Consider the following 72089-nt stretch of genomic DNA (forward strand, 5'->3'; position numbering starts at 1 on the left):
CTTTTAATCCTTCAGCACCATTCTTGATTGTTGCGTCTTAAATATCTTTCAGTTGTTCTCTTAAGTCTATTTGTAGATTTAATCTGAGATCGTGTATCCTTCTTGGATTCTCATGATACTTAGGACTTAAAGCATCAGCTACTATGTTAGCTTTTCCTGCGTGATATTGAATATCACAATCGTAGTCACTAAGGATCTCCATCCAACATCTTTGCCTCATGTTGAATTCTTTTTGCCCGAAAATATATCTTAAACTTTTATTATTTGTAAAGACAGTGAACTTACTACCATAAAGATAATATCTCCAAATTTTGAGAGCAAAAACTATCGCTCCTAATTCCAGATCATGTGTTTTGTAGTTTTCTTCATGCTTATTCAGTTGTCTAGAGGCATAAGCAATCACCTTCTGGCGTTGCATCAGCACATATCCAAATCCTGATTTTGATGCATCATAGTATACTATGAAATCTTCAGTTCCTTCAGGTAAAGCGAGTATTGGTGCATTAGTTAGTCTTTGCTTTATAATCTTGAAAGCTTCCTCCTACTTTGGTCCCCATTCAAACTTAACTGGTTTGTATGTTAACTTGGTTAATGAAATGGCTATTCAAAAATTTTTTTTAATAAAAAGTCTATAGTATCCTGCCAATCCAAGAAAACTTCTTACTTCCGTTGGTAAATTAGGGACTTTCTATTTGGTAATTGCCTCGATATTTGTAGGATCCACATGAATTCCTTCATGATTAATCAAATGTCCAAGAAATTGTACTTCTTGTAACTAGAACTCACATTTTGAGAATTTAGCATAAAGCTTTTCCTTTTTCAATAATGTTAGAAGTACATGTAAATGCTCGACATGCTCTTCCTTACTCTTGGAATAAATAAGTATATCGTCTATGAAGACAATTACAAATTTATCCAGGTATAGTTTACATATCCTATTCATCATGTCCATAAATGCAGTTGGTGCATTTGTTAAACCAAATGGCATGTCTGTAAACTCATAATGACCATATTTGGTTCTGAAAGCGGTTTTAGGAATGTGCTCTTCATGTACTTTCGATTGATGATATCATGAGCGTAAATCAATCTTTGAAAATAATCGAGCTCCTTGAAGTTGATCGAACAGATCATCGATTCTCGGTAGTGGATACCGATTTTTAATCGTGACTTTGTTCAATTCTTTGTAGTCAATACACATGCGCATCGATCTATCTTTCTTCTAGATGAATAACAAAGGTGCTCCCCAAGGAGACGAGCTAGGTTGTATGAAACCTTTCTCTAATAGTTCGCCTAGTTGCTTCTTCATTTCCAGCATCTCCGATGGCGCTAGACGATAGGGTGCTTTGGCAATCGGTGTAGTTCTTGGTATTAGATGAATTCTAAATTCAACCTCACGGTCAGGCGGTAGTCCAGGTAGCTCTTCTGGGAAAATATCTAAAAATTAGATACTATAGAAATATCTTTTAATTCTTTTCCTTTAGTGCTATTGATCGCAGAGATAATATACACTGTTTCTCCTTTTCGTGCGTAGCTTGCAGCTTTCATCACAGAGATGAATTTTGTTGATGTTTTCGGCATGTCTCCTTGGATTGTGATCCTTTCTCCTGTTGACGTACGAATCTCAACAGAATTTTGATCACACAATATTCGCGCATGATTGGCTACCAACCAATCCATTCCTTACACAACATTGAATCCAGCTAGATTCATTGGTAACGGGTTGGCTGTGAACTTATGTCCTAATAATTCTATCTTTCCTTTTTGAAGGATTTCGCGTACGCTGATAGAATTTCCATTTTTTGTTTCCACCCTACAGTCTTGGTGAAGTTTAGTTAAAGGTTGATTGAGTAATTGACAGAAAGTAGTATTTATAAAATTTTTGTTTGCACCAGAGTCAAATAATACTTTAGCATAAACGTCATGAACAAGAAACATACCGGTGATCACATCGGGAATTATTTCTGCTTCTTGTCCTATTAGTACAAAGGCTCTTGCAATTTTCTTAGGTCCTCAAGTTGCTTTTGCCTTGTTGTCAGGTTCTGTTTCTAGTTTCGGGCATTTTGGACGGATTTGGCCTGCCTCTCTATAGTTGAATCATATCTTGCGTAAGTTGCAGTATATCGTACATCTTCCTGAATGCTTCCTTTTACAGAATCCACAGAGAGATGGTGAAGAAGATGAACCTACGTGTAGGAATTACCAGGACGTAGTTCTTGGGTAATCTTTTGGGCTAAATCCTTTTTCTGATTCTCTTCACATGTGCGAATCAGTCCATCTGTCAAAGTGTTCGCCAGTTCAACGGCTTCTTCAATAGTTTCTGGCCTAGCTGCCTTGACTATGTCTTGATTTCGCTAACTAAACCCCAGAAATAACGGGAGATTAATACCGGTTCTGGCAAAGCTAGGACTGGTACTATCCTTGCATATTTAAAGAATTTGGTAGTAAATTCATGACAATTTACACCAGTCATCTTATGGTTTAGTAATTTATTGGCTATCTATTCCTTTTCATGAGGAGGACAAAACTTTCTTTCAGTCATTTCCTTAAATTCATTCCATTCCATGGCATAGGCCATGTCACTACCTTTTGATTGAAGAATGGTATTCCACTATTCTAATGCTTCATCTTTGAAAAGATTAGAAGCATACATTACTTTATCCTCTTCATTACACTTACTAATTTCCCGAACAACCTCAGTTTTCTCTAACCAGCGTAAAGCAGTAATAGCGCCTTCATTACTAGAAAATTCAATTGGTTTACAGGACAAGAATTCTTTATAAGAACAACCATAGGCAGTGGTATTCTTTCGTTTGGGAAATCGAGCTATGACAAGAATGCCATTTTCTCCATTGATGTTGTGGCTAGGTTCAGTGTGAGTACGCTTACTACCTATAATAGTATTATCGTTTACAGATATAGGTTTCTTAATAACTTCAATAATTAGTGGTTTGGCATCGGCTATTGTGACAACTGTCAAAATTTCATGTGTCCGTACAATGATTAAACAGTAATTAGTGCTTTAATGACTGTGCTGATTTAAGGTAATGACATGAATGCTTTCTGATTATTGCCATATACATACAAGTGCATCACATATTGCATGATTTCATATCATTATGGCATGCAACCCTTAATGATTCAAATGATGCACAAAACAAAGTTAGCACAGTTATCAGATAAATCAGAAATACTGACGGGAGTTCAGTACTTAGACAGACATGGTATTGAGACACAGAATGGGCCAGAAACCAAGAGTTACACTAGTATAGTGTGTAGGAAAGTAAGGATCATAAAATTGTCTTTCTAGTGATAGTTTAAGTGCTGGAAAGTGCCTAAAACTCACATAAACTGCAGAATTCAGCAAAAATCAGCATTTAAACAACTAAATATTATGCAGAATTATGGTTAAATGGTCCAGAATTCTTTCCTAAGTGTCGGGAATCAAAACTGTCACAAAAAGGTAACATAAAGCACACCAAACTGCGTAGTTTAGCACCTTAACGAACCGGTAACCGACCGAACAACCAGACACTACACGAAACACCATTTTTTCACTAGAAGCATTGTTTTATCATTTCCGAGCTAGTTATGGTCCCCGAACATCATAACACCTCATATAACATCATAACAACTTATAACACTAAGTAAACACTTAGATTTCAACTAATTATCCTAACTATCCATCACCACACAATCAATACCCCCCTAACTCGACGGTTACAAGGGTGTAGCCCACCCTTGATTTTCTTTGCATATTTTATTGGATCATGTTGGATTCTTTAAAGACACTTTACACACAAGTTAATATGATGTTGGAGGATTATGTTATAAACCCCTAGTTCATCATTCTTTCATTTCTCACAAACAAACCAACACTCAAAACTCTCTCCTCTCCTCCCCTATTCATGGTCGTGAGCCACCACCATCATCACCATCATTTTCAAGCTTTGTTAATCCATTTCCAAGTGATACAAAAGTGTAAGGAGCTTGATTAAGAAGCTCGGAGCCATTGGAAGGTGAAGGACCTCTCTCAAGTGCTTTTAACCACCAAGTTTATCATCATCTTCATCTTGAACCTCTTCCCTAGCCTTATGCTAGTAGTAAGACCCTTCTAATCTCCTTTTACTTCTTATTATGTTGGTTAAAAGATGATATAAGTAACTAATCATGAAGAACATAAAGAATCAAGAACATAATCTCTAACATAAAGCTTGAAATCATAATAATCTATGTAGTTTAAGTGTATTATTGCTTATTGATTGTTTATGTTTATGGTGTTAGACATCATATGGAACTTGCTAGATTGTGATTAAACACATGATCTAGCAAGTGAGTGGATGATCTTGTGAAAAACCAAGATGAACATCCTTTATGTAAGCATGAACTTGAAGTATGAAGTGTTTTTCTTGAATGATGATGATCAAAGTATGATATGAATCTTGTAAGTGGATGATTTCAAAACTAGTTTTCTCAAGAAACTAAGTTAAATTACAAAATTTACATAACCATGAGTTTTAAAGAATTTAATCACATTTTTAGTGATGAATCAAGTGTAGAAACATGTTACTAACAAGAAAAATTCAAGAAGAAATGTTTTTTAGAAAATCACTTAACAAGTTGTAAAAGTCTAAAATTTGCAAGAATGTGATTTATAAATAAATAACCACACTTTAAAGGGTAACTAAGCTTACTTAACACTATACCATGTTACTACAAATATTTAAAATTTTCAAGTTCATGAAGTAGTGTAAAATGCATGATTTTGGCACTTGGTAAGTATTGATAGAATTGTTGTTGATTTGAAAAGAAAATGATATGCCTTGAAAGCATGGAAACCTCCATTTTTAAGGGAAAACTATGGTAAAATGTTTCTAGAATTTAAACACTTAGAAAAATATTTTTAAACAAGTGTTTACAAGTGTATTTTAACCATGATTTTTCATATAAAATTTGCCATAATTTCTGTTATAAAATTTATAAATATTGGAGGTTGTTCTTGATAAATAAAAGTGACTAAATATGTATTTAGGAAAATATATATTTAGATGTCACAATTTGTGTGATTACTTGTATAATATGTGTATTAGTTATATTATTTTAGGACTTGAAATAATATAACTCACCGAAATACCAAAAGTTATAACACAAAATATTACCAATATTCCAAGAAATAAATATATAATTTATACCCAAAAATAGGACAAACCGAACAAGGAATGTGAACTACAAAAAAATTCCGGAGTTAAAGTCATAAGTATATTTTGATAAATGGTATTTTGGAAACCAAGAGAACGAAAATATGATTTCTACAAGTATTACAAAAATATATAATATTTTTGACAAGAAGAAAATATATTATTATTTGAGTAAAGAAAAATATATATCTTTTCTTGAATTACTAGAAAATATATTATTTTTTTTGAAGAAAATATATATTTTCTTAAACAAATTTAGAATATATTATTTTTGGGGTGAAAAATGGATTTATAAATATTTTCTAAGTTAATCTTGAAAACATGTTATTTTTGAGATATATATGAAAATATAAATATTTTTGCCAAGAAAGAAATATAAATAATTCCCTATACAAGTTTTCTTAAAATATTTATATTTTTTATGAATATATATTGGTTATTTTATTGGTTGAAAATAATATTCCCGAAATTTAAAATACAAAAATTAAGTATAAGAATATTTAATAAATACAAGAAAATACGTATTCTCGTACGTATAAATAAACACCGGAATACGCCACAAATACTTGGCAAAATACACAAGTCTAAGAATACGAGTAAGTATGAAGATATACATGTATACTTACTGTTGGTGCATCTAGTGTCTGTTAACTTCGTCTTAATCGAGTCTTATATCTAGATAGGATAAACAAGCACACAACAGGGTTGAATTTAGAGCTAGAATATGTTAAAGTGGGTGATTCCGCTTGAAAGTGACAATGTTCAGTTCAAGCGAAATTAACATGTTGATTCCGCTTGAAACTGACATGTCAACTGTTGGTGCACTACATCTGTCGACTTCGTCTTGGATCGAGTCATACATTGTATTGTATAGATTAGGGCGCGTATTACGAGAAAACATGAGATTGTATGTGTTTAGAGTGTTAGTTTCGCTCATATGGACATAGGGTGAAGGTTCCGCTTATTTGTACTCATGTAGTTTCGCTTATATGGACATGTCCATATAAGCGAAACCATTAGGCCTATATATAGCTGTCATTTGAGCGAAACTAGTGGGAACGAAGTCTTGCATTCCACGCCGAAGTGCTGCCGGTGTGAAGAACTGTGTGTAATCGATTGTTAATCAATACAATTAGCAGTTTTAGTGAAGATTCAGTTGTTTCTACCTCCGTTTCTTGTAATTCCGCACCTGAAACGTAGTTGAACGCCTCTGAACGACTCAATCGGGTCAGAACACGATCCTACAAGTGGTATCAGAGCTTGGGAGGAGGAGTTCTGCAGAGATTAGCTGGATTTTATCATCATTTCTTGCTTCTACACCTTCTTTATTCAATTCAGAAAATTTTACCGGTTGGAATTTGCTCAAAATTTCACAGACTGTGCGCAATTGAACATACAAATCCTGGAAAGTTTCGGACCTAAATAAGGACTAAAAATGGATCAAATGACCTTTGGACTTGGTTTCGCTTATTCGAACACCTGATAGTTTCGCTTATTTGACCATATAGTTTCGCTTCTGTGTCACAAAAGTGAGAGGTTCCGCTCCAAACTGTATATTGTAGTTCCGCTCGTGTGTACAACTTTAAGTTTTCGCTTATACATACATCAGTAGTTTTGCTTCAAAGGTCATCAACAAGTTTCGCTCCAAATTACATCAACAGGTTTCGCTTCAAAGACACATCAAGCTTCCGCTTCAAAGTACATCAACAGTTTCGCTTCAAGTGAACTTCAATAGATTTCGCTCTTGTGAACTTGAAGGTTTCGCTCCAAGTGCATTATCTGAGGTTTCGTTCCAAGTGCATTATCTTAGCAGTTTCGCTCCAAAGAACATCATTAGTTCCGCTTTTCTGAACATCCTAGTTTCGCTTTTGTGTACAAACATCAAGTTTCGCTTGAAAAACATGCCAAGTAATCATGGATACCGAGTTTTATAACGCATTCGCAACACCGTCTGGTCCAGCCGCGGTTGTTCAAGCCATAAATATAGAAAACGAGACGGGAACCACCCAAAAGCCCCCGAAATTGATGAGTATCGAAGAATATTACGGGTGGAAAGATAGATTCGAGAACTGCGTTCAGGCAAACCATCTTTGGTCGTGGGAATGTATCTTGAAGAAATACGTGTTGCCTCGAACAGAATTGCATACTACCAAAAATCTATCAGAATTCACGGAGCAGGAACGGGTTATGTACAAAGCTGAGAAAATGATGATAAGTCTGCTTTAGCAAGCGATCAAAGAAGACATCTTCATTTTGCTACAGCATGACAAAACTGCAAAGTCAATCTGGGATGCACTTAAAGTCAAATTTGAGGGAAGCGAGAACATGATAAAGAGCAAGAAAGCGCTGCTTAAGAAAGAGTTTGATCTGTTCAGCAGTCTACCGGGTGAAGATACAAAGAAGCTGATTGAGAGATACTGCCACCTTGTGCGATCAATGTCGATGTTAAGTATTGAAAAAGATCGTGAAGAGTGGGTAGACAAGCTTGCTGATGCACTACCACAGAAAGAATGGGGAACGTATTTGATGATACTGAAGAATACGGGTGTTTATGATGGGTTAACGATTTCTCAATTCATCGAAAAGATCAAGAGTCAGGATCTGGAGCAGCAGAAGATCGCCAGGATGAACAGTCCAAGTGGTCAACAGGATGTGAAGATGTACTACAAGGGTAGCATTCCAGTTCCAGAATCTGAGTGAAGTCCGAAAATCCAAACTGCATTTAGTGCTGGTGATTCATCAGAAAAAGCAGATCAAAGCTCAACCAAAAGCAGCAGTGGATTCTCATCATTTCCAAGTGTCAATCCTAAAGAATCAAACACAAGCTTTCAGTCTCAAGGCACAAAGACAGGAAATGGTTATGTGATTCAGTGCAACATAGCTTTAAATCTTCCAGAAGGTCAAAGTTTTTCTGAGGAAACTGCAAAAGACCACATGGCTCTACTCGGTTCTGTATTGTTATCATATGACGGTCTTGTAGCTGGCCGGATCGGAAATCCTATGCTTACAAAGGAGGATTACGATCAGATAGACGCCGAAGAAATGGAATTAATGGATATTAAATGGTGTCTTGCTAGTGTTCTTAGACGTGCTGAAAAATTCAAAACAATTACCGGGAGAAATGACTTTCTCGATGCTCATGTATCTACTTTAGGTTTTGATAAATCTAAAGTTACTTGTTTTCGATGCAGGGAGAAAGGCCATTTCAAACGAGAGTGCAAGGGTAGAGAAGCTAGTGGTGCTCAGAATCCGTTCGGAAAAGACGACTACTACCGGAAAGCCATTTATCAGCAGGTTGGTCAATCACAAGATTCACAAACGGCTCATGGTAGGAAGATTGAGGATTCGAAGAGAGCATGTATGGTGGACTTCAACTGGAGCAACTACATATCTCCTGATAGCAAAGTCTGTTTAGTTGATCAACATGATGAAAGACTACCTGAAGGCTTCAGCTGGGATATGTTTGTTGATGAAAAGGGAGAGTTCAAAGCTTTCATTGCCAAGATTGTCAGAGAACCAGATATGTTTACCACCTGGATGAAATCTATTGGTGTGACTATAGATAGTGTGGATGAACAGTCTGTTACATCTGATGAAAGTTTAGAAAGTGCTGATGAAAGTTCACAAATTTCAGACGAGAATGTTCAGAATGACATTACTTCAGAAAAAGAAGTTGTATTTGATCAATCACCATCAGATTCTGGTGTATCAGATGCTGATTCTGAAAAATCTGTACAGTTTGATCAATCACAAGTTGATAGCAGTAGTGATGATGAGGAAGAAAACCATATCAATATTGCTAAAATTCATCTTTCTCCTGAAAGTTTTCATTTCTATTTTGCAGATCGGATGGAGAAACTGAAGGAGAAACGAGCTGCTAAAGAACAACAACAAATGAAATCTGAAGATGTTGTTCAAAGTTAGAGTGTTGAAAGTGATTCTGAGAAGAATGTTGAGAGTGAACAAGTGAAAGAAGAAGAAAAGATGTCTGAAGCTGAGAAGGTGATAGAGACAGAAAAAGTGATAGAAATGGTAAAGACAATCGAGGTTGAGAAGATTGTTGAAGTTGTAAAGCCTTGTGAGAAGTGTTTGGTAGCTTGCAAGGGATGTGAAGCAAAAGACGAGATAATAGCTGAGTATGAGAAGAAAAAGGAGCAGTTATTGTTCAATCTCAACTATGTGAAAGAATCTTATGATGTCTTGAACAAAACAGTAACTGGTCTCTAAAAGACAAACTCAGAAAGAGAACAAGCACTGACGATGATGAATGCAGTCATGATGACTAAGCAGAAAGCTATCAAATTCTACATCGAAGAAAGTGCTAAGTGGAAGCAAGAGTTGGAGACAGAGAAAATCGAGAATGAGAGAATTAGACGTTTATTACAAAGTTTCTGATTATCTCATTGATCGTATTTACCCAACTGTTGCAGGTATGGAAGCTTTTCAAGATGAGAAGCAAAAGAAGAAGAAAGATTGTGGTAAGAAACCGACTGTTAGCTATAACAAGTGTCCGCCTCCGATTTGGGAAGGATATTCACCTAGAAAACCAAACGAGGAGCAACTTGAAAAAGCTGTCAATATAAAGCTAAAAACCGACACAACTGATGAATTACCAGAAAACATTGACGTCACGTTTACCTCGTCTGACACTGATCATGAGTCTGAGTTAATAAAAAAGGTGGTCGATCAGGTGTTGGATACTGATGAGGATGAGTCAAAGTCTGAATCTGGAGGGTCAAATTCGTCAGTCAACAGTCCAAAATCGTCGGTCAAACGGTCTTATAGTAAAGAGTTTTTATTATCAAAAGCAAATTTGGATGATGAAACATTTGAAGTTGCATAGACTTTAAATGATTCGAACAAATTATATTCTGACAAAGAATTTCCAATAAGAAGTGTCAGATTTGAATTGATCAAAAAGGTTTTCAAAATGACAGAAATCAATATTTCTGAAATAAAAGATTTAAATCTTACTGGAAAACCTAAAAAATACACTTCAAGAGTTCAACAACGTCTAAATAAGAAAAAAGGTTACAATTCTGGTTCGGGTTCTCAAAAGAAACCAAATCAAAATAGTAGCTACAAAAAGAAATGTGACATATGTGCTTGTAATCATTGTAAACAGTTCAATTATCAATGAAATAAAGTTATTTGATCCCTATGTTTGTTTATTTGTGTTTGATGTTTTTCATGTTTTGACTTTTATTCGATTTCAAACTCTATATCGCTTTCTAGAGAATTATACGCAAACGGGTGCGGAAACGTAGTCAGTTAAAAGCGACAAATACTCCGGAACACCAATTTATGCTTAACATACCTTAAATAACCTTTACATAACTTAGAGCTTAGAAATGGGTTTGACGGGTGTTAGAAGTGCCAAAACACGACCATACGCGCACAAGGACCAAAACTGCCAAAACTGAAACATTGCTGGTCTGCAGGGTCCTTACGGACCGTATGGACCTGCTTACGGTCCGTAAAGCCTCCCCAGATCAGCAGAATGTGCTTTCCAGCCATTTCCAGCTGTTACACACCTTTACCCATGGTTTCTTGCATCTTGTGGGCTGGTTTTGGATGTCCCATGGTTTTCTAAAACAATGGGCACACATGGAGGGTGGAGATCGAAGCTCGGATTTCAAGAAACGATCCTAACGGTTCTACGAAATCTATAAATACCCCCACCCCATTCACTCAAACCCACTTGATTTTTCTGAGATTTCTCTAAGTTGAAGTGTAACCACTTCATACCTGAGAATACTTGGAAAGATCAATCTTGCGGGGACATTCTGTAAGTATTCTTTCGCGTTTTTCGTTCGTTTTAGCGTTTAAGTCAAACTGTGTTTGACTTTCTGCATTGACCAGTTTATGGTCAACGCGAAGTTCGTTTGAACTTCATAACGTGAGCGTAATCACGATGGTTATAGTCCCTAGTGACTATACCTACTGATTACCACGTTATCTAGGCTCAGTGACGAGTCGTAGTTTTGGCCAAAATGCGTTTTCTCGCGTATTTTGTAACCAAACTACTCTAGGGTATTAAAACCGTTTGTTTTAATACCAAACCTGTTTTCTAACTTCACTAAACATGTTCTAGCATGTTTAGCTCGTCGCTTCTAGTTTTGTGCTTGTCTAAGGGTCGTAAGGTAAGCGATCTAATCAATTGCTTATGCTTACGAACCCGACCCACTTGGTCAATCATTAGGATTCGACCAAACACTTTAGGTGACCATAGTTGTATAGGGAATAACCTTCCGAGGTTATACCTTATGGTCACATCATTTAACTAGTTGTATGATAGGTAATGTATGTGCCTTAAGTAAATTACCAAAAATACCCTTTTTACGCCAAAATTCATTTTAAGCCTATGTAACACAATCTTTGGTATCTAAACTAATTTAGCAACTATATTAAACATGTTAAGGCATATCTTACTTGTCATAGGGCTAGTTAGGCATTCCGAACGCATTTTACGCGAACGATGCGTTAAAGTAGCATAAGCTACCTAAGCGGGTCGTAACGGGTCAAGAGCACTTAGGAGAGGTTTCGTTTTAGTACGTAGGCTTTGTTAGACCATATTACATAAGTTCCCACACTTATTTGGTTTACGAAACCTCGTACTACCCGATCCTCCGATAGGTCCATTTATTAATGTAGATACCTATATAGGTGCCGTTTGATTCCGTAACCTTCTAGCATTGCTTGGTGGTTATCCTACGACTTCTAAGCAATCTCAAGTGAGTACATAGACCCCTCTTTTACTGTTTTCCAAACGTTTTGGGGTGAAACACATGCGCCTACTTGTTACTTTCATGCTCTTCATGTTTTCGCATTATATACTTGCTATGTTCATTAGTACATTATTAGTACATGATTTCATTATGTTCTTGCTATGTATGTCCATTGTGTGCATACTTAGTACATCGTTTTACATGACATTTTCATGCTATGTATGTCCATCATACTTAGTACATTGTTTTACATGACATTTTCATGCTATGTATGTTCATCATACTTAGTACACTTGTTTTACATGACATTTTCATGCTATGTATGTTCATCATACTTAGTACATTTGTTTTACATGATATTTCACGCTATGTGTGTACATTTGATTACATACTTAGTGCATTGTTTTCACATGTTTATATTTTGGGTATGACATTTGGTTTGTTTAAGTGGGACCATATACATTCATTAACTTTGATCACGCCGCTCGTTAGTAGGTAGTGGTACCATAGGAATTGACAACTCCCGTTCCTGACATCCTGGGTATGTTTGGATGAAAGGAATGACCGAATTCGATTTAAACATAAAAACCGATAGACCTTTAATTTGTTTAAAGGTTTATCACCACAGTCACAAGGCTTGAATGTATGCATTTTCACAATACCGCATAAATGTTCGTATTCAGTATAGCATGCATCTCCACAAAACATAACGTTGATTTAAACTGAGTTTTACTTCAATACTTTGTTTTGTGCATTTTCACCTATGGTTTAGTTGATACATATTTCACTTACCATACATGACATCTTGTTTACACATGACATGATTGACATTGACATAGACATTTTGACATTGTTACACACATTACATGATTTACACTTGACGTTAGACATGGTTTTTCGCATAAACATTTTGACATTTGGTTAAACATAAACATGTTTACATTGGTGGTTTGTTTGGGTAAGTGATTTAAGTAACGGGGCGTGTGTAATATGATACAAACATGGTGGATACGCCGCTGGTACTTCTTATATATAAGTGTTTGTATGATATTACGCATCGCAGCGTTGTTTAAATCATTTCAGTTTAGCTATATAACATATTTTTCACAATACATTGTTTTACAAACAACTTGTTTTATACAACTTATTTTACTTGGTTATTCATTTAACCATACATTATTCTTTCAAAAATACATATCTACCATCGTTTTTCAAATGATTTACAAACAGTACAATCAACAAGGTTCATGACTACATTTCTTTAAACATTTTTCTAAAACCTAAGTCATGGATCCTATTTTCACAAAACCTATGTATCTCACAGGCATTTTTATGCTGACGTACCTATTTTCACATGTGTTTCAGGAGCAAATGCATAGGATGATCGCGATACACTAGGGTGGACTTGGGCCTTAGTGACGATAAAATGGATCTAGACTAGTTAAAACTTGTTATGTACTTTGTTTCTTTTTATTTTAAGACAATGTAACTTGTGGGTTCTCGTTTGAAACAATGTATTCCACCCTTGGGTGATGAATAAAATATTATTTCAATTACCTTGGTTGTGGAACAATAATTCTGTTACAACACTCCCTGACGTTTTCGCCACGATTTGATGTTTTACGTGGTCGGGGTGTGACAAGAAAGGTCTGGGTTTTATTCCACCAGAAAATCATAAAAATATGAAAAATTCTAAAACAAAAACTGAATTTGTGTCAGGTGGAAGTTCAGAGGATGAATAGAAGAAACCGTTCTGGAGACAATCAAATCAAGAGTTTCTTGCTGATAAAAGAAAGAATGGAACTGAAGTGTGGCAACCAAAAGAAACTCATACCTGTTACAGATGCAATGAAGTTGGTCATATTGCATGGAACTGTCAGAAAAACGTCAAAACGAAACAGGGAATTTCTCAGAAGTTGAAAGAAAAGGTTGTTGATGTTGAACCACCGATCGAAAAACTCAAAGTTTTTGAAAACTCAACTTATGAGGTCGGTGAGTGTTCTAAAAAGAATGTTATCAAACAGAAAGCTGAGAACAACCAAGTGTGGGTTGTTAAAAAGGTTAGTGAGAAAGTCGGCGATGAATCTGGTTCCAAAAAGCCAGAAGAGCCACAAGATGAGGTGAACATTTCAGTGAATGATGAAGAATTTCCATCACTGAAGTTTGAAGAGGTTAAAAAGAAAGTTGGTAAAATTGAAATCTCGAATCAGTTTTACAAAGAAAAAAATGAATTTGATGTCGAGAAAACATTCAACGGGAGTGTTAAAAAGATTTTTGGAAAAATGCTGAATGGGAGAGCAAAGGGGATTAAAGATTTTTACGCTACTAAAAAGGCAACTTACAACCCTACTGCTCAAGAATTGAAAGCCATCAAGTCTGAGAAGACTTGGATGGAAGTCTGTTTCCCATAATAGTCTTAGGACTACGCCGGAGATCCCAAGTTTTTATCGTGGATCAGGAATCGGCATTATTCCTGTTTTTGATGAGTTTGTATGAAAGTTTGTTGAAAATGTTTGAATGTTTACAGGTTTGAGTGACTACACCGGAGCTTCCAGGTAGGTAATTGAGAAGCAGGAATCGGCATCTTTGTGGCTAATCTTACAAGTGGTAAAGAGGTTAATGTAGATGACACATTCCTACAATGGGTATTTGTTCAGATATACCTACAAGTGGTATTGTTTGTGATTTTACAAGTGGCTATTCTTTACAAGTGGTACATAGATTGCTTGAATGCAACACAGTAAATCAGGGACATTAAGTTGTACTTGATTTACTAACATAAAAACGGACAAGATGATGAACCATAACCCCGTTTAATATGTGTGTAACCTACAAGTGGTAAAAACAAACTCATTTTCCGGAAAAATCATTTTGATTAAAACAAACTTAAGTGTTTTGAAATCTAAATGAGAAAAGGGTTTGTGATAGGGGAAGTTCTGATTGTTTAAGTCTAGTGGATGGCGAATTGATGTGATTCGATGTCAGTTGTTAAGTTTTTGTACAGTTTGTTTTGTGTTCAAGTGGGTCTAGAGTTTAGTTTGTTTTCAAATTTCTTTAATGTGTTTGCATTTTAGGGGGAGTATAAAATTTCAGAAAATCCAAAAACATTAGAAAATTTGAAAAATACAAAAACATGATAAAATCAAAAATGAGTTTTGTTGTGAAAAAGAGGAAATGATAGTACATCAGTGGACTGTCACAGCATGCTAAAGAAATGAAAATCAAAATGTGATAAACAATCTTACTGTGGATGTGTCAGTAGATTTTCGTACATTTAGTAAACTGTAACGAGATATAAACCTAAAATCAAACTTGCTTATTCTGTGGGTTAACAACTGCTTGGATATATAGGTAACCCCTGAAATCTTGTTTGAAAGATCCCTTATTCTGAGATACTAGGTCTTTATGCTCAGTGATATCTGGGGTATTATCCCAGGACTTCTGCTCTATGGAAGTATTGACCTAGTCTGTAACATTTGTGCTCGAAATCATTATGAACAGTTCAATTATCAATAAAACAATGTTATTTGATCCCAATGTTTGTTTGGTTGTGTTTTACATTTTTCATGTTTTGACTTTTGTTCAATTTCAAACTCTACATCGCTTTCTGGAGAATTATACGCAAAGTGGTGCGTAAACGTACTCAGTTTAATGCAACAAATACTCCGGAACATCAACATATACTCAACATACCCTAAATAACCTTTACATAACTTAGAAATAAGTTTTGAAGGATTTGGTATGGCAAAAACAAGTTAATTCGCTTACAGGGACTAAACTTGACAAACTGCGAAAGTATGCCAATTTGAACTGTAACAAACATTCCGGAACATGTCCATAAGTTAAACATACCATAAATATCCTTTACATAGCTTAGAAATAGGATTTGAGGGGTTTGGTATGCTAAAATAAACTTTTGGATCATTCACGGGCTAAAAGTGTCAAAAAGTGCACAAGTTTGCACTTTCGCGCATAACTTATGTTCTGAATACATCCGGACATCCAAAAATTTATGTAAGCATACTTATATTATGTTTTAATGTTTGGCTTGTCAAAAATCCATTCGTCGCGTCATTTGGATCGTTTTTCGCGCTTATGCGCATTCCGTCGTAATTAACCGAACATCGCGATCGTACGGCCAAACGAACCAACATCCGACATACTTTTTAGCATGGTTCATGTCTACAATGTTTAGGCATCATTTTAGGGCCTTAAAGTTGGCTTTACGGGCCTTAGAAGTGTTGGAAATGGCTTAAATACGCAACAGGGACTAAAACTGTAATTTCTGAAACTTTGTGCTGATCAGACAAGGCCAGGCGGCCCGCCTGAGTTTTGTGTGTGTCCTGACACAGGCCGCGTCAGACATGCAGACCAGGTTCAATGTTTTGATCCACTTGCAATGGCCTTTCGATCACCCAAAGGGCAACGACACGTGACAAATTCCTATGGTGGGGGCAAAATAAGCCACCACAACTTTGCGACAAGTGTACAGATAGGATCGTGGCAGAATATTCAAGAAACGATCCTAACGGTCTTGCTTTTCCTATAAATACCCCCCCCCCCTTTTGGTTAAAAACCCAAAAAAATCTGATCTAAAGCTCTAAGTTGAGGCCTTTGCTTCATACCTGAACTCCTGGATCGAGATTAGCTTTCGGGGACCCTTCGTAAGTGTTCTTTAGTTCTTTTACTCGCTTTTCAAGTCCGCAAGTCAAAGTTTTCTTTGACTTTCTGCGTTGACCAGCCTATAGTCAACACGAAGTTCGTTGGAACTTTATAACGTGAGCGTGATCACGATGGTTATAGTCCGTAGTGACTATACCTACTGATTACGACGTTATCTAGGCTCAGTGACGAGTCGTAGTTTCGGCCAAAATGCGCATTCTTGCGTATTTTGTAACCAAACTACTCGTGAGTATCAAAACCGTTTGTTTTGATGCCAAACCTGTTTTCTAAACTTAGTTAAGCATGTTTTAACATGCTTAGCTCGTCACTTTCAGTATAGTGCTTGTATAGGGTCGTAAGGTAAGCGATCTAAACAATCGCTTACACTTTCGAACCCGACCCATTTGGTCGATCATTAGGATCCAACCAAACACATTAGGTGACCATAGCCGTAACCTTCCGAGGTTATACCTTATGGTCACGATGTTAGGCGTTCCAAACGCGTTCTACGTGAACGACGCGTTAAGGTAGCATAAGCTACCTAAACGGGTCGTAATGGGTCGTAAGCACTTAGGTTAGGTTTCATTTTAGTATAAAGGATTTGTTAAACCATATTACACGAGTCTCCATACTCGTTTGGTTTACGAACCCGCATACTATCCGATCCTTCCGATTTTGGTCCGGTATATTAATATAGCTACCTATTAGGTGCCGTTTGATATTCCGTGATCTCTAGCATTATTTCGTTGTTATATAAGAACTTCAAAGCAATCTCAGGTGAGTACATTGAACCCCATCTTTTACTGTTTTCTAAACTGTTTTGGGGTGAAACACATGTGCCTACTTGTTACTTTCATGTTTTCCACGTTTTCACATCATATACCGGCTATGTTCGTTAGTACATTATAGTACATGTTTTACATTACATTTCATGCTATGTATGCCCATTGTGTGCGTACTTAGTACATTGTTTTACATTACATTTCATGCTATGTATGCCCATTGTGTGCGTACTTAGTACATTGTTTCACATTACATCTCATGCTATTTTTGCCCATTGTGTGCATACTTAGTACAATTGTCTACATCACATGCTTTCATTTTGGTATGACATTTGGTTTATTTAACATGGAACAATACATTCATTAACATTAGCTACGCCGTTCGTTAGTAGGTAGTGGTACCATAGGAATTGACAACTCCCGTTCCGGACATCCTAGGTTGGTTTGGATGAAAGGAATGACCGAATTCGATATACATAACTTAGATAAACCTTTAATTTGTTTAAGGGTTTATCGCCACAGTCTCAAGGCTTGGATGTATGCATTTTCACAATACCGTATAAATGTTTGTATCAGTATAGCATGCATTTGTTCCGCAAAACATAACTTTGATTTAAACCATGTTTTACTTCAATACCTTGCTTTTGTGCATTTTACATATGGTTTAGTTGATATATTCCACTTACCATACATGATATTTTTGGGTACACATTACATGATCTACATTAAACATAAACATTTTGATATTGATATACACATTTGGTGGTTTACATTGAACATAGACATTTCGATATGGTTTACACAATAACACTTGACAATTGATTTGTACATGAACAATTTACATGGTGGTTGGTTTGGGTAAATGGTTTGAGTAACGTGGCGTATGTAATATGATACAAACATGGTGGATACGCCGCTAGTACTTCCTATATATAAATGTTTGTATAATATTACCTATCGTAGCATTATTTAAATCATTTCAGTATAGACATGTTACCTTTTTCACAAATAACATATTCTTCACAAGACATTGTTTTACAAACAAACTTATCTTATACAAACTCATTTTTACTCTCATTTAACCTTACATTTTATTTATACATATCATCTGATCTTATCGTTTCTCATATGATTTACAAGACTAAACAATTTACAAGGTTCATGACTGACTATTATTAAACGTTTTCTTTAAACTTAAGTCATGAATCCCATTTTCACAAAACCTATGTATCTCACATGCATTTTTATGCTGACGTACCTACTTTCACATGTGTTTTCAGGAGCTGTCGGTTAGGACGATGATTGTGATACTAGGGCGGACCTGTGCCTTAGAGACATAAAACGAAGATAGACTAGTTTAATTATGTTATAAACTCTTTATTTCCTGTTTAAAGACAATGTAATACGCTTGTTTGATAAATAAAATGTAACTTTAATTTCCATGGTTATGAAACAATTAATTATGTCCCAACACTCCCCGGCGTTTCCGCCGCGGTTGCATGTTATACGCAGCCGGGGTGTGACAGAAGAGTTGGTATCAGAGCCAATGGTTATAGGGAATTAGGTTATTAGTAATGCTTTGACCTAGACTATAACTTTCTAGGACCCTAACACAAGTTATCTTGTGTTTAGATTTTAAAACATGCACTTCACCTATCCTTAGGTGATGACCACAACGAGAATTTCGATTCCGAATCCGCTTTGAAAATTAATCATCTATTCTAGGATGATTGATTACTAGGTTTTGAACCCTCTGTTATATGGTTTTGAACCCCTTTGGATTTTCAAAAAGTCTCGTCAAGGTTTTCGGGTTTTAATAGTGTGAACACGTGCGAACTGGAAGAGTGAATGCCTGTACCCTGAGTTTTCTGTCTAAGGCTAGAGTGTTCGTACAAATCCACATAATCGGACCAGTCACTCTTACCTGGGAACTCTTGGGGTGAGTGTTCACTTATAGGCGAACATGTCTTCGCGATACATTATTTTTGACCCATCTACTTTGACTAGACATTTCGTGTCGCTTGTTTGCTTTGCGATGCGTAACCACGATCTTTGCTTTTGTTGATTTTGCTTCATCTCATTCTCTTCATCCAATCATCTCACTCGTTTCCTTTCATGTTTTTCCTCTTTTAGAATGCCTCCTCGACGCGAAAACCAGATAGCTACTGCCGAGCTGGCAGAAATTATTGCACAGCAGATGGCTGCTCAATTCCCAAATCTCTTTGCTCAATGGAACCAAGCCAACAACAACAACAATGCTCCATGCAATTTCAAAAATTTTAACTCGGCTAAACCACTCAAGTTTAGTGGTTCTGAGGGAGCAACTGGGCTTCTTCAATGGTTCAAGAGCATTGAGAATACTCTTCGCCACGTTCAGTGTCCGGATAATCGCAAGGTCGAGTTTTCTTCGAGCATGTTTCAGAAGAGGGCTCTTACATGGTGGAATGGGGTAATGAGAGACCGTGGTGCAGAAGTTGCTCTAGCACAGACATGGGCTGAACTTAGAGCACTTATGATGAGGGAGTTTTGTCCTCGTCACGAGCAACGAGCGTTGGAGAAAGAGTTTGATGATTTGAAACAAGATAGTGGCGAGCACAGGGCATATACTGATAGGTTTGAGGAGTTGAGTCTGCTTTGCCCGACTATGGTTGCCCCACTCGACAAGGCCATCGAAAGGTACATCGACGACCTGCCTGACTCGGTACAAGACATCCTTACTGGTAGTAACCCTACCACACTCCGTCAGGCGATCGAGTTATCAGCGACATTGACTGAGTCGCAGATTCGGAAGAATAAATTATACAGGAAGAGTGACAAGGGCAAGAAACAGTCGTCTGACAAGGAAGATAGCAAGAAAGGTCAAAACAAAAATGGAAAGGATTTTGGTTCATCGAAAAGAGCAGGGAAGCGTAAGGCTTCCCAAAACTATGCTGTCACTGCCCAAGCTAACCAGGCGGCTCCCAACCAACCCGCACAGCCTCCAGCGAAGAAGCCCTATTCAGGGAATGCACCTTTGTGCAATAGGTGCAACAGTCACCATCAGCTGCAACATCAGTGCCGTTTCTGTACTAACTGTGGGAGGTCAGGTTATCTTGCCGATATTTGTCGGTTTGCTCAAAATCGCGCAGTTCAGAACCCGGCTCAACAAGTTGCTCAGCCTCCTGCTTAGCAACAGGGTCAAGCTGCACGACCACACTACCCACCAGGTGCTTGTTATAACTGTGGGGAACTGACCCATTACAGAAACCGGTGCCCAAGGCTAGCCAGCCAGAATGCAAACCAGAATCAGGCTCAGGCTCGAGGTCGAGTCTTCAACATGAACGCACAAGAGGCACAAGCAGATGATAATGTGGTGAACGGTACGTTCTTTATTAATAATCAGCCAGCATCTGTTCTTTTTGATTCGGGTGCCGATAAGAGTTTTGTGTCGTTATCTTTTGAACCATTGCTTCGAGTGTCTAGAACAAAACTAGGGAAACCATTGACAGTAGAAGTGGCGAGCGGTGAACCCATTGTTCTTGATTCTGTTCTCCGCAACTGCCAGTTGAACCTTAACAACCATCTTTTTCCTATTGACCTCACGCCTATGCAACTTGGAAGTTTCGACGTTATTGTGGGTATGGATTGGTTAGCCAAGTATCGCGCAGAGATAGTTTGTTTCGAGAAGATTATTCGCATGCCGCTTTCGTCAGGTGAGATCCTACAGGTTCGTGGTGAGAAACCTGCTGGTGGTCTCAAACTCATGTCTTGTTTTAAAGCTCGGAAGTATCTGCGCAAGAACTACGTGGCATTTTTGGCACATGTCATAGCAGATAAGGGAAAAGGTAAATCTATTCAAGATATTTCTGTTGTTCGGGATTATTCTGAGGTATTCCCTGAAGATTTACCTGGTCTACCCCCAGCACGCCAAGTCGAGTTCCGTATTGATCTCGTACCTGGTGCAAATCCCATTGCCAGAGCTCCATATCGTCTTGCACCGTCCGAGATGCAAGAGTTGTCTAAGCAACTTCAGGAACTCTCTGACAAAGGTTTTATCCATCCTAGCTTTTCACCTTGGGGTGCTCCCGTTCTTTTTGTCAAGAAGAAGGATGGATCTTTTAGGATGTGTATCGATTATCGTGAGCTTAACAAGCTTACCATCAAGAATCGATATCCCCTACCTCGCATTGATGATCTCTTTGATCAATTGCAAGGCGCTTCTTATTTTTCAAAGATTGATCTGCGATCTGGATATCATCAACTTCGTGTGCATGAAGAAGATATTCCCAAGACAGCGTTCCGCACTCGCTATGGGCATTATGAGTTCACAGTCATGCCTTTCGGTTTGACTAATGCGCCTACTGTTTTCATGGACTTGATGAATAGGGTCTGCAAGCCTTATTTGGATAAGTTTATCATCGTTTTCATTGATGACATTTTAATATATTCTAAGACGCGAGCTGATCATGAGCAGCATCTTCGTCTTACTTTGGAACTCCTAAAGAAAGAGCAACTTTTCGCCAAATTCTCCAAGTGTGAATTCTGGCTTAAAGAGGTTCAATTCTTAGGACACATTGTCAACGAACAAGGTATTCATGTAGATCCCTCCAAGATCAGTGCGATTAAGGATTGGGATACCCCTACTACTCCTACTGAAGTTCGTTCTTTTCTTGGTCTAGCGGGATATTATCGCCGCTTCATTGAGAACTTCTCGAAGATTGCAGTTCCTCTAACTGCTCTAACTCAGAAGAACAAGCCATTTGATTGGGGATTCAAGCAAGAGGAAGCGTTCCTGACTTTGAAACAAAAACTTTGCGACGCGCCTGTTCTAACTTTGCCCGAGGGCAATGATGATTTCGTCGTTTATTGCGGCGCATCTAAATTAGGTCTTGGCTGCGTCCTGATTCAAAGAAACAAAGTCATAGCATACGCATCAAGAAAGTTGAAGATACATGAGAAGAACTACACCACTCATGATCTTGAGTTGGGTGCAGTTGTCTTCGCTCTTAAGATCTGGAGACACTATTTGTACGGTACAAAATGTGTGGTTTTTACGGACCACAAAAGTCTTCAGCATATCTTCAATCAGAAAGAACTCAACATGAGGCAACGACGTTGGGTTGAACTTCTAAACGACTATGACTGCGAAATTCGCTACCATCCTGGTAAGGCAAATGTCGTAGCCGATGCTTTGAGTCGCAAGGAACGTACTAAGCTTCATTGTGTTCGTGTCCAATCTGTTATTCAAGCTCAATCCGATATCCAAGACCGTATTTCTCAAGCTCAACAATCTTGTGTTTCACAAGGCTTGATGGATAAGGAATTTCCTTATCACATAACACCTGATCTGGAACTGAAGGATAATGGATCGTATTACCTCATGGACCGTTTGTGGGTCTCGAGCCAAGATAATATTCGTACCCTGCTTATGGATGAAGCCCATAAGTCTCGTTATTCTATTCATCCTGGCCCAGATAAGATGTATAAGGATCTTCGTATTCAGTATTGGTGGCCTGGTATGAAGAAAGACATTGCCTTATATGTATCAAAATGCCTTACTTGTCTTAAGGTTAAGGCTAAACATCAGCGTCCTTCTGGTTTATTGGAACAACCAGAGATCCCAGTTTGGAAATGGGAAAACATTACTATGGATCTCATTACCAAACTTCCGCGCACAAAGAAAGGACATGATGCCATCTGGGTAGTTGTTGATCGTCTTACTAAATCAGCGCATTTCTTGCCAATCCGTGAGGATTTTTCGGCTGACAAACTTGCTCAAATCTACGTGGATGAAATTGTAGCTAAACATGGTGTTCCTTTGAACATCATTTCTGACAGAGATGCTCGTTTCACTTCTTATTTTTGGAGAACCATGCAATCTGCTATGGGGTCCCAACTTAATCTGAGCACAGCTTATCATCCGCAAACGGATGGTCAATCTGAAAGAACAATCCAGACACTGGAGGATATGCTTAGAGCTTGTGTGATCGATTTTGGTGGTAGTTGGGATTCACATCTTCCATTGATTGAATTCTCCTACAACAACAGTTATCACTCCAGCATCAACATGGCTCCTTTCGAGGATCTCTATGGTCGAAAATGTCGTTCACCAGTCTGCTGGAATGAGATCGGTGAGGCTCAGCTTACTGGACCTGCCCTCATTTTAGAGACAACAGATAAGGTTAAGAAAGTTCGTGATAACCTTCAGACAGCTAGAAGCCGTCAAAAGAGTTACGCGGACCTAAGACGCAAGCCCTTGGATTTTCAAGTCGGTGATCGTGTATTACTTAAGGTCTCACCTTGGAAAGGTGTGATCAGATTCGGAAAGAAAGCAAAACTTGCACCTAGATACGTTGGACCATTCAAGATCGTCGAAAGAATCGGTAAGGTAGCCTACAGACTTGAGTTACCTCCTGAACTTAGAAATGTTCATCCAACCTTTCACGTGTCCAATCTCAAGAGGTGTTTAGCTGAGAACCTCCACATACCGCTTGACGAAATTCGTGTTGACAAAACACTGAAATTTGTTGAGAAACCGGTGGAAATCATGGAACGTGAAGTCAAGTGGCTTAAACGCAAGCGCATTCCTTTGGTCAAGGTTCGCTGGGAATCTAAGCGTGGACCCGAGTTTACTTGGGAACACGAAGATCAAATGAAGGCAAAATATCGGTATCTTTTTCCACGAGTTTCCTCTAAATAAATTTCGGGACGAAATTTCCACAAGTAGGGGAGACTGTAACATTTGTGCTCGAAATCATTATGAACAGTTCAATTATCAATAAAACAATGTTATTTGATCCCAGTGTTTGTTTGGTTGTGTTTTACATTTTTCATGTTTTGACTTTTGTTCAATTTCAAACTCTACATCGCTTTCTGGAGAATTATACGCAAACTGGTGCGTAAACGTACTCAGTTTAATGCGAAAAATACTCCGGAACATCAACATATACTCAACATACCCTAAATAACCTTTACATAACTTAGAAATAAGTTTTGAAGGCTTTGGTATGGCAAAAACAAGTTAATTCGCTTACAGGGACTAAACTTGACAAACTACGAAAGTATGCCAATTTGAACTGTAACAAACATTCCGGAACATGTCCATAAGTTAAACATACCATAAATATCCTTTACATAGCTTAGAAATAGGCTTTGAGGGGTTTGGTATGCTAAAATAAACTTTTGGATCATTCAGGGGCTAAAAGTGTCAAAAAGTGCACAAGTTTGCACTTTCGCGCATAACTTACGTTCTGAATACATCCGGACATCCAAAAATTTATGTGAGCATACTTATATTATGTTTTAATGTTTGGCTTGTCAAAAATCCATTCGTCGGGTCATTTGGATCGTTTTTCGCGCTTATGCGCATTCCGTCGTAATTAACCGAACATCGCGATCGTACGGCCAAACGAACCAACATCCGGCATATTTTTGAGCATGTTTCATGTCCACAATGTTTAGGCATCATTTTAGGGCCTTAAAGTTGGCTTTACGGGCCTTAGAAGTGTTGGAAATGGCTTAAATACGCAACAGGGACTAAAATTGTAATTTCTGAAACTTTGTGCTGATCAGGCAAGGCCAGGCGGCCCGCCTGAGTTTTGTGTGTGTCCTGACGCGGGCCGCGTCAGACATGCAGACCAGGTTCAATGTTTTGATCCACTTGCAATGGCCTTTCGATCACCCAAAGGGCAACGACACGTGTCAAATTCCTATGGTGGGGGCAAAATAAGCCACCACAACTTTGCGACAAGTGTACGGATAGGATCGTGGCACGATATTCAAGAAAGGATCCTAACGGTCTTGCTTTTCCTATAAATACCCCCCCCCTTTTGGTTAAAAACCCACAAAATCTGATCTAAAGCTCTAAGTTGAGGCCTTTGCGTCATACCTGAGCTCCTGGATCGAGATTAGCTTTCGGGGACCCTTCGTAAGTGTTCTTTCGTTCTTTTACTCGCTTTTCAAGTCCAAAAGTCAAAGTTTTCTTTGACTTTCTGCGTTGACCAGCCTATGGTCAATACGAAGTTCGTTGGAACTTCATAACGTGAGCGTGATCACGATGGTTATAGTCCGTAGTGACTATACCTACTGATTACCACGTTATCTAGGCTCAGTGACGAGTTGTAGTTTCGGCCAAAATGCGCATTCTTGCGTATTTTGTAACCAAACTACTCGTGAGTATCAAAACCGTTTGTTTTGATGCCAAACCTGTTTTCTAAACTTAGTTAAGCATGTTTTAACATGCTTAGCTCGTCACTTTCAGTATAGTGCTTGTATAGGGTCGTAAGGTAAGCGATCTAAACAATCGCTTACACTTTCGAACCCGACCCATTTGGTCGATCATTAGGATCCAACTAAACACATTAGGTGACCATAGCTGTAACCTTCCGAGGTTATACCTTATGGTCACGATGTTAGGCGTTCCAAACGCGTTCTATGCGAACGACGCGTTAAGGTAGCATAAGCTACCTAAACGGGTCGTAATAGGTCGTAAGCACTTAGGTTAGGTTTCATTTTAGTATAAAGGATTTGTTAAACCATATTACACGAGTCTCCATACTCGTTTGGTTTAGAACCCGCATACTATCCGATCCTTCCGATTTTGGTCCGGTATATTAATATAGCTACCTATTAGGTGTCGTTTGATATTCCGTGATCTCTAGCAATATTTCGTTGTTATACAAGAACTTCAAAGCAATCTCAGGTGAGTACATTGAACCCCATCTTTTACTGTTTTCTAAACTGTTTTGGGGTGAAACACATGTGCCTACTTGTTACTTTCATGCTCTCCACGTTTTCACATCATATACCGGCTATGTTCGTTAGTACATTATAGTACATGTTTTACATTACATTTCATGCTATGTATGCCCATTGTGTGCGTACTTAGTACATTGTTTTACATTACATTTCATGCTATGTATGCCCATTGTGTGCGTACTTAGTACATTGTTTCACATTACATCTCATGCTTTTTATGCCCATTGTGTGCATACTTAGTACAATTGTTTACATCACATGCTTTCATTTTGGTATGACAATTGGTTTGTTTAACATGGAACAATACATTCATTAACATTAGCTACGCCGTTCGTTAGTAGGTAGTGGTACCATAGGAATTGACAACTCCCGTTCCGGATATCCTAGGTTGGTTTGGATGAAAGGAATGACCGAATTCGATATACATAACTTAGATAAACCTTTAATTTGTTTAAGGGTTTATCGCCACAGTCTCAAGGCTTGGATGTATGCATTTTCACAATACCGCATAAATGTTTGTATCAGTATAGCATGCATTTGTTCCGCAAAACATAACTTTGATTTAAACCATGTTTTACTTCAATACCTTGCTTTTGTGCATTTTACATATGGTTTAGTTGATATATTCCACTTACCATACATGATATTTTTGGGTACACATTACATGATCTACATTAAACATAAACATTTTGATATTGATATACACATTTGGTGGTTTACATTGAACATAGACATTTCGATATGGTTTACACAATAACACTTGACAATTGATTTGTACATGAACAATTTACATGGTGGTTGGTTTGGGTAAATGGTTTGAGTAACGTGGCGTATGTAATATGATACAAACATGGTGGATACGCTGCTGGTACTTCCTATATATAAATGTTTGTATAATATTACCTATCGTAGCATTATTTAAATCATTTCAGTATAGACATGTTACCTTTTTCACAAATAACATATTCTTCACAAGACATTGTTTTACAAACAAAATTATCTTATACAAACTCATTTTTACTCTCATTTAACCTTACATTTTATTTATACATATCATCTGATCTTATCGTTTCTCATATGATTTACAAGACTAAACAATTTACAAGGTTCATGACTGACTGTTATTAAACGTTTTCTTTAAACTTAAGTCATGAATCCCATTTTCACAAAACCTATGTATCTCACAGGCATTTTTATGCTGACGTACCTACTTTCACATGTGTTTTCAGGAGCTGTCGCTTAGGACGATGATTGTGATACTAGGGCGGACCTGTACCTTAGAGACATAAAACGAAGATAGACTAGTTTAATTATGTTATAAACTCTTTATTTCCTGTTTAAAGACAATGTACTACGCTTGTTTGATAAATAAAATGTAACTTTAATTTCCATGGTTATGAAACAATTAATTCTGTCCCAACACTCCCCGGCGTTTCCGCCGCGGTTGCATGTTATACGCGGCCGGGGTGTGACATAGTCCCCGGATAATGCTTTCCACAAATGCTTGAAACATAGCATCGCCCTCAGCAAGCTGATGAAACAATAAAATTGATAGTCGCTGCTGTTGTAATCAAAAGATCCTCTAAAGGGGACACACCAAAAGTCGAAGCCGTCATCTCTTTGCGTATACGGAAGTATCGACCTGAGTTCTCACGGCCCTCGCATTAAACCCCTGAACAAATATCATCTTTGGTATACTCACCTGTAAGATTGAATATTGGGATCTGGATACAGGAGTATATTCAAGAAGTAGGACACACGAATAAGTTTAAGTCCTTAAAACATTAATATCGTATCTCATATCAGTTGAAATTTGTGTGAAAATTTAAGTGGACAAACATACTGACAATCTAAGTGAATTGTTTAGAACTGAAAATGTAATCAAGCTTAATGGTGTTAGTGACAGGTCTCATAAACTGATATGATCCTCTTACACAAACTCACAAAGAATATTGTCTGTAAATATTTCAGTTTCTACTTTGTTCTGTTTTTTACAAGTGATGTCATTTATTTTCTTTCAGAAAATCCAAAAAGATTTTGTGTGTGTTTTAGCATAAACTTTTGAAAAAAATCAAAAGATTTTCGACAAACTGATATTGGAAAGCTGATTTTCAAAGTTCCAAGTGCTAAACATGATGACATTGTTATGAGGGGGAGTGTATCTTAATGGTCAAAATATGTTTTAAATTAACAAATGGTTCATCATATGTGTGTAATCTGAGATAGAGTAGTTGTTGGTGAATATGTTATGAGAGGGAGTTATCTGAATATGTCAGGAGTTGGTGCACTACAAATTGTTAAATTTAGAAGTTTTACTTATGGGTTAAGTATGTGCAGGTTTATCCAAGTTTCAATCCTGGAAATTGAAGTTTCTGTAGTTTGAGCCAGGTTTCGATCTTGGAACATGAAGAGCCAGACAATGATCCTGAAGCAGAAGTTGCTGAAGAACAAAGAAATGCCAGCAATTCGAGAGGGGGAGTCTGAAGATAGAGAGAGAAAAGCCCAGAGACTGATCAAGACTGAAGATGTAAAGACACAGCTTTGTCATGACTCGATGGACGACTCCGTCAACATCTGAGGGGGAGTCTGTTGGTGCACTACATCTATCGACTTCGTCTTGGATCGAGTCATACATTGTATTGTATAGATTAGGGCGCGTATTATGAGAAAACATGAGATTGTATGTGTTTAGAGTGTTAGTTTCGCTCATATGGACATAGGGTGAAGGTTCCGCTTATTTATACTCATGTAGTTTCGCTTATATGGACATGTCCATATAAGCGAAACCATTAGGCCTATATATAGCTGTCATTTGAGCGAAACTAGTGGGAACGAAGTCTTGTATTCCACGCCGAAGTGCTGCCGGTGTGAAGAACTGCGTGTAATCGATTGTTAATCAATACAATTAGCAGTTTTAGTGAAGATTCAGCTGTTTCTACCTCCGTTTCTTGTAATTCCGCACCTGAAACGTAGTTGAATGCCTCTGAACGACTTAATCGGGTCAGAACACGATCCTACAAGCAACTTCAAGTGAAATCAGAACACTATATATGTGTGTGTGCTGGTGTCATTTGGAGCGGAATTAGGTCATATATTCTGAGTCGAGGTGCTGACCGTTTGTCATTTGAACGTGTAAAAGCTCAGAATAAATAAATAATGAGATAATTAGGAAGGAACAAGCTGTGTTGACATCTTTTACATTGATTCCGCCTTTATACTTGATGATGAACTACTCATACTGACTATTTAGGGTCACACGACGATCCAACAAGTGGTATCAGAGCTCAGGACGAGGAGTTCATACCAATTCAGCTTGAAATCATCGGATTTTCTCACTTCTACTCATTCTTTTCTGATTTGAACAAGATTTAACGGTTGAAATGGCTTAAAACTCACACATATCAAGCGAAACATAGTGTTAACTAATCCTTGAAAGTATTGGACCTAAATTCGAACTAATTCTGATAAAAACTTGTAATTCCGCTTGAAAAACTGTTCGAACATGCTGATGTCGTACTAATTCCGCTTGAAATAGTATGTGTAATTTCAAACGAAATTAGTCTTTCTGGTTGATTCCACTGGAAAGTTATTGTCTGATTCCGCTTGAAATCAGATTCCGCTTGAAAGTTATTGTCTGATTCCGCTTGAAATCAGATTCCGCTTGAAAGTTCAAGCGAAATAAGTGATTTCGCTTCTAACCTGATTTCGCTTGAGCAGTATTCCGCTTGAAAAATCTTATTCCGCTTGAAGCTATTTCGCTTCAACTGATTCCGCTTGAAGTTGCTGTTTTCAAAATTTGAAAAATTTTCTAAGTGTTTGTTGATCTTTTCAGGTACTTGGAAATGGATGATCCGTTCATGAATCCATTTTGTGATGTGTTTGCTTATACCGGTGGTTTGGGAGATGATACAACGACAAATACGAAAGACACCACATCAACATCAAATCCAAAGAAGATTCTTTCCGATGCGTTGAGTGTAGAAAGTGCTTACGGTACATACAACAAGCCTCCTAAACTGATGGCGATCGAAGATTATAATCGGTGGGCTACAAGATTTGAGGAGTGGCTTAAAGCATTCGCATACCCAAGCTGGAAAAGTTTAAAGAATGGTTACACTTCAGGAGATCGAAGCGGTCAAAGTTTTGTAGAACCTGATGATATAGAAAGATACGTTGCTGAACAAAAATGCATAACGTTGATTCATCAGTCAGTCAGAGATGATATAATTTCATTGATCGAGTATACAAATTCAACAGATCTTTGGGAGAAACTGAGGGTAAAGTGTGTAGGTAGTGCCAAGACTGTGAAGAACAAAAAGAAATTGTTACGTAAAGAGTTTGATTTATTTGGTTGTATGAAGAATGAATCCGTTTGTAAAATGATCGAGAGATTTGGGCATCTGAAGATGGAGCTGGCAAGACACAAAATCACATACACTCAAGAGGAGTTGGTCGACAAATTGTTGATTCGTTGCCGAATGAGCAAGATTGGCAATACTTTGCCTTGATGTTGAAGAACACAATCAAGTCTGAAGATTTGACAGTGGATTTGCTTATCGAAAGACTTGAAAGCCATGAGTTGGAGATCAAGAAATCTAAAGTCAACAATTCAGTCTATCAGCAGAACGTGGAGCTGTATTACAGAGGAAATCTACCAAAGACTAGATCTCCAAGAACAGCATTTTCTGAAGAAAGTTCAAATACTGTGAATCATGAAACACCTCAAAGTGGTTTTCACAATGGATCTTCATCAACAACTTCAAACCAATCTGCATCTAAGAATTTATTCCAATGTAACATTGCTATGGATATGAAGAACGCTCAAAATTTCAGTGAAGAGTCAGCAAAACAGCAGATGGTATTCTTAGCATCTGTGCTTGAATCGCATGAGAGCCTTGTGGCAGGCAAGATTGGAAACACCAACCTGACAAAGGAGGATTATGACCAGATCGATCCAGAAGAGATGGAATTGATCGACATCAGGTGGTGTATGGCCAGTGCAGTCCGGAGAGCTCAACGTTTCATGGAGATTACAGGAAGAAAGTCTATTGGTGGACCATCTACCAAGTTAGGCTTTGACAAGTCGAAAGTCACATGCTTCAAGTGTAAACAGAAAGGTCATTTTAAAAGAGAGTGCCGAAATGCTTATGCTGATGATTCTGAAAATCCTTTTAGAGAAGATTACCACAAGAGAGCAATTTATCATCAGAACAAGGCTGAACACCCCAGATTGAAGCAGCTTGAAGATAACCCTAAAGAAAAATCAAGAGCTCTAGCTGTTATTCACGTTGACGAAGGCTTTGATTGGAGTGATATTTTTCCTGGGGAAGATGCAGTAGGTTATGCGTTTGCTGCAACAACAGAAATCAAACCGTTCAGAGACACCAGAACAGCAGCAGAAAAATCAAATGATAGACAACAGAGAGCTCAATACAAAATGATCAGAATTTCTCGTGTATACAGTGAAGCTAAAAAGGCAAAAAGATGGGATGCAGATAGAGAATGTTACCTTGATCCTGAAGGAAACATTGCTATTGATCCAAAGACTCTTAGTCTTGAAGCTTTCGCTGAGGAATTTGCTGAACTAGAAGAGTCTCAACAGAGAGAATGGTGGGGAGGTGGTGAAGAGAAAGAGAAAGAGAAAGAGAAAGAGAAAGAGAAAGAGAAAGAGAAAGAGAAAGAGAAAGAGAAAGAAAAAAAGCAGGAGCAGAAGCCAAAGAAGATTGATAAAGGGATCATTGACACGTCACAGGAGTTGACAGCTGAAAACTTGGGAAAGATGGCTGACAAGGTGCTGGCTGCAAAGGAACTTGAGGTAGACTCTAAGTCTGTATCTGAGTCCAAAATCCAGGTCAGTTCAAATGCGTCGTCGAGTGAGTCAGGTAAGAAAGTCAAAGGTAACAGTGACTGCAAAAAATGCATGAGAAACTGCAAAGTTTGTAGTACACAAGCTTACCTCAATGATACGAAGGTTAATGATATGACAAAAAGAGTCAGAAAGGTTGAAGATCAGATTCTTGATCGTGATAAAATGCTCAAATTTTCAAATGATCAAGTTAAAAAGTTGACTGAGAAAAGTGACAATGATAAAATTGAAGTAGAAAGAATTAGGAAAGAAAATGAAAAACTAATTCATGAAAATCGTCAACTCTCAGAAAATTTTAACAAGTTAAAACAAACGATAAAGGATTCTGATGAACGAAACAGTAAAACCAGAAAAGAAAATGATCATTTAACTGGAGTTCATAGACACAAAGAAGAACAAATCAACAAGTAACTGGATGAGATTGCTAAGTTGAAGCTTCAGTTTGAAGAAGCTAAGATTGATAATGAGCGCATCAATCTGAAATTAACCAGTTACAACTCCGCAAGCTTTGTTTTACAACATATTGTTCCCAAACCCATTGGAAAGAACAAAGCAGGCGAAGATGTATATTCTGATGGAACAGGGGTAGGTTATCATCAAGTTCCACCACCAATTCTAAACAATTTTTCAAAGAAACAATCAGGGTTGGTTAATGATGATGATGAAAATGAGGTGAAACTTTCGGACACGATTGATGTCACGTTCACTTCATCTTCCGATGAGGACAATGTCCAGACTGAAGTTGTGAAAAGTGTAGTTGAGAATGTTTTTAAATCTGAAAGTGACACTACTGAGGAAGATGAATGTTTCTTGGACAAATACATTCCAAAACCATAGTCCAAAAACAATTTAAATGAAGAACCAAATCTTGTCATGTACAAGATGTTGGGTTCGGATAAGTTGTTTTCGGATTCTGAGTTTCCACTAGAGAATGTAAATGTTGCTAAACTGACAAACGTGTTCAAATTGATTGAAGTTGATCTGTCAGAAGTGAACAGTTTAAATCACACAAAAAGACAAATGAATTTTGAAAAAGATAAAGTTACGACAAGAAGCCTGTTGTTCCACCACGTTTTTATAACAACAATCGAAACAAATGGTCGGTGGATATCAGGGTGGTAAGACTTATCAGAAAAAGAATGTTCAAAACAGAAGGTTTGTTGAGAAGAAAGTGTTTGTGACAAGTTCAAGTTCACTTTCTGATGAGGAATCTAAAATCTTTTCGAATCAAACAAAGAGTTCTTTGAAAAGAAGGCCTCACAGCCTCAGTCTGAAGGCACAAGTCGAGTAGTTGACACTCGAACATGCTTCAAATGTAATCAAGTTGGACATATTGCACGAAAGTGTACCAACTTGAAGCCTAAGACTGAAGTTGTTGGGTTTCAAAAGAAGAAAGTTGATGGAAAAGGAAAAGCTCCATTGATTGTTGAGAAAAAGATTTTGAAAAATGAAAATATCAAAGTCAAAACTGAACCTGCTAAAAATGTGGTAACTAAAAACGACAAGTTTTACAAGCGGGTTGCGTCACCTCAACAATCATGGAAGCCAAAAGTGGTTGAAAAGAAAGCAAGTGTTCCAAAACCAAAGGTTTCTGAGACTGAAAAACAGTCATCTTCTACCACACCGGTAAAGATGAATATTCCTTTGGATTACTATGTGAAACTTGAGAAAGAAATGCAAAAATCTGAGAAGAAAGATGTTCAAAAGAAAGACCAACCATCTGGTCAACCTCAGAAAGATGATTTTTTCTTATACAAAAAGGTTGAGGTTCGGTCTGAAGAAAACTTGAAAATCAATGATAAGAATTTTCTACCATTGATCAACAAAAGAACTGTTCTTGATGTTCAGTTACCTGAGTCGATAGAGGCTTGGGTAGCACCAAAATCTAACTAAGTATTTTTGAAATGTGCAGGAGCTTCCGAGATCCGTTTCGAGATGGATTATGGATAGTGGAGCTTCTCGGCACATGACAGGGAAGACAGCTTTGCTGTATGATGTTAGAAATTTCAATGGAGGTTATGTAAGTTTTGCTGGTAATCAAGGAGGTAGAATAGTTGGTGAAGGAACGTTATCCAATGGGATTGTAACGTTTGAGAGAGTGAATTACATTGCAGAGCTTGAGAATAATCTGCTGAGTATCTCACAGAGATGTGATAGGATGTATACTACGCACTTCACAGACAAAGAATGTTTGATCTTGAAACCAGGATTTGTTATCCCTGAAGAATGGATTATCATGAGGGCACCAAGAGTCAATGATCTGTACGTGTTAGATATGGGTGTAGCAACTACAACCACGGGTCAGGCTCATTGTTTTGTGTCTAGAGCAACGGAGAAAGAATCACAGTTGTGGCACCGCAAGATGGGGCATATACATCTGAGGAAAATGAATCACTTGGTGCACAATGATTTGGTTACTGGTGTTCATGTGAATGGTTTTCATCTGGAAGGGGAGTGCATTAGCTGCATCAAAGGCAAGCAGAAGAAAAAGTCACACCCTCAAAAGCAAGTCAATTCAGTCTCAAGACCTTTAGAGAGACTTCATATGGACTTGTTTGGTCCAGTGAACGTCAAAAGTATTACTGGGGATCTCTATTGTCTTGTAGTAACTGATGATTATTCCAGATTTTCGTGGGTTTCTTTTCTGAAGTCGAAAGATGAGACGTTTGAAAGTCTGATGTCATTGTTCAGAAAAATTGAAAATGTGTACCAAGCACGAATCAGAAGAATCAGAAGTGATAATGGTACTGAATTCAAGAACAACAAGATGGAAGAATACTGTGATGAAAGAGGTATATTGCATGAATTTAGTGCTCCTTACACTCCGCAGCAGAATGGAGTAGCTGAACGAAAGAATAGGACACTAATCGAAACGGCCAGAACGATGCTTGCTGATTCCAAACTACCTGTAAATTTTTGGGCAGAAGCAGTTTCCGCCGCATGCTATACGCTCAACCGGGTTCTAACAGTCAAGAAATTCAACAAGACATGTTTTAAGCTAATCAACAACCGCACACCAAACCTAAAGTATCTTGAACCGTTTAGGTCTCCTGTACAGTTCTAGAGCCTTCTGGTAGGTTTGGTCCAAAGAGCATCGAGGGAATATTTGTGGGTTATTCAAGTCCTATGAAACGAGTCTTTGTTCCAAGCTTGAAGAGGATTATTGAGGCGCAAAATGTTGAATGTCAAGGCAATACAATGCCACCACAAAATTCCGGTGATTCATGGCGTTTTGACTATGATACTTTATGGGATTCGTTTGACATGAGAGAAGAGGAAGAAGAAGATTTCTTTGATGAGTTGGATATTCTAAGAGAGTATGAATCATCGCAGGAAAGGTTCCCAGCTGAGTATTCATGTCGACCTCGACAAACTTCAAATGACGATGAAGCAGGTCCAAGCAATGCTGGAGAACATGATGATATTCAACAAGATGAAGTTGCTCATGATAATCAGACGGCAGAGAATGATAATCAAGAATCTGAGAACGAACCAGTATTCGATCATGGTGATTCAGATTCTGAGGGGGAGCAAATTCAGATTTCAGGTCAAATAAACCCAGTCAGTGAAGAAGTTGCAAATCAGAATGTTACCAATCTGGAGAGTGATGTAGATGTTCCAAGCGAAGTGATGCCAAGAACTCTTTCATACCATCCAGAGGATTTGATTATAGGAGAATTGTAATCAGGCGTTCGCACAAGACATCAAATTGACCAAGGGCTTATTTGCTTTTATTCTACAGTTGCTTCTTTACAAACTGATTTTTCACATAGTTGTTTTATTTCGCAGATCGAACCGAGAACATACAAAGAGGCATTAACTGAAGATTCTTGGGTCAATGCTATGCAAGAAGAGTTAAGTCAGTTCGAGAAGTTAGGAGTGTGGAAGTTGGTAGATTTGCCGGACGGTCACAGGAAAATTAACACAAAATGGGTATTTAAATGCAAGAGAGATGACCGAGGAGTTGTTGTTTGAAACAAAGCTCGACTCATAGTCCAGGGCTTTAGTTAACAGGAGGGTATTGATTTTACAGAAGTTTATGCTCCTGTGGCTCGACTAGAAGCAATTAGGATCTTTCTGGCATTTGCATCGTGGAAAAACTTCAAAGTCTTTCAGTTAGATGTTAAATCAGCGTTTCTTTATGGGAAGGTTAAAGAGGAGGTATATGTCGGACAGCCGCCGGGCTTCTCCGATCCAATCCACAAAAACAAGGTTTATTTGCTGGATAAAGCGCTGTATGGTTTACACCAGGCCCCGAGAGCTTGGTACGAGACTTTGTCTCAACACCTACTAGCCAACAACTTCATCCGAGGAAAAGTGGATGCCAATCTCTTCACCAAAGAGGTTGACGGACATCTTCTGATAGTTCAGATATACGTGGACGACATCATATTTGGGTCAACAAATGAGAACTATGCAAAGATTTTGAATCAGTTATGAAGCAAAAATTCGAAATGTCATCGATGGGGGAGATGAAATTCTTTTTGGGACTTCAAGTTGAACAGCTACCTGAGGGAATTTTCATACACCAGACGAAGTATGTTCATGATATCTTACAGAAATTTGGGATGTCAGGATCTACTCCAGCTTCAACCCCTTTAGCGACTAATTGATGGAGTGTGTGAAACCCGGATGTTAAAGTGTGTTATATTACATATTTATGGCCGTTTAGTTGATTATACGCTTTGAATATGTTGACTACGCAAGTTTGTGGTTTTTCAGGTAAAATGCGTAATACGACAAAGTTAGAGAGCTTAGTGATAAAACGGAACAAGAACGGGTGATTATTGAAAGAAATCACGTCATGCGGGAAGTGTTCGGGTCCGATATGGAATTTAGACGCACAAGACATATGATGTAGCAAAGTTCGAGGACTAATTGGTTAAAATGGCAGCGTAGCTTACGGTAGAATCCCGTAGCATACGGTCAACAGAAAGACAAGTGGGCAGAAACATTGAACCGTAGCCTACGTATTAATTCGTAGGTTACGACATTTATAAATGGACATGCACGTGATATTTTTGGTGGACTTTATGTTTGGCGGCAGACATAGAGGTTTTGCGGAGGATATTATTTATTCACAAAAAAAGATTGCAAACATATACACACATATTGGTGGCAGCATTGGGGGCGGCACATGCAAGAAAGGAGACAGATATCAAAATGGCGCCGTTGCCGGGGAGGCGTGCGCAAAGTGTTTAGTGTTAAGCTCTTAATAGAAAAAAAATCCAAAAATAGTGTCAGTTTTGTTTTGTTTTGTTTTATTCGTGACTTACGTGGGTAGTTGAGCTGTGTTTGTGCAGGATGGCAGATCTTACTATATTTTGCGGCTCTTCTACATGCATTTTGTGTGGGGAACCACTTCACCCATGTATTGGTTGCCACGAGGCCCGATTTAGACGGGAAAAAGCGAAATTGGAAGAACCACCGATGCCTTGCTATTATAATCCTTCCCCTCCATCATATTTCTATGATTCTGATACAACGGTGGTGGATGGTTATTACTCTGACGGATGGGATCGGGACGAGGATGCTTATTATGAACCAAGGACGGATGGACAATGTTTCTGTCGCAGTCGTAATCATACTTCTGTTTATGATGATGTGTGCGCGGTGTATTTGGAAAATCCAGAGTATTGGAATAAAAAAAATGATGGATGCGTACATCTCAACACCGTATCAGGGATATCGACAGTATCATCCCGAGGAATATTCTGAGCCCGAGGGTGTTTATATTTATCAGACCGAGGAGGAGAAAGAGCTTGCTATGTTGGAAGTGACTTTGTCCAAACTCGAGCAGTATTTATCAGCACCCAACCTTTCCGATGAAGATCGAATCAGCTGTTTAGTTTCCAAGTGTCAGAATTTAAAAATGAAAATAGAAATAGAACAACGCCTTTCACCATTACCTGATGACATTAGAGATTATTCTCACATGAAGGAGGAGGTTGTGGAGGATAATACCACACCAATGAGTCCTTTATCTGATGAAGAGCCACTAGTGGATCAGATGGTGTGTGCAGATGATGAGGCAGAACAGTCTGAGGAGATGAATATGTGTACCGAACCTCTTCCCATATCAATCATTCAAATTAATAAGTGTGGGGAAGAGAGTTCGAGGAAGAAGATGAGAAGGGTGAAACTACAAGACATCAGGGTACATATCATGAAATGGATTAGCGGAACCCGCATGTTGTCACACCCCGACCGCGTATAACATGCAACCGCGGCGGAAACGTCGGGGAGTGTTGAGACAGAATTATTTGTTTCACAACCATGGCATACAAAGTTATATTTTATTTATCAAACACGAGTGTTACATTGTTTCAAAACAAGAAAATAAAGTGTTCAGAACATATTCAAACTAAGTCTATCTTCGTTTTATGTCTCTAAGGCACAGGTCCGCCCTAGTGTCACAATCATCATCCTAAGCGACAGCTCCTGAAAACACATGTGAAAGTAGGTATGTCAGCATAAAAATGCCTGTGAGATACATAGGTTTTGTGAAAATGGGATTCATGACTTGAGTTTAAAGAAAACGTTTAATAACAGTCAGTCATAAACCTTGTAAAATTGTTTTGTCTTGTAAATCATATGAAAACGATAAGATCAGATGATATGTATAAATAGAATGTAAGGTTAAATGAGAGTAACAATGAGTTTGTATAAGATAAGTTGTTTGTAAAACAATGTCTTGTGAAGAATATGTTATTTGTGTAAAAGGTAATATGTCTATACTGAAATGATTTAAATAATGCTACGATAGGTAATATTATACAAACATTTATATATAGGAAGTACCAGCGGCGTATCCACCATGTTTGTATCATATTACATACGCCGCGTTACTCAAACCATTTACCCAAACCAACCACCATGTAAATTGTTCGTGTATAAATCAATTGTCAAGTGTTATTGTGTAAACCATATCAAAATTGTTCATGTATGATGTAAACCACCAAGTGTGTATATAATTGTCAAATTGTTTATGTTTACTGTAAATCATATAATGTGTATTCAAAATATCATGTATGGCATGTGAAAATATATCAATTGGGCCATAGGTAAAATGCACAAAAACAGGGTATTGAATTAAACATAGTTTAATTCAAATTTATGTTTTGTGGAACAATTGCATGCTATACAAATACAAACATTTATGCGGTATTGTGAAAATTCATACATTCAAGCCTTTGTGACTGTGATGATAGACCTTTAAACAAATTAAAGGTCTATATGTGTTATTGTTTATCGAATTCGGTCATTCCTTCCAATCCAAACAAACCCGGGATTTCAGGAATGGGAGTTGTCAAGTCCTATGGTACCATTACCTACTAACGAGTGGCGTAGCTAATGTTAATGAATGTACATTGTATCATTTGAACAAACCAAATGTCATACCAAAATGTGAGCATGTGATGAATAAATGTACTAAGTATGCACACAATGGGCATACATAGCATAAAATGTAATGTAAAATAATGTACTAAGTACGCACACAATGGGCATACATAGCATAAAATGTAGTGTAAAGCAATGTACTAAGCATGCACACAATGGGCATACATAGCATGAAAATGTATTGTAAATCGATTGTACTAAGTATGCACACAATGGACATACATAGCATAAACACAATGAAATCATGTACTATATATGTACTAACGAACATAATAAGCATATGGTATGAAAACATTGAAAGCATAAAGTAACAAGTAGGCACATGTGTTCCACCCCAAAACAGTTTGGAAAACAGTAAAAGAGGGGTCTATGCACTCACATAAACACCTTGAAAACATTTAAAAGATGGGGTTCAATGTACTCACCTGAGATTGCTTTGAAGTCCTTGAGTAATAATCAAATAATGCTAGAGATCACGGATATCAAACGGCACCTAATATAGGTAACTATGTTAATATACCGGACCTAAATCGGAGGATTTGGATAGAATGAGGGTTTGTAAACCAAACGAGTATGGAGACTCGTGTAACATGGTTTAACAAAGCCCACATACTAAAATGAAACTTAACCTAAGTGCTAACGACCCATTACGACCCGTTTAGGTAGCTTATGCTACCTTAACGTGTCGTTCGCGTAAAACGCGTTTGGAACGCCTAACATTGTGACCATAAGGTATAACCTCGGAAGGTTATTCCCTATACAACTATGGTAACCTAATGTGTTTGGTCGGATCCTAATGATCGACCAAATGGGTCGGGTTCGAAAGTATAAGCGATTGTTTAGATCGCTTACCTTACGACCCTATATAAGCACTATACTAAAAGTGACGAGCTAAGCATGTTAGAACATGCTTAACTAAGTTTAGAAAACAGGTTTGGTATCAAAACAAACGGTTTTGATACCCATGAGTAGTTTGGTTACAAAATACGCAAGAATGCGCATTTTGGCCGAAACTACGACTCGTCACTGAGCCTAGATAACGTGGTAATCAGTAGGTATTGTCACTACGGACTATAACCATCGTGATCACGCTCACGTTATGAAGTTCCAACGAACTTCGTGTTGGCCATAGGCTGGTCAACGCAGAAAGTCAAACAAAGCTTGACTTTCGGACTCGAAAAGCGAATAAAAGAACGAAAGAACACTTACGAAGGGTCCTCGAAAGCTAATCTCGATCCAGGAGCTCAGGTATGAGCAAAGGCCTCAACTTAGAGCTTTAGATCAGATTTTGTGGGTTTTTAACCAAAAGGGGGGGGGGTATTTATAGGAAAAGCAAGACCGTTCGGATCGTCTCTTGAATATCGTGCCACGATCCAATCCGTACACTTGTCGCAAAGTTGTGGTGGCTTATTTTGCCCCCACCATAAGGTTTTGACACGTGGCGTTGCCCTTTGGGTGATCGAAAGGTTGCTGCAAGTGCATCAAAACATTGAATCTGGTCTGTAAGTCTGACGCGGCCCGCATAAGATTTAGACATGGTCTTACGCGCCCCTCCTGGGAGTCCAGATAAGAAAACAAGTTTCAGAAATGACAGTTTAGGTCCATGTTGTGGTTTAGGGCCATTTCCGACATGTTTAAGGCCCGTTAAGCCATCGTTAAGGCCCTAAAATGATGCCTAAACATTGAGGACATGAAACATGCTCAAAAATATGCCGGATGTTGGTTCGTTTGGCCGTACGATCGCGATGTTCGGTTAATTATGACGGAATGCGCATAAGCGCGAAAAATGATTCAAATTGCGCGACGAACGGATTTTTCTGATGCCAAACACTAAGGCATAATATTATAATGCTTCCATAAATTTTTGGATGTCCGGATGTATTCAGAACGTAAGTTATGCGCGAAAGTGCAAACTTATGCACTTTTTGACACTTTTAGTCCCTTGATGACCCAAAAGTTTATTTTAGCACACCGAACACCTCAAAGCCTATTTCTAAGCTATGGAGAGGATATTTATGGTATGTTTAACTTATGGTCATGTTCCGAAATGTCTGTTACAGTTCAAATTGGCATACTTTCACAGTTTGTCAAGTTTAGTCCCTGTAAGCGAATTAACTTGTTTTTGCCATACCAAAGCCTTCAAAACTCATTTATAAGTTATGTAAAGGTTATTTAAGGTATGTTGAGTATATGTTGATGTTCCGGAGTATTTGTCGCATTAAACTGAGTACGTTTACGCACCAGTTTGCGTATAGTTCTCCAGAAAGCGATGTAGAGTTTGAAATTGAACAAAAGTCAAAACATGAAAAATGTAAAACATAACCAAACAAACATTGGGATCAAATAACGTTGTTTTATTGATAATTGAACTGTTCACAATGATTTCAAGCACAAATGTTACAGTCTCCCCTACTTGTGGAAATTTCGTCCCGAAATTTATTTAGAGGAAACTCGTGGAAAAAGATGCGGGTACTTTGCCTTCATTTGATCTTCGCGTTCCCAAGTAAACTCGGGTCCACGTTTAGATTCCCAGCGAACCTTGACCAACGGAATGCGCTTGCGTTTAAGCCACTTGACTTCACGTTCCATGATTTCCACCTGTTTCTCAACAAATTTCAGTGTTTTATGAACACGAATTTCGTCAAGCGGTATGTGGAGGTTCTCATCAGCTAAACACCTCTTGAGATTGGACACGTGAAAGGTTGGATGAACATTTCCAAGTTCAGGAGGTAACTCAAGTCTGTAGGCTACCTTACCGATTCTTTCGATGATCTTGAATGGTCCAACGTATCTAGGTGCAAGTTTTCCTTTCTTTCCAAATCTGATCACACCTTTCCAAGGTGAGACCTTAAGTAATACACGATCACCGACTTGAAAATCCAAGGGCTTGCGTTTTAGGTCCGCGTAACTCTTTTGACGGCTTCTAGCTGTCTGAAGGTTATCACGAACTTTCTTTACCTTATCAGTTGTCTCTAAAATGAGGGCAGGTCCAGTAAGCTGAGCCTCGCCGATCTCATTCCAGCAGACTGGTGAACGACTTTTTCGTCCATAGAGAGCCTCGAAAGGAGCCATGTTGATGCTGGAGTGATAACTGTTGTTGTAGGAGAATTCAATCAATGGAAGATGTGAATCCCAACTACCACCAAAATCGATCACACAAGCTCTAAGCATATCCTCCAGTGTCTGGATTGTTCTTTCAGATTGACCATCCGTTTGTGGATGATAAGCTGTGCTCAGATTAAGTTGGGACCCCATAGCAGATTGCATGGTTCTCCAAAAATGAGAAGTGAAACGAGCATCTCTGTCAGAAATGATGTTCAAAGGAACACCATGTCGAGCTACTATTTCATCCACGTAGATTTTAGCAAGTTTGTCAGCTGAAAAATCCTCACGGATTGGCAAGAAATGCGTTGATTTAGTAAGACGATCAACAACTACCCAGATGGCATCGTGACCTTTCTTTGTGCGCGGGATCTTAGTAATAAGATCCATAGTAATGTTTTCCCATTTCCAGACTGGGATCTCTGGTTGTTCCAATAAACCAGAAGGACGCTGATGTTCAGCCTTAACCTTAAGACAAGTAAGGCATTTTGATACATATAGGGCAATGTCTTTCTTCATACCAGGCCACCAATACTGAATACGAAGATCCTTATACATCTTATCTGAGCAGGATGAATAGAATAACGAGACTTATGGGCTTCATCCATAAGCAAGGTATGAAGGTTATCTTGGCTCGGGACCCACAAACGGTCCATGAAGTAATACGATCCATTGTCCTTCAGTTCTAGAGCAGGTGTTATGTGATAAGGAAATTCCTTATCCATCAAACCTTGCGAAACACAAGATTGTTGAGCCTGAGAAATACGGGCTTGGATATCGGATTGAGCTTGAATAACAGATTGGACACGAACACAATGAAGCTTAGTACGTTCCTTGCGACTCAGAGCATCGGCTACGACATTCGCCTTGCCAGGATGGTAGCGAATTTCGCAGTCATAGTCGTTTAGAAGCTCCACCCAACGTCGCTGCCTCATGTTGAGTTCTTTCTGATTGAAGATATGCTGAAGACTTTTGTGGTCCGTGAAAACCACACATTTTGTATTGTACAAATAGTGTCTCCAGATCTTAAGAGCGAAGAAACTGCACCCAACTCAAGATCATGAGTGGTGTAGTTCTTCTCATGTATCTTCAACTGCCTCGATGCATATGCTATGACTTTGTTTCTTTGCATCAGGACGCAGCCAAGACCTAATTTAGATGCGTCGTAATAAACGACGAAATCATCATTGCCCTCGGGCAAAGTTAGTGGCAAGTGGGTATCGAACACAGGGAGTTTGTGGAAAATGTGCTATTTGAAGTGCTTCTCTAAGTTAACTAAATTAAACTAATTGCAAGAAAAATAAAATTCAAGAGTTGGTTTGATTTGATTGGTTTTAAAAACTAAGATTAATTAACTAATTTGCAAAATGAAAATTTGGATTGTAAACAGTTGAGAGACAAATGACTATCTTGCGTTTCCGGTTTGGTTCGACGTCTGTGTTAATATTTCACTAGAAAGAACTACATAGACATAGTTCATGTATAATCAATTGCAGTGATGAAAGGGGACTAAGTACTCAGATTCCGAGAACGTGAGGTTATCACCCGATGATCAATCAACCCTTACCCAAACCTAACTATACCCATGATATCCCGATTGCCAACGGCACCAAGAACGTATGGTTTCTAATTAGTTCAACATAAGAATCAACAAGTTACTAACAATCAATCATACACCATAACAATCAATTCAAATAAAAAGCAATTGTTATTCTAGAAATATGAAATGAAAACACATAGTCTTACTCAAACCTTCAACACAAGATAATCACCCAAATATCTAGCCACTCATGGCTTTAACTAACATAATGCAAGAAATGGAAAATATTGTTCACCAACAAAAACTAGACAAGAATTTAGTGAAAAGATAGTTCCAAGATATGTTTCTTCACTCCCAAATGCTCCTCATATACCCTCCAACTCGTTCCCTCCAAGTAGTAACCGAAAACATATGATTAAAAACCATAATGTTCCATCAAAAGCCCTTTAAATGCGGAGGTTACGAGTTTGGATCAGTCGTCGCCGTAAGCTACGCCAGGTGCCGTAGCTTACGGCGGTCAGTATCAACCCGGGACTCAACATAGTGCCGTACGCTACGGCTCATCGCTGTAGCTTACGACGACCAGCAATCTTTACGGCGTCTGCTTCCTGTCCTACGGCGGCACTTTTTGGCATGATATGAGAGCCGTAAGCTACGACCTGGTGGCGTAGCTTACGGTGCTGAGTTTACTTTCTTTGCCAACTTTTCATTCTTTCGCTCTTTGACTCCAGCAACTCTAGCATTCCGTCATACCTCCTAAAACCCGCATCTTGCACACTTTAACACCTGCATCATCAACATCTTGTGATTACCTAATTCAAGCAAATAACCGGATAAAATGTAGAATGTGCGTTATATTAAGCCTTTTAAGGGTTGTCCTATGGACCACCCGTCACATCCCCACACTTACCCGTTGCTTGTCCCAAGCAACCACTTCAAAAACTATTTTCAACTATAAGCGACCAATCATGCGAACCAAACTAAAGTGCCGTCCTTTTACTAACTTTTAATCATACCACAAAACACACCCCTCACAAAAACTCTCGGTGACAAGAAAAATTAGCACGTTATGCTAAACCACTCAATGCGTATGTGTGTGTGTGCGACAATAAGCTTGTATGAAAATCAAGTTTCCTCCTAACCAATATCTAGCATGCTTTTGAATCAAAGGAACTTATGGGTTGTAATGGGGCTAGGTGCAAAGGTAGGAAAATGGTGGAACATATATATAAGAGCTAATTTGATTTGACCCGGTTTTATTTCCAAAGCAAACGACTATGTACCAAAACATCATAAACTTCTAAACTACTATTGCACTAATGACTTCTTTTTGTCTTTTTCTCATATTTTTCTTTTTTTTTTCTTTTTTTTTTACACATAAAACTCAACAATATATACAAAGACATCACAATCACAACTAAATTCCTAAACCGGGTCATCTCAATAGGGTATAATTTATATAGGAAGTAGGCTTTGGGTTTCAATCGAATGGCTTAAGGCTCAAACATAGCTTTCTATGGACCAAACCCCCACCCCTCACAATACCAAACTCATATATGTAACGTATGAGGTCCAACCCACCAATTCCCGCACTCTTCACACATCTAGACGAGGCATCCTAAAAGTCCCTTATCATCTTCAAAAGCATGCCAATTCTAGGATTTAACAAGCATTCACACACAAGTTCTATTTACACACTACACACACCGCCACTCAAGCAAAGAATTAACTCTCATATGTGGTTCAATTCTCACCAAGAAAAAGCTAAGAACGGGTGTCGGTGTGTTAAATGGTACAATATCAAGTTTTCAAATTTTTACACGTTTCGCTTGGATTTGCAAAAATTTTTGAATTTCTCAAAAATTTCCCCCATCCCCACACTTGGGATACATTGTCCCAATGTATGGTTTTGAGGGAAAGATCGCATTCAACAAGAACACCCACAATTGCTTTGCATCTTGAACCCCAATTTTTTTTTTTTTTTTTTTTTAAAACACCACCAACTTTCACAACCCAACAAAATATTAACACGAACACCACCCAACCTCCCAACCGCAACATAAACATAAACACATAGACATATATACAAAGATGTACAAAGGAGCAAAATACGACCTGGCTAGTAGTACTTCGGCTGTGGAGGCCCAAAAATGGATGTCATCATATCCGTCCATTCTCCAAAGCCAAATGCTCCACCGCTACTACTGCTTCCTTGATCACTGCTTGGATTTGCTTGTTGATAACTCATGGCATGCGGGTCCACCCACTGAGAATGGTGCAAAGGCGGGGTGGGGTATGACACACTACCATCATATGGTGGCAATGTGGTGTAGTCCACAATGGGTGGATCTCCTACAACTGGCTGCCCCGCATGCCATTGGTCATGCATGCGTCTTTGACGATCATCCAAATAACGGTTGTTTGTTTCTTCTTCACGGGCATATCTATGAGCACGGTTCCATTGCTCATTTCTATCGTAACTTCTTTTGATAGCCCTTTCCACACTAGCACCCATGAATGTTTGTTGATCAAAGAGCATCTGGTTTGGTTCACTCCAATCACCAAAAGTGGGTGGCCGCCTTTGTTGAATGATTTGACCCATATCCCCCGAATGGGCCCAGTACGGATCATAAGCCTGTTGTGCATAATCAAATGCACTACCCACATAACCAGATTGTACGCCGGCTCCTTGAACCCCCGCTTGACCGGCACCTCCTACTTGAGCATCTACCATGAATGTGTCTTCACGGTAATCATCATCTCCACTTACTTCATCATCCATTGATTCGGGTTCCTCTTCCTCTCCCGGTCGTAACGGTCTCGCATCCACTTTTAATGCTCTCCACCTTCTACCATCCGTTTTCAACTTATGAAACCTTTCCGATTCTGTGTAAATCCAATCCGACCCAAGATTCTTAATGTCGAATGGTCTAAACCTCTTGTACGAACCTTTTTCATCTCCCTTGATTGCCCCGTACTTCTTAAGCAATGCCGTAATCAACCGGCAGTGGGGTATAATCTTTCTTTCCCCACTATTCTTGCTCAACCAAATGTTGTTTAGCACCAAAAAATCGGAAAGGAACCTTGGGTGTCCCATGCATCATCATGTATAAGATTGGCACTTCTTGAAACCGTACCTCCATCTTGTCACCCCGCCTCGGAATGACATTATACATGCACAACGTCAACAACAACTTTGCTTCCATCCTCAAGTTTCTTCTATATAGCTTCCCATGTGTTGTACCCGGGAGGAAGAGGTAATCAAGCATATTTTGCCATTGCGGATGCTTATTAGGCTCATGGTAAAGATCCTTAAGACTTGGGTAGATGTATTCATTGGCCGGCCCATCATCAAACTTTGCTACCCGGCGCAAAGAGTCATATGACATTTCTACTTTCACACCATTACACCACCCAACCAACCGCATCTTGTTCGGAGCTTTGAACGGAAGACATTCAAGTGATGCCACCCACTCTTGAATCTGCGTATCATACATTTTTTTCTTCTCACCATCATAACATTTTGTAGCCGCCCCCCAACCCAATGCGTTAAACTTGGCTATGATCCCGAATGGTCCGAAATCAGCCTCCCGGATCTCCTTTTCACAAATAAATGCTTCACCTCTCTGTTTTAGCTTGTTCATTTGTTCATGGAATAGATCCTCTCTCCATTCCGCGGGTTGGTCTAACAATGAACCGGTTGTCCAATCCGGCTTTGGCCCCTTGGAGGTGCATCCTCCACCGGATCCGGGTCACCAATTCGAACCAATTTCCTCCTTTTCTGTTGTGCCGCATCCCCTTGAGAAGAACTCGCAACTCCTTTCCCTTTCCTAGACGCCATGCCTACACATATTCAAAAATCATGCAAACAAATCAAGTTAGTTTTTCTTATCCAATCTTCCCAACACTTGCTTCATACTATCGGTATAGATGTGCAAAAACCAAAAATTTTATTCTTTCAAACAAAATTTTGGCATGATGTCCCCTAAAATCAGAACTTTTCTAAAAAAAAAAAATTTTCATTAGACATCAAACACATTCATACCCATAACACTCAATGGTTCACAAAATTCTATCATCTATCTCATACAAGCAAGTGTGTAAGCAAAAACATAGTGAAAACTTACAAACCTCAATGTACTTCAAAGAATGAAAAGAAATTGCATACCTTGGTTTTGTAGAAGATGAGAATCACAAAAACTTGAAGTTCACACGAAAACCCCCAAAAAGCCCCAAATTTTCGGCACCAAGGGTTTGAATTTCGGACCAGAAAACGTGATTTCCTTCCAAAAATTTACCCACAATCGGAATGCTTGTGAAATTTTAGTCACAAATGACCCAAAAATCACTGAAATCGGGCTTGATTTGAGAGTTTTATGAAGATATGAAGGTTAGGGTTCTTAGGTGAAGAAGAAGAAGTGGAGAAGAAGAAGAGTATGTGTGGTTGGGGATTAATGAAGAAGGAAATGTGTGGTTGGGGGTTTTAGTTGATTGTTTTATTTATTATTATTATTATATTTTCGAGTTTTTTTTTATTTTTTAATAATGAAACGACGACAGAAACAGGTCCCAAAATTTGATCGGTGTCGTAAGCTACGGCTCCTCGCCGTAGCTTACGGTGGTAACTGGGGAAAAAAGTTTCACCGTAAGACAGGGGCCGACTGCCGTAAGGCTTAATTTGATGGATGGCCGCCGTAAGCTACGCCCCCCCACCGTAGCTTACGGCGGGTACTGGGCATAGGGGGGCCGGCACAAGCTTGTGTACAAAAAATATTTTTTTTTGTTTTTTTTTTGTTTTTTTTTTTTGCTTTTATAATTTCTACTTTTTATGTGTTTTTATAATTTTAAGAAAAACATAAAATATTACCCTACCCCCCGTTAAAAACCCGTGTTGTCCTCAACACTATGTTCGGGAAATCCGTAAAAATTTCCCCACACTTGTTTCGAACACCGGTTTAAACGGGACTTATTCCAAACGCACTAAACTACACTACATATTTACAAATACCAAACCTGGGCCTCTTTCACATTTCCTCGTCATCCACTGGGCGTAAAATGTAACCCACTTTGTCTAGCTCGAGATTGTTGATATCATTACCTTCCAAGTACGGTTTGAGCCGATGCCCGTTCACCGTTTGTTGCTTGTTTGTTCGTTCGTCTTGAATATCAACATCACCGAACCTTCCCACTCGTCGGACAACGTAAGGACCCATCCACTTGCTTTTGAGTTTTCCCGCGAACATCTTCAACCTTGAATTGTACAACCACACCTTTTGACCCACTTCAAAGTTCTTTTTCTTTATCTTCGCATCATGAACCTTTTTAAGTTTGTCTTTATATGCGGATGCACACTCATAGGCTTGATCCCTTATCTCCTCAATTTCATTCAATTGAAGCTTTCTCGCCCGACCCGCTTCATCATAGTTTGCGTTCACCGTTTTAATTGCCCAATACGCCCGATGTGCCAACTCCATAGGCAAATGACATCCTTTCCCATAAACCATCCGATAAGGAGTGGTATCAAGTGGAGTTTTGTAGGCCGTTCGGTAGGCCCACAACGCATCGTCAAGCTTGCTTGACCAATCCTTCCGATCCGTTCTCACCGTCTTCATTAAAATCTCTTTAATTTGCCGGTTGGAAACTTCGACTTGACCACTCGTTTGCGGGTAGTACGGTGTAGCAACGCGGTGGTTCACATTGTATCTCTTAAGTAGCTTTCCGAAATTGAAATTTTTGAAATGCGAACCGCCATCACTTATTATCACCCTAGGCACACCAAAACGAGCAAAAATATTAGATTGCACAAACTTACATACGACGAAGTGATCATTGGTCCTTGTGGCAATAGCTTCAATCCATTTCGACACGTAATTAACCGCAACCAATATATATAAAAACCCATTTGAGTTTGGGAAAGGACCCATGAAGTCTATTCCCCAAACATCAAATACTTCTACTACCAAAATCGGTTGTAACGGCATTTCATCACGTTTCGAAATACTTCCCATTCTTTGACAATTGATGCAATTCCGGGCATACTCACAAGAATCCTTGAAAATCGTGGGCCAATAAAACCCACTAGCTAACACCCGATAACCCGTCTTGTTCCCACTAAAATGCCCTCCACATGCCGATGAATGAGCATGGATCAAGATCTCTAAAACTTCCGTTTCGGGAACACATCTTCGTATCATTTGATCGGCCCCGATTTTGAACAAGTCGGGTTCATCCCATATGTATTGCTTCACTTGACTAAGAAACTGTTGTCGTCTCTTCCTAGTCCAATGATTTGGAATTGCACCCTTAGCCAAATAATTAACGTAATGGGCATACCAAGGTGCAACATAAGTAGAGACGGCCAACAAGTGTTCATCGGGAAACCGTTCATTGATTTCACTTGGGTCATCAACACCTTCCAACGGGATTCGGGACAAATGATCCGCAACAACATTTTCACATCCCTTTTTGTCCCGAATCTCAAGATCGAATTCTTGTAGCAAAAGCACCCAACGAATCAACCGGGGCTTCGCATCCTTCTTTTCCATCAAATATCGGACCGCACTATGATCCGAATACACTATCACCTTGCTCCCCCAAATGTAAGATCTAAACTTGTCCAAGGCATACACCACCGCTAATAATTCTTTTTCGGTTGTGGTGTAGTTGAGTTGCGCCTCGGACAAAGTTTTGCTTGCATAATATATCACCACCGGCTTCTTATCGACCCTTTGACCCAAAACCGCTCCAATGGTCGTGTCACTAGCATCACACATAATCTCGAACGGCTTTGACCAATCCGGTGGTTGTAAAATAGGAGCCTTCACCAACTGTTCCTTCAAAACATGAAACGCTTGCAAACATTCGTCAGTAAAATCAAAGGGAACATCTTTTAATAACAAGTTACATAAAGGTTTTGTAATTACACTAAAACCTTTAATAAACCTTCGATAAAACCCCGCATGTCCCAAAAAAGATCTCACCCCCTTAACATTCTTTGGTGGAGGTAAAGATGAAATTACCCGAATCTTTGCTTTATCTACCTCCATCCCCCGGTCCGAAATGACATGCCCCAAAACAATACCCTCTTGAACCATAAAATGGCTCTTTTCCCAACTTAGCACCAAGTTTGTCTCAACACACCTTTTTAAAACTTTTTCTAATTCATTAAGACAAGAGTCAAAACTTGGACCAAAAATGGAAAAATCATCCATAAACACTTCAAGAGATTCCCCGACCATGTCCGAAAATATACTCATCATACATCTTTGGAACGTGGCGGGGGCATTACATAGTCCAAATGGCATTCGCCGAAAAGCGAATGTACCATATGGACATGTAAACGTGGTCTTGTGTTGGTCGTCCGGGTGAATAGCAATTTGGTTATATCCCGAATACCCATCCAAAAAACAATAATATTTTTGACCGGAAAGTTTCTCAATTATTTGGTCAATGAAGGGTAACGGGAAATGGTCTTTTGAGGTAGCCGCGTTTAATTTTCGATAATCAATACACACTCGCCACCCGGTTACCGGGCGGGTGGCGATTTGCTCACCTTGTTCATCTTTCACTACTTGGATGCCGGATTTTTTAGGCACTACCTGAGTTGGACTTACCCATGCACTATCTGAAATGGGATAAATGATCCCCGCATCCAACCACTTGATAACTTCTTTCTTCACCACCTCTCTCAAATTCGGATTTAACCTTCTTTGTGTTTCACGGGTCGGCTTTGCGTCCTCACTTGTAATAATCTTGTGCATCACAATGGATGGACTAATGCCTTTTAAATCGGCTATCGTCCACCCAATCGCCGCCTTATGAGCCTTCAACACCCGCATCAACTCTTCCTCTTGAGCTACCTCCAAGTTGGAAGCAATGATCACCGGTAAAGTGTCATTCTCCCCCAAAAAATGCATACTTTAGGTGCTTTGGTAGCTCCTTCAACTCCACACTTGGTGGACTTTCCAAAGAAGGCTTGGTGCCCGAATCGATTTCCACCGGTAAAGTATCCGTTTGGTAGGTCCATGGTGGATTCCCTTCCTTCACCGCGAGAGCTTCTTGCTCTTTCACTTCTACCTCCAACTCACATGCGTGAACCTGCAAGGACATGTCACAAATACAAGAGCCCAAAATTTCTTCTTCGAACTCCTTCGGGTCATAACCATCTATGAAATCTGCTAAGAAACACTCATCACCATACACATTAGTACCGTTAGTAAAAACGTTTAACCTCATTTTTCTATTACCGAATGTCATGTCAACTGTGCCATAACGACAATCAATAATAGCATGTGCAATGTCCAAAAATGGCCAACCCAAAATAACATTTTGTTGTTGAATTGGGTCCGCGGATGAGTAATCTAGCACAAGGAAATCAACGGGATAATAAAATTCATCAACTTTAACTATAACATCCCGTACGATACCCCGGGGAAGTTTATGAGACAAGTCGGCTAATACAACCGTTGTCTCAACTCGCTTCAATGGACCAAAATCGTATTGGTCATATAACCCCCCCGGTAGGATACTTACTCCGGCTCCAAGATCCAATAACGCCCTTGTAGTTTGAAAATTCCCAACTTGAATGTTTATTAGGGGTGTTCCCGGATCTTGTAACTTAGGAGGAAGGTCCCCTTTCAATACCGCACTTACCCGCTCCGTCAAGTCAACCAATTTAGGCACTTTTTGTTGCCTCTTTTGAGTACACAATTCTTTTAGAAACTTGGCATAAGCGGGCACCTGTTTAATAGCTTCAAGTAAAGGAAGATTAATTTTAACCTGTTTGAAGACCTCCCACATTTCCTCTTTTTGAGGACCCCGTTTTGAAATAAAATTTTTTCTACCCGGATCTAATAAAGCCGAAGGAAACGGTACTTCACTAGACCCCTCACCCTCATTTACTTTTTCTTTTTCTTTAATAATTTCGGGTTTTTCAAAATTGGGTTTAGAAGAAATAATGGGTGGTTCATTTTCTTCCTTACTTTCTTGACCCGTTATATCCTCAACCACCCCATCAACCAAATCCGGTGAAGGATTGGTTTTATACTCTTTCCCACTTCTCAAAACACTTATATGATGAATATTAACATTGTTACCTCTTGACGTACCATGGGATGGATTTACCTTAGTGTCGCTTGGTAATTGACCTTTACTCTTCTTCAATTCGGACACTTCGGTGGCAAGTTGACCCATTTGAGTGGTCAAAGTTTGGATTGCTTTGTCTCGCGCCTCATCCTTTTGTATGCGAGCGTCATCCATTTGGTTTCTCTTTTGCATTTCCACTTGCATGCTTTTCAACATTTCCATCATTTCATTACCACCCGAAGACCCCCCTTGTTCTTGACCCGCTTGGTATTGCCTTTGGTATCCTTGGTTGTTCCCACCTCGATATCCACTTTGATTATTATAAGGTTGGCGCGAACCATAGTTCCCTTGGCTACCTTGAAAGTTCGGGTTTGATTGATTCGAAGGGGTCCCATAACGAAAATTCGGGTGGTTTCTCAACCCGGGGTGATAAGTGTTAGAATTCATATTGAAATTTCTACCACCCCCTCCTTGACCTTGAACGGCATGAACTTCTTCAAATTGCCCTTCCACCATTCCTTGACAATTTTCCGCCGCATGACCTATTTCATTACACAATGCACAAACATCATAAATTTGATTAGAAGTTTGTATGTTACCATCATCAACCGCATGCACTTGTGTTCGGGTAACGGCCGGTCGTGCTCTCCTTGAAGCTTGAGCCTTTCTCTTTGAGGTGATCGCCATTTGTTCCAAAAATTCCCAATCCTCATGCTCATAGTTTGTGCCAAATGTCCCATTTGTAATGGACATCAAATCTCGTGCATCTTCGGCACACAACCCTTCATGAAAGGCGTTCATTAACTCCCAAAGCTCAATCCCATGGTGCGGACAATTTTTAATCATCATGTTCAAACGCTCGAAGGCTTCATGGAACATTTCGCCTTGTTGTTGTTGAAAGCTCCTCAACCCTTTTCTCGCATCATTGGTCTTTTGGGCGGTATAAAATTCATCTAAAAATGTTTGTTGCATTTCCGCCCATGTATAGATAGATGCCGAAGGCAAAGTGTAAAACCACTTCTTTGCCTTATCTTCCAAAGAGAACTGAAATAAGACCAACTTCACATCATCGGCCGAAAATCCTTGACTCCCAAGAGTGTTGCAAATTGAGTCATAGGCCTCTAAATGGAAATAAGGTTCTTCAGTTACTTGGCCTTTATATTTCGGCAAACTTTGTAAGGAATTGGTCCTTACTTCAAAAGTTCTCCCTTGGTTGTTATGAGGAATAACCACCGGTGAAGGATTGTGAGTGATCACCGGTCTAAAATGCGCTTCAATACCCCTCGCATTTTCCCTAAGATGCCTCCTTGGCACCCCAAATCGACCCCTTGGACGAACTTGACCCATTGGTCTTTGTATAGGCCCTTGTGGTGCATTGGGTTGTTGAAATTGTTTTTGTGGCACCGGTGGGTGTTGAATTGGTCTTTGGAATGGCGGTTGCACATGTTGTGGTCGAACTTGTTGCAAAGGAACCGGACGTTGCAATTGCGGCCCTTGTGGCCTTGGCCTAATATGTTGAGGTATGAGTTGTTGTTGTTGTACACCACCAACATTTGGAATCACTTGTACTTGGCCTTGCATATAACCGTACTCCCCTTGCTCTCCATCACCCCCATAACCGTACCCATCTTCATCAAAACCTTCAAACTCCTCATAACCTTCATCATACCCATCTCCTTGAATTCCCGATGATTGCCCAAATGGAATAGTCGAATATTGGAAACCCGATTGATTTGATGGTCGATACGGTGTAGCATGGACAATAGACGAAATTGGTGCTATAGTATGGCTCGAATATGACGGACCCGCACCCGGGAAAAAATGGGATAATGGTGGTATAGTAGTGGAAGGGTTAAATGTGACGGTTGGTTCTTCTTGTGTAGTAATGGGCTGTGTGGTGTTGGTTGGTGTGACATTTTGAAGTATGGTGGGTTCGGTAGTATTTGGTGGAATGGTGGTATTTGGTGAGGGTTGAGTAGATGTTGGTATAAATGATGAGGTGGATTCACCCGTAGTGGGTAGTGGTGGTGGTGGATCCATGTATCGAAGTGGTGTAATCGGTGTAATTGGTGTTGTTGGTGAACTGCTGATTGTATTTTCCCTTAGCAAAATTCTGTTTGCTCGCAAAGTTCGCTCAATTTCCGGATCAAACACTAGTGGTGAAAGCTTGTGAGAGCTTCTAGTACGCATGCACCTGTCAATACCTGCACACTAACACACCTCGCGTAAACCAGAAAAATAACAAACTCAAAGCAAGAACAAAAATAACACACGTTGCGCACTACTCCCCGGCAACGGCGCCAAAATTTGACGTGATGTCGTGGTCACACAAATTTTATCCCAAAAACAACTATGTAAATAGTGGCAAGTGGGTATCGAACACAGGGAGTTTGTGGAAAATGTGCTATTTGAAGTGCTTCTCTAAGTTAACTAAATTAAACTAATTGCAAGAAAAATAAAATTCAAGAGTTGGTTTGATTTGATTGGTTTTAAAAACTAAGATTAATTAACTAATTTGCAAAATGAAAATTTGGATTGTAAACAGTTGAGAGACAAATGACTATCTTGCGTTTCCGGTTTGGTTCGACGTCTGTGTTAATATTTCACTAGAAAGAACTACATAAACATAGTTCATGTATAATCAATTGCAGTGATGAAAGGGGACTAAGTACTCAGATTCCGAGAACGTGAGGTTATCACCCGATGATCAATCAACCCTTACCCAAACCTAACTATACCCATGATATCCCGATTGCCAACGGCACCAAGAACGTATGGTTTCTAATTAGTTCAACATAAGAATCAACAAGTTACTAACAATCAAGCATACACCATAACAATCAATTCAAATAAAAAGCAATTGTTATTCTAGAAATATGAAATGAAAACACATAGTCTTACTCAAACCTTCAACACAAGATAATCACCCAAATATCTAGCCACTCATGGCTTTAACTAACATAATGCAAGAAATGGAAAATATTGTTCACCAACAAAAACTAGACAAGAATTTAGTGAAAAGATAGTTCCAAGATATGTTTCTTCACTCCCAAATGCTCCTCATATACCCTCCAACTCGTTCTCTCCAAGTAGTAACCGAAAACATATGATTAAAAACCATAATGTTCCATCAAAAGCCCTTTAAATGCGGAGGTTACGAGTTTGGATCAGTCGTCGCCGTAAGCTACGCCAGGTGCCGTAGCTTACGGCGGTCAGTATCAACCCGGGACTCAACATAGTGCCGTACGCTACGGCTCATCGCCGTAGCTTACGGCGACCAGCAATCTTTACGGCGTCTGCTTCCTGTCCTACGGCGGCACTTTTTGGCATGATATGAGGGCCGTAAGCTACGGCCTGGTGGCGTAGCTTACGGTGCTGAGTTTACTTTCTTTGCCAACTTTTCATTCTTTCGCTCTTTGACTCCAACAACTCTAGCATTCCGTCATACCTCCTAAAACCCGCATCTTGCACACTTTAACACCTGCATCATCAACATCTTGTGATTACCTAATTCAAGCAAATAACCGGATAAAATGTAGAATGTGCGTTATATTAAGCCTTTTAAGGGTTGTCCTATGGACCACCCATCACGCGTCGCAAAGTTTTTGTTTCAAAGTCAGAAACGCTTCCTCTTGCTTGAATCCCCAATCAAATGGCTTGTTCTTATGAGTTAGGGCAGTTAGAGGAACTGCAATCTTTGAGAATTTTTCAATGAAGCGGCGATAATAACCTGCTAGACCAAGAAAAGAACGAACTTCAGTAGGAGTAGTAGGCGTATCCCAATCCTTAATCGCACTGATCTTGCATGAATACCTTGTTTGTTGACAATATGTCCCAAGAATTGAACTTCTTTAAGCCAAAATTCACACTTGGAGAACTTGGCGAAAAGTTGCTCTTTCTTTAGGAGTTCCAACGTAAGACGAAGATGTTGCTCATGATCAGCTCGCGTCTTAGAATAAATCAAGATGTCATCAATGAAAACGATGATGAACTTATCCAAATAAGGCTTGCAGACCCTATTCATCAAGTCCATGAAAACAGCAGGAGCATTAGTCAAACCGAATGGCATGACTGTGAACTCATAATGCCCGTAACGAGTGCGGAACGCTGTCTTGGGAATATCTTCTTCATGCACACGGAGTTGATGATATCCAGATCGCAGATCAATCTTTGAAAAATAAGAAGCGCCTTGCAATTGATCAAAGAGATCATCGATGCGAAGTAGGGGATATCGATTCTTGATGGTAAGCTTGTTAAGCTCACGATAATCGATACACATCCTAAAAGATCCATCCTTCTTCTTGACAAAAAGAACGGGAGCACCCCAAGGTGAAAAGCTAGGACGGATAAAGCCTTTGTCAGAGAGCTCCTGCAGCTGCTTAGACAACTCTTGCATCTCGGACGGTGCAAGACGATATGGAGCTCTGGCAATGGGGTTTGCACCAGGTACGAGATCAATACGGAACTCCACTTGGCGTGCTGGGGGTAGACCAGGTAAATCTTCAGGGAATACCTCAGAATAATCCCGAACAACAGGAATATCTTGAATAGATTTACCTTTGCCTTTATCTACTACGACATGTGCCAAAAATGCCACATAGTTCTTCCGCAGATACTTCCGAGCTTTAAAACAAGACATGAGTTTGAGACCACCAGCAGGTTTCTCACCACGAACCTGTAGGATCTCACTTGACGAAAGCGGCATGCGAATGATCTTCTCAAAACAAACTATCTCTGCACGATACTTGGCTAACCAATCCATACCCACAATAACGTCAAAGCTTCCAAGTTGCATAGGCGTGAGGTCAATAGGAAAAAGATGGTTGTTAAGGTTCAATTGGCAGTTGCGGAGAACAGAATCAAGAACAATGGGTTCACCGCTCGCCACTTCTACTGTCAGTGGTTTTCCTAGTTTCGTTCTAGACACGTGAAGCAATGGTTCAAAAGATAACGACACAAAACTCTTATCGGCACCCGAATAAAAAAGAACAGATGCTGACTGATTATTAATAAAGAACGTACCGTTCACCACATTATCATCTGCTTGTGCCTCTTGTGCATTCATGTTGAAGACTCAACCTCGAGCCTGAGTCTGATTCTGATTCTGGTTGGCTAGCCTTGGGCACCGGTTTCTGTAGTGGGTCAGATCCCCACAATTGTAGCACGAACCAGGAGGAAAATGAGGTCGTGCAGCTTGACCTTGTTGCTGAGCAAGAGGCTGAGCAACTTGTTGAACCAGGTTCTGAACTGCCTGATTCTGAGCAAAGCGACAAACACCAGCAAGATGACCTGGCTTCCCACAGTTAGTACAGATACGGCACGGAAATTGCGGCTGATGGTGACCGTTGCATCTATTGCACAAAGGTGCATTCCCTGCATAAGGTTTCTTCGCTGGAGGCTGTGCGGGTTGGTTGGGAGCTGCCTGGTTAACCTGGGCAGTGACAATTTTGGGAAGCCTTACGCTTCCTTGATCCCCTTGTAGAACCAGAATCCTTTCCCTTCTTGTTTTGACCTTTCTTGCTATCTTCTTGGTCAGTCGCCTGCTTCTTACCCTTGTCACCCTTTTTGTGCAGCTTTCCCTTTCGAATCTGCGACTCAGTCAGTGTCGCTGATAACTCAATTGCCTGACGGAGTGTGGTAGGGTTACTACCAGTAATGATATCTTGTACCGAGTCAGGTAGGCCGTCGGTGTACCTTTCGATGGCCTTATCGAGTGGGGCAACCATTGTCGGGCAAAGCAGACTCAATTCCTCAAACCTATCAGTATATGCCCGGTGCTCGCCACTGTATTGTTTTAAGTCATCAAACTCTTTCTCCAAAGCTCGCTGCTCATGACGAGGACAGAACTCCCTCATCATTAGTGCCCTAAGTTCAGCCCATGTCTGTGCTAGAGCAACTTCTGCACCACGGTCTCTCATTACCCCGTTCCACCATGTAAGAGCCCTCTTCTGAAACACACTCGAAGAAAACTCGAACTTGCGATTGTTAGGACACTGCACATGACGGAATGTATTCTCAATGCTCTCGAACCATTGAAGAAGCCCAGTTGCTCCTTCGGAACCACTAAACTTGAGTGGTTTAGCCGAGTTAAAATTCTTGAAATTGCATGGAGCATTGTTGTTGTTGTTGGCTTGGTTCCATTGAGCAAAGAGATTTGGGAGTGCAGCAGCCATTTGCTGTGCAATGATTTCTGCCAGTTCCGCATTTGCTACTTGATTGTTGCGTCAAGGAGGCATTCTAGAAAAGGAAAACATGAAAGGAAACGAGTGAGATGATTGGATGAAGAGAATGAGATGAAACAATTTCAACAAAAGCAAAGATGATGGTTATGCATCGCTAAGCAAACAAGCGATACACAAAGTCTAATCAAAGTAAATGGGTCAAAAATAATGTATTGCGAAGACATGCTCGCCTATAAGCGAACACTCACCCCAAGAGTTCCCAGGTAAGAGTGACTGGTCCGATTATGTGGATTTGTATAAACACTCTAGCCTTAGAGAGAAAACCCGGGGTACAGGCATTCACTCTTCCAGTTTGCACGTGTTCACACTATTAAAACCCAAAACTTTGACGAGATTTTGAAAATTCAAAGGGGTTCAAAACCATATAACAGAGGGTTCAAAACCTAGTAATCAATCATCCCAGAACAGATGATTAATTTTCAAAGCGGATTCGAAATCGCTATTCTCGTTATGGCTATCACCTAAGGATAGGTGAAGTGCATGTTTTAAAATCTAAACACAAGATAACTTGTGTTAGGGTCCTAGAAAGTTATAGTCTAGGTCAAAGCATTACTAATAACCTAATTCCCTATAACCATTGGCTCTGATACCAACTCTTCTGTCACACCCCGACCGCGTATAACATGCAACCACGGCGGAAACATCGGGGAGTGTTGAGACAGAATTATTTGATTCACAACCATGGTATACAAAGTTATATTTTACTTATCAAACACGAGTGTTACATTGTTTCAAAACAAGAAAATAAAGTGTTCAGAACATATTCAAACTGAGTCTATCTTCGTTTTATGTCTCTAAGGCACAGGTCCGCCCTAGTGTCACAATCATCATCTTAAGCGACAGCTCCTGAAAACACATGTGAAAATAGGTACGTCAGCATAAAAATGCCTGTGAGATACATAGGTTTTGTGAAAATGGGATTCATGACTTGAGTTTAAAGAAAACGTTTAATAACAGTCAGTCATGAACCTTGTAAAATTGTTTTGTCTTGTAAATCATATGAAAACGATAAGATCAGATGATATGTATAAATAGAATGTAAGGTTAAATGAGAGTAACAATGAGTTTGTATAAGATAAGTTGTTTGTAAAACAATGTCTTGTGAAGAATATGTTATTTGTGTAAAAGGTAATATGTCTATACTGAAATGATTTAAATAATGCTACGATAGGTAATATTATACAAACATTTATATATAGGAAGTACCAGCGGCGTATCCACCATGTTTGTATCATATTACATACGCCACGTTACTCAAACCATTTACCCAAACCAACCACCATGTAAATTGTTCGTGTATAAATCAATTGTCAAGTGTTATTGTGTAAACCATATCAAAATTGTTCATGTCTGATGTAAACCACCAAGTGTGTATATAATTGTCAAATTGTTTATGTTTACTGTAAATCATATAATGTGTATTCAAAATATCATGTATGGCATGTGAAAATATATCAATTGGGCCATAGGTAAAATGCACAAAAACAGGGTATTGAATTAAACATAGTTTAATTCAAAGTTATGTTTTGTGGAACAATTGCATGCTATACTGATACAAACATTTATGCGGTATTGTGAAAATTCATACATTCAAGCCTTTGTGACTGTGATGATAGACCTTTAAACAAATTAAAGGTCTATATGTGTTATTGTTTATCGAATTCGGTCATTCCTTCCAATCCAAACAAACCCGGGATTTCAGGAATGGGAGTTGTCAAGTCCTATGGTACCATTACCTACTAACGAGTGGCGTAGCTAATGTTAATGAATGTACATTGTATCATTTGAACAAACCAAATGTCATACCAAAATGTGAGCATGTGATGAATAAATGTACTAAGTATGCATACAATGGGCATACATAGCATAAAATGTAATGTAAAATAATGTACTAAGTACGCACACAATGGGCATACATAGCATAAAATGTAGTGTAAAGCAATGTACTAAGCATGCACACAATGGGCATACATAGCATGAAAATGTATTGTAAATCGATTGTACTAAGTATGCACACAATGGACATACATAGCATAAACACAATGAAATCATGTACTATATATGTACTAACGAACATAATAAGCATATGGTATGAAAACATTGAAAGCATAAAGTAACAAGTAGGCACATGTGTTCCACCCCAAAACAGTTTGGAAAACAGTAAAAGAGGGGTCTATGCACTCACATAAACACCTTGAAAACATTTAAAAGATGGGGTTCAATGTACTCACCTGAGATTGCTTTGAAGTCCTTGAGTAATAATCAAATAATGCTAGAGATCACGGATATCAAACGGCACCTAATATAGGTAACTATGTTAATATACCGGACCTAAATCGGAGGATTTGGATAGAATGAGGGTTTGTAAACCAAACGAGTATGGAGACTCGTGTAATATGGTTTAACAAAGCCCACATACTAAAATGAAACTTAACCTAAGTGCTAACGACCCATTACGACCCGTTTAGGTAGCTTATGCTACCTTAAAGCGTCGTTCGCGTAAAACGCGTTTGGAACGCCTAACATTGTGACCATAAGGTATAACCTCGGAAGGTTATTCCCTATACAACTATGGTCACCTAATGTGTTTTGTCGGATCCTAATGATCGACCAAATGGGTCGGGTTCGAAAGTATAAGCGACTGTTTAGATCGCTTAACTTACGACCCGATATAAGCACTATACTAAAAGTGACGAGCTAAGCATGTTAGAACATGCTTAACTAAGTTTAGAAAATAGGTTTGGTATCAAAACAAACGGTTTTGATACCCACGAGTAGTTTGGTTACAAAATACGCAAGAATGCGCATTTTGGCCGAAACTACGACTCATCACTGAGCCTAGATAACGTGGTAATCAGTAGGTATAGTCACTACGGACTATAACCATCGTGATCACGCTCACGTTATGAAGTTCCAATGAACTTCGTGTTGACCATAGGCTGGTCAACACAGAAAGTCAAACAAAGCTTGACTTTCGGACTTGAAAAGCGAATAAAAGAACGAAAGAACACTTACGAAGGGCCCCTGAAAGCTAATCTCGATCCAGGAGCTCAGGTATGAAGCAAAGGCCTCAACTTTGAGCTTTAGATCAGATTTTGTGGGTTTTTAACCAAAAGGGGGGGTATTTATAGGAAAAGCAAGACCGTTAGGATCGTTTCTTGAATATCGTGCCACGATCCAATCCGTACACTTGTCGCAAAGTTGTGGTGGCTTATTTTACCCCCACCATAAGGTTTTGACACGTGGCGTTGCCCTTTGGGTGATCGAAAGGTTGCTGCAAGTGGATCAAAACATTGAATTTGGTCTGTAAGTCTGATGCGGCCCGTGTAAGATTTAGACATGGTCTTACGCGCCCCGCCTGGGAGTCCAGATCAGAAAACAAGTTTCAGAAATGACAGTTTAGGTCCCTGTTGTGGTTTAGGGCCATTTCCGACATGTTTAAGGCCCGTTAAGCCATCTTTAAGGCCCTAAAATGATGCCTAAACATTGAGGACATGAAACATGCTCAAAAATATGCCGGATGTTGGTTCGTTTGGCCGTACGATCGCGATGTTCGGTTAATTACGACGGAATGCGCATAAGCGCGAAAAATGATCCAAATTGCGCGACGAACGGATTTTTCTGATGCCAAACACTAAGGCATAATATTATAATGCTTCCATAAATTTTTGGATATACGGATGTATTCAGAACGTAAGTTATGCGCGAAAATGCAAACTTATGCACTTTTTGACACTTTTAGTCCCTTAATGACCCAAAAGTTTATTTTAGCACACCGAACACCTCAAAGCCTATTTCTAAGCTATGGAGAGGATATTTATGGTATGTTTAACTTATGGTCATGTTCCGGAATGTCTGTTACAGTTCAAATTGGCATACTTTCGCAGTTTGTCAAGTTTAGTCCCTTTAAGCGAATTAACTTGTTTTTGCCATACCAAAGCCTTCAAAACTCATTTCTAAGTTATGTAAAGGTTATTTAAGGTATGTTGAGTATATGTTGATGTTCCGGAGTATTTGTCGCATTAAACTGAGTACGTTTACTGTTGGTGCACTACATCTGTTGATTCCGTCTAGGTGTCTAGGATCAGGTCTTATATCGTATTGTATAGCATAGGGCACGTTTTACGAGAAAACAGGAGTCTGTATAGGTTTTATATGTTAGGGTCGCTCATAGGGACATAGAAGTCTTGGGTCGCTTATTTGGCATTGTGGGTCGCTTATTTGTACATGTCTGGACCGCTCATATGAACATGTGACATATGAGCGGACCCAGCAGTCTATATATAGGTGTCATTAGGGCGATCCACATAACATCAAGTCCGAATTCCACGCCGAAGCTCTGCCGGTGTGACGATCGAGCTGTAAAACGTTGCAAATCAATAAAACAAGCAGTTAGAAAGAAGAACAAGCTACTTCTACTTATATTTCTTATTATTCCGCATCTGAAACGCAAGAGATAACCTCTGAACGACTCGTTCGGGTCAGCAAACGATCCTACAAGTGGTATCAGAGCTTGGGAGGAGGTTTTCTGCAGATTGTAGCTGTTTTTCATCATTTCTTCTCTCTTCTACATCTTCTTTTCTCATTTCCAGAAGATTTCACGGTCGGAATTCGTTCAAATTTTCACAGATTGTGCGCAATAGTACCGAGACAAACCCTGGAAAGTTTCAGGTCAAAATTCGAAGTTTTAACAGGTCAAATCATGTTCGCAATATGGTCCGCTCGTAGTGACGTCATCGTGAACCGCTCTTAGGTCACGTTTGGACCGCTTATTCGTACAATTTTTGTTCTGGTTCGCTCCAAATTTGTAAGTTGGACCGCTCGAACGAACAATCTTGGACCGCTCGAACGAACAATCTTGGACCGCTCGAACGAACAATCTTGGACCGCTCGAACGAACAATCTTGGACCGCTCTTAGAACAATCTCTGGATCGCTCTTTGGATCATTTCTGGATCGCTCATTTGGATTAGTTTGGTCCGCTCATTTGGTTATCTGCTGGTCCGCTCGAACAATCATTCAATAAATTGATTGGTCCGCTCGTTAGTTAGTCACCCGGTTCGCTTATTTGTTCAGTGTTGGATCGCTTTTCTGTCATCTGCATTGAAAAACGTGCTAATTCAACATGGATTCCGAGTTTTACAACGCTTTTGCTACATCGACTACTCCAGTCGCGATTGCTCAAGCCATGAATCTAGAAAACGAAACGGGAACTACCCAGAAACCCCCGAAATTGATGAGCATTGAGGAGTATTATGGGTGGAAGGATCGGTTTGAAAACTGGGTTCAGGCAAATCATCTCAGATCGTGGGAATGCATATTGGAAAAGTACACATTGCCTCGTACAGAATTGCAAGTTATTAAACAAATATCCGAATTTTCAGAACAAGAACGTGCCATGTACAGAGCAGAGAAAATGATGATCAGTCTGTTACAGCAGGCGATTAAAGAAGACATATTCGTTTTGTTACAGCACGACAAAACTGCTAAATCAATTTGGGATGCTCTTAAAGTAAAATTCGAGGGTAGTGAAAGTATGATCAAAAGCAAGAAGGCATTGCTTAAGAAAGAATTTGATTTGTTTAGCAGTTTACCGGGAGAGGATACTAAAAAGTTGATCGAAAGATACTGTCACTTGGTGCGATCGTTATCGATGTTGGGAGTTGAAAAAGGTCGTGAGGAATGGGTTGATAAGTTGGCTGATGCGTTACCTCAGAAAGAGTGGGGAACGTAATTGATGATACTGAAAAACACGGGTGTTTATGACAAACTAACAATTGGTCAGTTTATCGAGAAGTTAGAGGGACAGGATCTGGAACAACAGAAGATAGCCAGGATGAATAATCCTAGTGGTCAACAGGATGTAAAAATATACTATAAAGGTAGCATTCCAGTTTCTGAAGCTGAAAGAAGTCCAAAGATTCAAACCGCCTTCAGTGCTGGAGATTCATCAGAAAAGGTTGATCAAAGTTCAAACAAGATTAGCAGCGGGTTTTCATCCTTTCCGAGTGTCAATCCGAAAAAGACTAACACGAGTTTTCAGTCTCAGAGTACAAAAACCGGAAACGGATATGTGATTCAGTGCAACATAGCTCTTAACCTTCCAGAAGGCAAAAGTTTCTCTGAAGACACTGCTAAAGACCACATGGCACTTCTGGGTTCAGTTCTGTTATCCTATGAAGGTCTTGTTGCTGGTCGGATCGGAAATCCTATGCTTACCAAAGAGGATTACGATCAGATAGACGCCGAAGAAATGGAACTCATGATATTAAATGGTGTCTTGCTAGTGTTCTTCGACGAGCTGAGAAATTCAAAACCATTACCGGGAGAAATGACTTTCTTGATGCACATGTTTCTACTTTAGGTTTTGATAAATCTAAAGTTACTTGTTTTCGATGCAGGGAGAAAGGCCATTTCAAGCGGGAGTGCAAAGGAAGAGAAGCTAGCGGAGCACAGAATCCATTCGGGAAAGATGACTACTACCGTAAAGCTATCTATCAGCAAGTCGGCCAATCCCAAGAACCTCAGACAGCTCATGGGAGAAAGATTGAAGATCCCAAAAGAGCATGTTTGGTAGATTTCAGCTGGAGTGATTATATATCATCTGAAGCCACAGCAGCACGCATTATCGATCAAGATGATGAGAAACTACCAGAAGGTTTCAGTTGGGATATGTTTGTGGATAAGAAGGGAGAGTTTAAAGCTTTCATTGCCAAAATCGTCCGTGAGCCAGATTTGTTTGCTACTTGGATGAGATCTATCGGAGAGACTGTGAAAAGTGAAGATGAAAAGTCTGTGTCATCTGATGAATGCTCAGACAGTACTGATAACCTTTCAGAACATTCTGGGGAAGTGTCAGAAAGTTCAAATGAAGGTTTACAGGGTTCAGATGAAGAAGTACAAAATTCTGATAAAAGTGTACAAAATGAAAATGTTCAAGAAAAAGCAGTTATATTTAATAAAACACCGACTGTTTCTGATGTATCAGATGATGATTCTGATAAGTCTGTAAAATTTGATCAATCACCAGATCACAGCAGTAGTGATGATGAGGAAGAAAAACACATAAATATTGCAAAAACTTATCTTTCTCCTGAAAGTTTTCATTTTTATTTTGCAGAAAGAATGGAGAAACTGAAAGAGAAACGAGCTGCTAAAGATCAACAGACTGAATCTGAAGGTGATATTCAAAATGCTGAGAATGTTGCTGAGAAGATTACTGAGGATGTGAAAGAAGAAGAAAAGGTGATTGAAGTAGAGAAAGTGGTTGAAGTTGTTAAAACAATTGAAGTTGAGAAGATTGTTGAAGTCATCAAGCCGTGTGAAAAGTGCTTGGAAGCTTGCAAGAATTGTGCAGCCAAAGACGACATCATAGCTGAGTATGAGAAGAAGAAGGAGCAGTTATTGTTCAACCTTAATTATGTGAAGGAATCGTACGAAGTGTTGAACAAAACAGTAACTGGTCTCCAAACAACAAACTCAGAAAGAGAACAGGCGCTGACAATGATGAATGCAACTTAAATGTCAAAGCAAAAAGCTAAAAATTTCTACATCGAAGAGAGTGCTAAGTGGAAGCAAGAGTTGGAGACAGAGAAAATAGAGAATGAGAGAATTAGACGTTTATTGCAAAGTTATTCTAGTTCTGACTATCTCATTGATCGTATTTACCCAACTGTTGCAGGTATGGAAGCTTTCAAAGATGAGAAGCTAAAAGACAAGAAAGACTGTGGTAAGAAATCGACTGTTAGTTACAACAAATGTCCACCTCCAATTTGGGATGGTTATTCACCTAGGAGACCAAATGAGGAGCAATTGGAAAAAGCAGTCAATATAAAGCTTAAAACCGACACAACTGACGGTTTACCAGATAACATAGATATCACGTATACCTCGTCCGATACTGATCATGAGTCTGTTCTAATCAAAAAGGTGGTCGATCAGGTGTTGGATACTGATGAGGAGTCTGAGTTGAAATCTGGGTCTGGAAAGCCAAAGTCGTCAGTCAACAGTCAAAATTCGTCGGAAAAACGGTCTTATAGTAAAGAATTTTTATTGACAAAGGCAGATTTGAATGATGAAACATTCGAAGTTGTGTATACTTTGAATGGTTCGGACAAATTATATTACAATAAGGAGTTCCCAATAATGAGTATTAAAACGGAACTAATAAACAAAACTTTCAAACTTATAGAGGTGAATATTCCAGAATTAAAAGTTTTGAAAAGTTTTGAAAAATCTAAAAAATATACTTCTAGAGTTCAGCAACGTTTAAACAAGAAAAAAGGTTACAACTTTGGTCCTGGTTTTCCAAAGAAACCTAATCAGAATCGTAGCTACAAAAAGAAAGGTCTTGGTTTTATTCCACCAGAAAATGATAAAAATATGAAAAATTCTAAAACAAAATCTGAATTTGTGTCAGGTGGAAGTGCTGAGGAGGAACAGCAGAAACCGTTCTTGAGACAGTCTAATAAAGAGTTTCTTGCTGAGAGAAAGAAGAATGGAGCTGATATATGTTATCTATGAGAGACTAGAACCCGTTATAGATGCAATGAAGCTGGTCACATTGCATGGAATTGCTCAAAAAGTGTCCAATCACAACAGGGAGTTTCTCAGAAGTTGAAAGAGAAAGTTGTTGATGTTGACACACCAACCAATAGACCTAAAATTTTTGAGAATTCAAAATTCGAGGTTGGTGAGTGTTCAAAGAATAAGTATGAAAAGAAAGGAAAAGACAACCAAGTATGGGTGGCGAAGAAAGATGAAGTGAATGTCGGCAATGAATCTGGTTCCACAAAGCCAGAAGAGCCACAGGTTGAAAAGAAGATTTCAGTGAATGATGAGGAGTTTCCATCATTGAAATTTGAGGAAGTAAAAAAAAGAAAGTTGGAAAAACTGATATTTCAAATCAGTTCTACAAAGAAAAGAATGATTTTGATGTCGAGAAAACATTCAACGGGAATGTTAAGAAGATATTTGGGAAGATGTTGAGTCGAAAAGCTAAAGGGGTTAAAGATTTTTATGCTACTAAAAAGGCAACATACAACCCTACAACTCAAGAACTGAAAGCCATCAAGTCTGAAAAGACTTGGATGGAAGTCTGTTTCCCATGATAGTTGAAGGACTATGCCGGAGATCCCAAGTTTATATCGTGGATCAGGAATCGGCATATTTCTAGTGTTTGAAAAGTTTGTTTTGAAAGATTTTGAATAGTGTTTGAATGTTTTGCAGGTTGAAGGACTACGCCGGAGCTTCCAGGTTGGTAATTGCGAAGCAGGAATCGACATCCTGATTGGTAAAATGGTGATGTAGACGTAACATTCCTACAAGTGGTAATCTTGATCCCACAAGTGGTATTTGTGGTTAAATTTTGAGATGTTTGTATACTTTGAAGAGGTTACATTTACAAGTGGTACAGAAGGTTCTTAAATGAAAATGATAAATCAGGGACATTAAATTGTACTTGATTTACTAATCATGGCAAAAGAGAGACAAGATGATGAACCACATCCCCGTTTTTAAAAGATAGACCTACAAGTGGTTGTTATCAACACAAATTCATTTTCCAGAAAAGTCATTTTGATTAAAACAAACTTAAGTGTTTTGAAATCTAAATGAGAAAATGGTTTGTGATAGGGGGAGTTCAGATTGTTTATGCCTAGTGAATGGCGATTTGATGTGATTCAGTGTTAGTTGTCAAGTTTTTTGTACAGTTTGTTTTGCATTTTATGTTTCTAGTGGGTCAAGAGTCTAGAAGTTTTCAAATTTCCTTTGAAATGTGTTTGCATTTTAGGGGGAGTAAGAAATTTCAGAAAATCCAAAAACATTTGAAAATTTGAAAAAGCCAAAAATATGATAAAATTCAAAAATGAGTTTCGTTGTGAAAAGAGGAAATGATAATACATCAGTGGACTATCACGGCACGCTAAAGAAATGTAAAGTTAAAATGTGATAAACAATCTTACTACGAATGTGTCAGTAGATTTTCGCACATTTAGTAAGTTGAAACGAGATATAAACCTAAATTCAAACTTGCTTGATTCGTGGGTAACTATTCTTGAATATATGGGTAACCCCCGAAATCTTGTTTGAAAGGTCCCATATTCTGAGATACTAGGTCTTTATACTCAGTGATATCTGGGGTATTATCCCGGGACTTCTGCTGAATGGAAGTTCTGACCTAGTCCCCGGATAATATTTTCTGCAAATGCTTGAAAAAGCGCCGCCCTCAGCAATCTGATTAAACAATAAAATTGATAGTCATTGTTGTTGTAAAAAAAGATCCTCTAAAGGGGACCCACCAAACGTCGAGCCGTCATCTCTCTGCTGAACGGAAGTTCTGACCTGAGCTCTCACGGTTTCGCACCTAACCCCTTTACAGATATCAGCTGTGGTATACTCACCTGTAAGACTGAATATTTGGGATCTGGATACAGGAGTATATTCAAGTGGAGTGATACACAATTAAGTTTAAGTCTCTAAAACATTAATATCGTATCTCGAATCGATTGAAATTTGTGTTGAGAATTTAAGAGGACAAACATACTGACAATCTAGGTAAATTGTTTAAAGCTTAAAATGAAATCAAGCTTAACGGTGTTGGTGATTTGTCTCATAAACTGATATGATCCTCTTGCACGAACTCACAAAAATATTGATTGTAAATATTACATTTCTGTATGTTTTTTTGTTTTACTAGGAGTGTCAGGTAATATCTCTCAGAAAATCCAAAAAGATTTTGTGTGTGTTTTAGCATAATTTTTTTGAAAAAGTCAAAAAGATTTTCGACAACTGATGTTGAAAAACTGATTTTCAAAATTCCGAGTGCTAAACATGATGAACAGCATTTGAGGGGGAGTGTTTGTGTAAATCTAACTGTTTTCGTTAATTCTAACCTTCTTCAAGTGGTTCATCATAGATTGTTGAGAGAGAGTCATGTGTTGGTGCACAGGTTTTTGATATGTGATGAATCTAGAAAATTTATTTCTGGGTTAAGATTGTGCAGGTAACCAGGTTTCGATTTCTAAAGATTTCTGTTGAAGGAGAGCCTAGTTTCAATCCTGGAAATCAATTCAGAAGATCTCTGTTAGAGTCAGGTTGATTGATTCTGAAAGCCTGTGAAGATCAGACAAAGATCCTGAAGATATTACTGAAGAACAAAAGAATGCCAGTAAATCGAGAGGGGGAGTCTGAAGATAGAATGAAAGAGAAAGCCCAGAGACTGATCCAGTCTGAAGATGTGGAGACTCAGTTTTGCAGTCAAGGTGTGTTGGCGACTCCATCAACATCTGAGGGGGAGTCTGTTGGTGCACTACATCTGTTGATTCCGTCTAGGTGTCTAGGATCAGGTCTTATATCATATTGTATAGCATAGGGCATGTTTTACGAGAAAACAGGAGTCTGTATAGGTTTTATATGTTAGGGTCGCTCATAGGGACATAGAAGTCTTGGGTCGCTTATTTGGCAGTGTGGGTCGCTTATTTGTACATGTCTGGACCGCTCATATGAACATGTGACATATGAGCGGACCCAGCAGTCTATATATAGGTGTCATTAGGGCGATCCACATAACATCAAGTCCGAATTCCACGCCGAAGCTCTGCCGGTGTGACGATCGAGCTGTAAAACGTTGCAAATCAATAAAACAAGCAGTTAGAAAGAAGAACAAGCTACTTCTACTTGTATTTTTATTATTCCGCATCTGAAACGCAAGAGATAACCTCTGAACGACTCGTTCAGGTCAGCAAACGATCCTACAAGAACGCACCAGTTTGCGTATAGTTCTCTAGAAAGCAATGTAGAGTTTGAAATTGAACAAAAGTCAAAACATGAAAAATGTAAAACATAACCAAACAAACATTGGGATCAAATAACGTTGTTTTATTGATAATTGAACTGTTCACAATGATTTCAAGCACAAATGTTACACATGTGCAGTCTGAACATGCCAATTATACTGACGAATTTATGGAGATGGCATGTAAATTTCCGGGCATTTGTTGGAAATGTTTTGGGTAAGTGTGCACTAAGACCACCGTAGCGGAAATCAGGTACGGTCTGGCTGAAGACCTTTAAACTTAGCGCTCTCGGGAGGCAGCCCGAGGATGTAGAGTATTGTATTTGTTCTTTTGTTTTGGTGTTGTTTCTGTTTTGGCAGGTTACTACGTTTAATTCTCGCGGATGCAATGATTCAAGTGTGGGGATGTTTAACAACATTCCCGATGAGATGTCAGAGAATCCAAGAGAAGTTTATGTCCCTGTTCGATCATAGCAGCCGCACCGTTAAAGATACTTGCTGATTGAATTATCAGGTTCATGTGTCTCTCTATCCTTTCTTTTATTTTTATTTGTACATTTGGTGGTGTGAATTTTTGTGTTGGGAGTGGTTTCTTTGTGTGAGTCGAGTGGTTGTTAGCCGTTCTTGGTTTGTGGGTGGTATCTCTCGAGTCTAGAGTATAAATTGCACCATACATTGGGGACAATGTATCACAAGTGTGGGGATGCGGTAACTCGAGAGAGGGTTGGTATAATTGTTGATCTTAAATGCTTGAAGGGTTGAATCTTTGCTAAAAATTGGAAATTTTGAAATTGCTAAAAATTGAAAAATTTTGAAAATTTTGTTTCTCAAGTATGCTTGAACTACATGAAAACCAACATTTTCAATCGCTAATGGGTTCCTTGCTGATTTTAAACTAAATTAGATCCCTAGTCATGGTTGTCCCTTTAAGTTTCATGAGAGTATTTCTGACAAGTTT

The sequence above is a fragment of the Helianthus annuus genome, chromosome 3 (assembly GCF_002127325.2).
Source record: "Helianthus annuus cultivar XRQ/B chromosome 3, HanXRQr2.0-SUNRISE, whole genome shotgun sequence".
NCBI classification, from domain to species: Eukaryota; Viridiplantae; Streptophyta; class Magnoliopsida; order Asterales; family Asteraceae; genus Helianthus; species Helianthus annuus.